The sequence below is a fragment of the Culex quinquefasciatus genome, chromosome 2, assembly GCF_015732765.1.
Source record: "Culex quinquefasciatus strain JHB chromosome 2, VPISU_Cqui_1.0_pri_paternal, whole genome shotgun sequence".
NCBI lineage: Eukaryota > Metazoa > Arthropoda > Insecta > Diptera > Culicidae > Culex > Culex quinquefasciatus.
Genome location: NC_051862.1, coordinates 9,178,692 through 9,249,580, shown reverse-complemented (window position 1 = coordinate 9,249,580; position 70,889 = coordinate 9,178,692). Strand labels below are relative to the sequence as shown.

The 70,889-nt window shown below is 37.4% G+C and overlaps 8 protein-coding genes across 8 annotated transcripts; 4 read left to right on the top strand and 4 right to left on the bottom strand.

Moving 5' to 3' along the window:
• Window positions 1-13,656: 13,656 nt before the first annotated feature.
• On the top strand, window positions 13,657-14,552 carry LOC6044044 (chymotrypsin-2). The gene is made up of 2 exons (XM_038257899.1): window positions 13,657-14,159; window positions 14,222-14,552. The coding sequence occupies exons 1-2, from the start codon at window positions 13,695-13,697 to the stop codon at window positions 14,516-14,518; spliced, it is 762 nt and encodes a 253-aa protein (XP_038113827.1). The 5' UTR covers window positions 13,657-13,694; the 3' UTR covers window positions 14,519-14,552.
• A 9,513-nt stretch (window positions 14,553-24,065) lies between these two features.
• On the top strand, window positions 24,066-24,568 carry LOC6044045 (calmodulin-A). Its single transcript, XM_001861582.2, has one exon. It carries the CDS (start codon window positions 24,066-24,068, stop codon window positions 24,540-24,542), a length of 477 nt encoding a protein of 158 aa, XP_001861617.1. The 3' UTR covers window positions 24,543-24,568.
• A 510-nt stretch (window positions 24,569-25,078) lies between these two features.
• Window positions 25,079-26,024, bottom strand: LOC6044046 (chymotrypsin-2). Its single transcript, XM_001861583.2, has 2 exons — window positions 25,916-26,024; window positions 25,079-25,849 (listed from the first exon to the last, which is right to left on the bottom strand). Exons 1-2 carry the CDS (start codon window positions 25,971-25,973, stop codon window positions 25,137-25,139), a joined length of 771 nt encoding a protein of 256 aa, XP_001861618.2. The 5' UTR covers window positions 25,974-26,024; the 3' UTR covers window positions 25,079-25,136.
• A 9,194-nt stretch (window positions 26,025-35,218) lies between these two features.
• Window positions 35,219-36,074, bottom strand: LOC119767926 (chymotrypsin-2-like). Its single transcript, XM_038257935.1, has one exon. The coding sequence runs from the start codon at window positions 36,042-36,044 to the stop codon at window positions 35,280-35,282; it is 765 nt and encodes a 254-aa protein (XP_038113863.1). The 5' UTR covers window positions 36,045-36,074; the 3' UTR covers window positions 35,219-35,279.
• Window positions 36,075-50,393: 14,319 nt separating this feature from the next.
• LOC6044047 (chymotrypsin-2) lies at window positions 50,394-51,398 on the top strand. Its single transcript, XM_001861584.2, has 2 exons — window positions 50,394-51,025; window positions 51,084-51,398. Exons 1-2 carry the CDS (start codon window positions 50,417-50,419, stop codon window positions 51,219-51,221), a joined length of 747 nt encoding a protein of 248 aa, XP_001861619.2. The 5' UTR covers window positions 50,394-50,416; the 3' UTR covers window positions 51,222-51,398.
• A 364-nt stretch (window positions 51,399-51,762) lies between these two features.
• LOC6044048 (chymotrypsin-1) lies at window positions 51,763-52,708 on the bottom strand. The gene is made up of 2 exons (XM_001861585.2): window positions 52,596-52,708; window positions 51,763-52,537 (listed from the first exon to the last, which is right to left on the bottom strand). Exons 1-2 carry the CDS (start codon window positions 52,645-52,647, stop codon window positions 51,834-51,836), a joined length of 756 nt encoding a protein of 251 aa, XP_001861620.2. The 5' UTR covers window positions 52,648-52,708; the 3' UTR covers window positions 51,763-51,833.
• A 405-nt stretch (window positions 52,709-53,113) lies between these two features.
• LOC6044049 (chymotrypsin-2) lies at window positions 53,114-54,087 on the bottom strand. The gene has a single exon (XM_001861586.2). The coding sequence runs from the start codon at window positions 53,907-53,909 to the stop codon at window positions 53,157-53,159; it is 753 nt and encodes a 250-aa protein (XP_001861621.2). The 5' UTR covers window positions 53,910-54,087; the 3' UTR covers window positions 53,114-53,156.
• A 9,965-nt stretch (window positions 54,088-64,052) lies between these two features.
• LOC119768091 (TBC domain-containing protein kinase-like protein) lies at window positions 64,053-65,476 on the top strand. Its single transcript, XM_038258491.1, has 2 exons — window positions 64,053-64,993; window positions 65,073-65,476. The coding sequence occupies exon 1, from the start codon at window positions 64,214-64,216 to the stop codon at window positions 64,559-64,561; it is 348 nt and encodes a 115-aa protein (XP_038114419.1). The 5' UTR covers window positions 64,053-64,213; the 3' UTR covers window positions 64,562-64,993; window positions 65,073-65,476.
• The last annotated feature ends 5,413 nt before the right edge of the window (window positions 65,477-70,889 follow it).

The following is a 70,889-nucleotide window of genomic DNA, read 5'->3' as shown; positions in this document are numbered from 1 at the left end:
GCACGCTCCCGTGCGCGATGGCGGTCGATGCGGCGTTGGTATGTTTACCTTTCTGCACTCTGCCGGTAGATGAACTTCGCGGGTTTTTCGAGGCCGCACTCGAACTGCCACGGCCACGGCCGGCCCTTGGCATGCTGGAGCAGCAAACTCGCGGGTAAACACTGTTAATTACGGCGAAAAAATCGAAAAGTTTGAGGAGCTCCGAACAGTTGACTGTTGCTGGCTGGTGTTGCCAGTCCCGATGCGAAGCTTAGTAATTTTACTCGATTTCTGTGACTTAAACTATATTTAGGAAAAAGTTTATTTTTCAGGGGTCAAAATTCCTGTTTGTTTACAAGCTAATATTTCTCACTTTTAATGTACAAAAAGCCCCAGAAATTCTTGTTGTGTAATAAATTAGGTTTTATTTTATTTTGTTGCCATTTAAAATCAAATTGTTCAATTGTTTTTTTCAATTGTTAAATTTTACAACGTTAGTTTTTGCCCTGTAGGCTCCATAGCGGCACTTTTTGGTCTCAATTTTGTCATATTTGGCATCCTCGGAAAATTTCACTCTAGTTAGAAATATTGGAGTTGTAAACTCCAAAAAAAAAATTGCCATTTAGAATGGATTAAAATTTTTTTTTTGCAATTCCGTCGTGAAACTACTTACTTTTCCTGTCATTCTTGAATGACGAAATAGCCTACTTTTCTGTACCAAAAATAACAGAATCGAATAGCAACACTTTTCAAAATAAATGCTGAAAAGTTCTACTTTTCAGCACTCAAACGGGTGCTGAAAAGTTGAACTTTTCAGCACTTGTTTTGAAAAGTAACACTTTTCAACATTTTTTGATTTAAACGATTTATTGACAAAAAAAATGAAAATTTGACATAAAATTTCACTCAGTGTGTGTTTTTTGGAATTGCAAAAAATGTTGTATGGAACTCGTTGCAAAACTTGATTTTTTCAGCACTCTTCGTATTATCCAACTCGGTGAACCTCGTTGGATAAATGTACGACTCGTGCTGAAAAAATCCAACTTGTTGCAACTTGTTGCATAAACTACTATTAACAATTTGCAGGATTAGGGGTGAAACAGGTTTTCGCCTACTTGATACAGCATTTGACGCATTGATCGCAGGGTAAATAAAATCAATTTCTTTTTTAAAAAATGTTTTATTTAATTATTTTTTAAATCAGATTTAAAACTCCAATACTTTTAACTAACGTGAAATTTTCCGAGGATTCCGAATATGACAAAATCGAGACCAAAAAGTGCCGCTATGGAGGCCTATAGGGCAAAAACTAACGTTGTAAAATTTTTGTTGTAGAAAAATCGAAAAACTATGAGAAAAAATGCAACTGGCCAAAAAGTTAATACCATAGGCATATAGTCCATATAATTACCTATCTTTTGACCTATGGAAGTATGGGTGTTATAGGCTGTTGCATAAAGATATTAAGGTTTTAAAAAAATCAATTTTTAACAGTAATTTGCAAAAGCTATGAGAAAAAGTCAAACCGATCATGGGTGTTCATGGCCCATTTTAAAGTGCTTCGAAAGACCTTTCAAATGCATCTTCGAGAGTTGGAATTGATAAAGTTTTACGGAAATGCGAGCAATTTTAAGATTTTTTAGGTTTTTTGGACCTCAAACTTCGAAGCCCGTTTTACCCCACTTCCCTTTGTCGTAGAGGGCTCATATTTGGCATGAGTTCATCTCATGCATAGACAAACAAACGCTGAAAGTTTCATCCAAATCGGAGCACCTCGATACGACCTGTTACACTATGGTGAAAAACTCGTTCTTAATCGATTAGAAATTTGTAATTGAGTTACATAACATTGACTATTTAAATAGTCTTTTGCAAGGACAGCTGAACACATTTTTAGAACAAACTATTTATGCAAAATGACTTCTTTGGTCAAAGAATAAGTGCACACAATGTTGCATCCAAGAAGAAAAAATAATTTGCAATAATTTGTTTATTCTTGGGAGAATGATTCAAATGCAAAAAAAATATATTTAAATGAATTGGAAGGCAGTAGAATATGAGATTGATTTGTTTCATGTGACTTTCCAATGGTTATAAATTTGAACTTTTTTGGCTTTTAATTTTTTAGCAACAAATGATAAAACAAATTAAGAGAAATGTTAAAATAGTCATACAAAAAAGACAAAAAAACAAAATCATCAATAGAAAATGACCCCCTAATACGGATCATAAAAATATGTCTTAAACAATAAAATAGAAATATTATTGAATGAAACTTATTTTGACTACGTAATGTAATGCAATTAAAATCAGTTTGCAGCATGTTTAAATTTCCTCAGAAAATGTATTGAATTACATTGCTATTCATTCAAACCGGAGCACAAATTGAACTCTGTTTCATACGTTTCCATGAATCATATTCAAATCAAAAGATCATATGCTACACGACTCCTTTCCGCCCCTTCCACTCCCCCTCAAAAGTCCCACATCCATATCTTTTCTCCCCTTTTCTCGGCAAAACACTTGCATGAATAATGCGAAAATTGCTATCTGACACGTACTGTTTTATTTTAAATTCATTTGGCATAATAATTTTATGCAACAAGCGAGCAACACCACCATCGCATAGCATCGCCCGGGATGTTTCTTCAGAATTATACGTTTCATGATGGGATGCTGCTGCTTGTTTGTGCGCGATGTCAAGTCATATGTGAGTGTGTTGTGTAGGTGTGCGGCAAAAATATTCGTGTGATTCCAGGTTTCATAAATACATCCATGCACGGTGCACTTTTCCCTGGTAATAACTAAAAGCCGTAACATGGAGTAAAGTATTGTAAAACTTTTTGATTGTTATTACACTCAAAAATCCATTTGCGGTATTCGTTTGAAAAAAAATCCTTCAAGATATTTTTAAAGATTTTTTCATTTTTTTTTTATCACCAACATGACGGTGAAAATGAAAAACTGCTAGAACAAGTCTAAAGCTGGTACAGAAAACAAAATAAGTTAGTACAGATTGTAACAGCGTTGCCAGCCAAAAGAGGAAGAGAGGATGCTGCAAGGTAGAGAAGATCAGCAATTGCAACAAGGAATGAGTGTATGTTGCTCGTTACAAATCTGCTCAACTAATGAAAACACGGCACGAAGGTGTCGCTTGGCGGTGGTGATGACGATGATTCATTCCAGGTGGGAAAAGAATAAGCAGAAACAGCAGCGACTGACTTATGTTTGTGCTCTCGTTGCGAAAACATAAGGTGTGATATGAAAATTAGGATGTTTTTTTTTTGTGAAGTAGTGGAATGAGTATTTGAAAAAAAAACTTTAATTAATTTTTTAATTTGGATTTTTACTATGGTGAACTAAATTATACGATGGTTTTTGAGTTGATTTCTTTCCACTTATCTAAAAATATGTTAGTAATTTTCCGCCAACTCGCACGAAATCGGAAAAAGTTGCCGACCCTCTTCGATTTGCATGAAACTTTGTTCAAAAAGAAAAAACTGTGTTTTTCTATAATTTGCAGCTTAAAATGGTGAATATTTGGTAATTTGGCGTTAAGGTATTTTTATGTAAAAATAGTGGCCAAATGTGATCCTGAATTTTGAAAAAACGTATTTTTCATCGAAAAATATGCAAACATTGTTTGGTTTTTTTTTTAAAATAGCTTCATATCATTTTATGGGAAATTTAATGTATTTTCGCAACTGCAATAATCGAGAAGGAACTAAAATTTTCCTTTCAAAATTTTGTGTTTTTTAACTTTGTAGGATTATTTTTAACATAGTAGAGCTGTCAATGACAAAAGTGTTGATGTATACAGAAGTTCCCTACGAAATAAAATTTTCCGATAGGTCAAAATGAAAAAAATCTGGAGCCGAAATAATTACACACCGTGCTAGGGTGGTCCCAAAAAAGGTAATTTTTAAAATTGTAAAAATTCATAACTCCTTGCTATTTCCACCGATTTCAGCTGTCTTGGACGGAAATTAAAGGTCTAGGAAAAATAATTCGAAAAAACCAGCCACACAATTGAAAAGAAGTGCAGTGCTTCTGGGGACGCGCAGTCCTGTTTTTTCGCGATAATTTTCGTCGTAAATGATCGTAAAAAATTATTCCAACTGGCAGTTCTAGTATTAACTCGTCAAACTCGATTTTATGAAGAGTAAAGCGTCATTTATTTACTTTTTTTTTGAAATTTGCTCGCGTTATCTAAATTGTAAAAACAATAAAAATATACTGATAAAACCAGCCCATAGCACTACTGCTGCTTAAATTTTTCAACCGATAAACAAAATGCTCATGGTCACATCACTGCCACTCGTGAATCCTGACCTCATACCCATCTACTAACCCCCTCAAAACTCATGTGATACTTTGTCGGAGATGCAGTCGATTGGGCGGGGCCTTATTCACCATAGTTCTCTTATAAAACTCTCCAAAAATTTATTTTTATCATGTTGTTTATCGAAGCTGATAAACAACAAAAGGCCATGATATATTACTCAGTGAAAAATGTTTTGTGAATCCAAAATCTATTCATTTTCATTAAGTTATTATTAAAATATGTTTTTTTTCCATGAACTACATAAGAATTGATTAATTTTTTCAAGCTTTTCCTTCTAATAGGCAGTACAAATTATTTGAAGTTTATGTGGATCAAATATTTAAAACCAAAATGTACTTAATAATCATTGAAAAAAACATAGTTTTTAAGTGATAGCCATTTGAAAATCAGTAAAAATAAAGATATGTATTTTTTAAGATTTTTTCATCATCTGCAGAAAATGACAGTCCTCTAATATCTCTCTATCAAGAGCTAAGCTAATAATCAAACTCAGTGAAATTAAAATTGACTTATATTCAGTTGTGGAAATTAAAACCAATGTCACGTTCCACATTATCCGTATTTTCGGTAACAGATTTTTTTAATTTGCTTGAGAAAAAAAAAAACATGCAAAGTAATGTCAAATGTTATTTTGATGAATTTCACAATTTTCAAGTAGAGCCGCTGCAAATATTTGTCAAAGTTTATGTTTGGCTCGAATAATCAGGGGGCCTTTTTTCAAACAACTTCTATATTTTAATGGCATTCGACTTTGGAAGCTGAAAAAATTATTATAATTCATGTATTGAAGTAAAACAGTACAGTATTTTTTTTTTTGCTTTTATGACAAACATGACTTCAAAAACGTAAGTCAACTTGAATAATCTTCTTTTGCAATTGATTGATAAGGGTTCGGTTGATTGAAACGTGAAACATAATAGAATTTCGAATCAGATAATGAACAGGTTAAATTGGCCATGAAACGATTATTATTGTTCGTATCCAGAGTTTTTTTTAAAGGTCCTATAAGCTATTGTGTTTCATATGTTTATAGGACCTATTAAAAAAACTCTAGATATCAATTGAGCTACTTATTTTTTACCGAAAAATTGTATAATTAAATAATAATGTCAATTTTAAAATAAAATAAAAAATTCCAGATTTAAAACCAATTAACTCGCTGTATGTACATCACTCAACGTTTCAGCGCCCTCTACACGGAGAAAAAATAGTTCCCAAAATCGTGAACAAGCGTTCATGAAAATGGGAACCACGAACAAAGTGTTCAAATTTCATGGTACGTTTTTCAAAATCGTACCATGGGATTTGAACACTTTGTTCGAGGTTCTCGTTTTCATGAACGCTTGTTCACGATTTTGGGAACTCTTTTTTCTCCGTGTAGTGGGGAGCATTTTTGACGTTTGATCGCCTATAGCTATTTTCAATAAAAATTATACGTGAAATTCACAATATCCAGATTGGTACAATAAAAAGTAAACAGCATATTTTTTGAAAGAGCAATCAAATGAGCTATTTATAAATAATTTAGTTTAGAACCGTAGAAATGAATACTTAAATTTAAATTAAATGTTTTTTTTATCGTAGTGGAAAATAATTAAGTAATTTGTGTAATTAATCATTTTGGACCATTAATTAAAGTATTTACTTGGCAGACTGGCAAGTAATAAACGCTTCTGGAAAAAATATGCTCTTTTTTAAATTAAATTCCCATTATCCATTTTTACTTCGTGAAACTTTGTTCTATTTTGTAATTTTGGTTCTTGATCACGAATCCATTTTTCGATGTCTTGTGACGGAGGGGCGGAACGACCCCTTGTATTTTTGAACATGCAAAAAAGACGTGTTTTTGAATTTGTATTAATTTGTAGCCTGATGATGATTTGGAAATATGGTTTTGAAGGGAATTTAATGTAAAATTTGACGTTCGATTTGATAGCCTATTTAAAATTCCGAAAAAATAGTACTGAAACCTTTACCATTATTCGTTACCAGTGTTGCAAAAGAGTGATAGAAAAGCTATCAATAGATTATCTCTGCACCAAAAATATCCGAGAGTATAGCGGCCGTCACTATAGCTTGTGAGATCTCTTCTTGTGTCTCGTGATTCCCAGCGATGTCATTCTCTCTCTATCACTCCTTCCCTTTTCCTCGACTATGCGCTCTCACCGCTGAGTCTCTCAACCTCTCCGAAAAATGCAATGAGAGAACGCGAGATGGCGATTATGAGCCGACCACGCATGACGCCCCTTCAAACTGCGTTTGCAAAATTGGTTTTGTGGCGGCTTTTGTGGTAAAACGCTGTTGCGGTAGGATGATCGTGGAAGCGAGAATGAGAGAGAAAAGGAAAATGTCAATCGCGAGTGGATAAACACAAAAACGTGTTCGGCTATGTTCGGCGCTGAGAGTTTCAATGAAGAGAGAAGAGCAGTTGTATTTGAGGCATGAATATTCAGGCGAGATAATTGTAGTTGCTGAGAGGTGATATTTTGATATTTTAACAACCCTGTTCGTTACCCAACTGTACAAAATTTTGGTACGTGAGCAGTTCTCTAGGATTTCGGTCATTCGATTTTTTTTGTATTTTTTAATCCGACTGAAACTTTTTTGGTGCCTTCGGTATGCCCAAAGAAGCCATTTTGCATCATTAGTTTGTCCATATAATTTTCCATACAAATTTGGCAGCTGTCCATACAAAAATGATGTATGAAAATTCAAAAATCTGTATCTTTTGAAGGAATTTTTTGATCGATTTGGTGTCTTCGGCAAAGTTGTAGGTATGGATACGGACTACACTGGAAAAAATAATACACGGTAAAAAAATTTGATGATTTTTTATTTAACTTTTATCACTAAAACTTGATTTACAAAAAACACTATTTTTAATTTTTTTATTTTTGATATGTTTTAGAAGACATAAAATGCCAACTTTTCAGAAATTTCCAAGTTGTGCAAAAAATCATTGACCGAGTTATGAATTTTTTAATCAATACTGATTTTTTCAAAAAATCGAAATTTTGGTCGTAAAAATTTTTCAACTTCATTTTTCGATGTAAAATTAAATTTGCAATCAAAAAGTACTTTAGTGAATTTTTCAAGTTATAGCCATATTTAAGTGACTTTTTTGAAAATAGTCGCAGTTTTTCATTTTTTTAAATTAGTGCACATGTTTGTCCAGTTTTGAAAAAAATATTTTTGAAAAGCTGAGAAAATTCTCTATATTTTGCTTATTCGGACTTTGTTGATACGACCTTTAGTTGCTGAGATATTGCAATGCAAAGGTTTAAAAACAGGAAAATTGATGTTTTCTAAGTCTCACCCAAACAACCCTCCATTTTCTATCGTCAATATCTTAGCAACTAATGGTCCGATTTTCAATGTTAATATATGAAACATTTGTGAAATTTTCCGATCTTTTCGAAAAAAATATTTTCGGAATTTTCAAATCAAGACTAACATTTCAAAAAGGCCAAACATTCAATATTACGCCCTTTTAAAATGTTAGTCTTGATTTGAAAATTTTGAAAATATTTTTTCCGAAAAGATCGGAAAATTTCACAATTGTTTCATATATTAACATTGAAAATCGGACCATTAGTTGCTGAGATATTGACGATAGAAAATGGTGGGTTGTTTGGGTGAAACTTAGAAAACATCAATTTTCCTGTTTTTAAACCTTTGCATTGCAATATCTCAGCGACTAAAGGTCGTATCAACAAAGTCCGAATAAGCAAAATATAGAGAATTTTCTCAGCTTTTCAAAAATATTTTCAAAACTGGGCAAACATGTGCACTAATTTTAAAATGAAAACTGCGACTATTTTCAAAAAGTCACTTAAATATGGCTATAACTTGAAAACGGTGCACTTTATCAAAATTTCACTAAAGTACTTTTTGATTGCAAATTTGATTTTACATCGAAAAATGAAGTTGAAAAATTTACGACCAAAATTTCGATTTTTGAAAAAACAGTATTGATTAAAAATTCATAACTCGTTCAATGATTTTTGCACAACCTGAAATTTCTGAAAAGTTGGCATTTTATGTCCTCTAAAACATATCAAAAAAAAAAAATTAAAAATAGTGTTTTTTTAAATCAAGTTTTAGTGATAAAAGTTAAATAAAAAATCACCAATTTTTTTACCGTGTGTGTAGTCCGTATCCATACCTACAACTTTGCCGAAGACACCAAATCGATCAAAAATTCCTTCAAAAGATACAGATTTTTTTTCATACATCATTTTTGTATGGACAGCTGCCGAATTTGTATGGAAAATTATATGGACAAACTAATGATGCAAAATGGCTTCTTTGGGCATACCGAAGGCACCAAAAAAGTTTCAGTCGGATTAAAAAATACAAAAATTAAAATTGAAGAAAAAAGACCGATTTCGTAGAGAATTGCTCACGTGTCTTTTTATAAGAAAATTAATGATCTTTTCAAATTTGCAATAACTTGAAATTATATTTTTTTATATTCAAAAAAAGATTGTCAAAAAGTGTACCCCAATTTGGTAAATAAATAAAATAGTTTTCTTCATTTTCTTTGGTTTATTCTGTACAATTATTTTGTTGATTACTCTAGACTACAAATTGAACTAGCAAAATTATAAACCATCATCCCAGCATCACATTACTCCGCAGAGTGCAGCGATTGCATCGCATTACACACTTTCGACGCCCGGAAGCAGCGCTACTCAAATCGAGGTTATCACTCTTCGTTCAGCAAACAAAGCCGATGCACCGCTCATCCTGTGGAAATGCTTGCGCCATTCCGCGAATAAATCACTTTCCAAACAAAACAGTCCTAGTACTAGCTGCAAATTACACCCCCTTTAAAACTTTCTATAAGGTAGATGTTTGCTGCTGCTCTTAGTTGAGGTTGTTGTTTCAATACAAGTGCCTTTAGCTAACATCCATCAAAAGCGATTCCCGCAGCTTTCACAAATTAGCATTTTAGAACGAAAGGCTCTAATGGCGAGTGGTGCAGCGAGCTATTCACTTCTTTTGAGGGGAGGGGGAAAACGTTGGTTAAATCTACCAATTCAACTTCCGGTGCTTGAAATGCCACGTTTTTCAACGTGCGAAAATGAAAGCACTCGGAGGTTTTTCTCTTTTCGAAAAATTGCACCATTCAAAAGCTCTTCAATTTGGTGAAATCACAGCCAAACAGCACTTTGCTACACTCTGAAAGAAAAATAATTAAATTTTGAAATATGCCTTTTCTTGTAGCATAGCATGTTTGCAATTTTGAGAAAATAGTTGGCGAACATTTTAATTGGAACCCAAATTTAACCCTTTCAATTCGACAGTGTAACGTGACGACATGGTCGTTTGTAACGGGACGTAGAGTGAGAGAGTGTGTGGAAAAATGAGGGGAAATTTAAAAACGTTTCCGCTCTTTCAATTCCGCCAAACAAAGTGCATTATGTTGTAACATAAATAAACCAAAACCGCACATATTTCTCGAATGCACCAGCCTCAGCTTGTGTGGTTCTCCTCTTTCTTCTACACTGCTCCAGGAAAAACGAAGCGAAGCTGCAAGCACTACACCGGCATCACATATGCACTATATCGTTGCGCTTTAATGCTACACGACGACGACGACGACCCGGATGAGACACCGGTGAATCGACTTAAAATCTTTCTTCCTGGCTCCTGTGCTCAGACTCTTGTTAAAATTCACTTCCTTTTTCGGTGAGCTGAAAGTTTTTTTTTCTTCTGTGCTCTCACGATGTTGTTCCTGTTGTCATTCATTGCTGCAGTTGCTGGGAAGGCTGGGCCTGGCCGGGATGGGGAAGTCTTTTGGACGGTGGAGGAAGCTGACACACAAAGTTTGTATGGTTTGCATATTATTAATATTGTTGTACAGTTTTTGTCTCCCATCGTTGTCAATTTTCTCAAAAATCAATTGATTGAATGTTACATTTTTTTTTTGTATTTTTGTTTTTTTGTATTTTTGTATTTTTGTATTTTTGTATTTTTGTATTTTTGTTTTTTTGTATTTTTGTATTTTTGTATTTTTGTATTTTTGTATTTTTGTATTTTTGTATTTTTGTATTTTTGTATTTTTGTATTTTTGTATTTTTGTATTTTTGTATTTTTGTATTTTTGTATTTTTGTATTTTTGTATTTTTGTATTTTTGTATTTTTGTATTTTTGTATTTTTGTATTTTTGTATTTTTGTATTTTTGTATTTTTGTATTTTAGTATTTTAGTATTTTAGTATTTTAGTATTTTTGTATTTTTGTATTTTTGTATTTTTGTATTTTTGTATTTTTGTATTTTTGTATTTTTGTATTTTTGTATTTTTGTATTTTTGTATTTTTGTATTTTTGTATTTTTGTATTTTTGTATTTTTGTATTTTTGTATTTTTGTATTTTTGTATTTTTGTATTTTTGTATTTTTGTATTTTTGTATTTTTGTATTTTTGTATTTTGTATTTTTGTATTTTTGTATTTTTGTATTTTTGTATTTTTGTATTTTTGTATTTTTGTATTTTTGTATTTTTGTATTTTTGTATTTTTGTATTTTTGTATTTTTGTATTTTTGTATTTTGTATTTTTGTATTTTGTATTTTTGTATTTTTGTATTTTTGTATTTTTGTATTTTTGTATTTTTGTATTTTTGTATTTTTGTATTTTTGTATTTTTGTATATTTGTATTTTTGTATTTTTGTATTTTTGTATTTTTGTGTTTTTGTATTTTTGTATTTTTGTATTTTTGTATTTTTGTATTTTTGTATTTTTGTATTTTTGTATTTTTGTATTTTTGTATTTTTGTATTTTTGTATTTTTGTATTTTTGTATTTTTGTGTTTTTGTTTTCAATTTTTAGCAGATTTTAGACTTTGGGTGCCTCTTTTTGAATTTGACTATAAAAAGCCACCATTCTGGAGGCTCATCTCTTTCATCGCGAGGAAAAATCCACACTCACACATCGCATCTGCTCAGGAAAACTACACTTTCACACATTAGTTCCCCTCCGCGTTGAGCGTCGACGTTGAGGCCGGGCACGATCGACGGAGCGCGAAATGCGGCATACATTCAGGCGAAAATAAGTCCGATGTCGTGTTGTTTTGCCATAAATAAACAAACCATTTTCCGAAAGCTAAAGTGAGATTGCTTTTTTTATTCTACTACTTCTCGCCTAGGTTTTTCCTCGAAGACAGTGATGCTGTGGCCACAGGCAAGATTTTCCTTGCAGGAATCTGTTGCAGTTTTCACCGGAAGAGAGCGTTTCGGAGAAACGTGCAGCTGCCTTCGCGTCATCAACGCCACATTGCGGGAAAGCATACCGAACATTTTTGGGGGACTATGGGAAATTTTGCGTGATATTCCTGAAATAAAAGAAAAAAGTAGAGAAAGTAAAGAATGTAAAGAAAGTAAAGAAAGTAAAAAAAGTAAAGAAAGTAAAGAAAGTAAAGAAAGTAAAGAAAGTAAAAAAAGTAAAGAAAGTAAAGAAAGTAAAGAAAGTAAAGAAAGTAAAGAAAGTAAAGAAAGTAAAGAAAGTAAAGAAAGTAAAGAAAGTAAAGAAAGTAAAGAAAGTAAAGAAAGTAAAGAAAGTAAAGAAAGTAAAGAAAGTAAAGAAAGTAAAGAAAGTAAAGAAAGTAAAGAAAGTAAAGAAAGTAAAGAAAGTAAAGAAAGTAAAGAAAGTAAAGAAAGTAAAGAAAGTAAAGAAAGTAAAGAAAGTAAAGAAAGTAAAGAAAGTAAAGAAAGTAAGGAAAGTAAAGAAAGTAAAGAAAGTAAAGAAAGTAAAGAAAGTAAAGAAAGTAAAGAAAGTAAAGAAAGTAAAGAAAGTAAAGATAGTAAAGAAAGTAAAGAAAGTAAAGAAAGTAAAGAAAGTAAAGAAAGTAAAGAAAGTAAAGAAGGTAAAGAAAGTAAAGAAAGGAAAGTAAAGAAAGTAAAGTAAAGAAAGTAAAGAAAGTAAAGAAAGTAAAAAAGTAAAGAAAGTAAAGAAAGTAAAGAAAGTAAAGAAAGTAAAGAAAAAAGAAAGTAAAGAAAGTAAAGAAAGTAAAGAAAGTAAAGAAAGTAAAGAAAGTAAAGAAAGTAAAGAAAGTAAAGAAAGTAAAGAAAGTAAAGAAAGTAAAGTAAAGAAAGTAAAGAAAGTAAAGAAAGTAAAGAAAGTAAAGAAAGTAAAGTAAAGAAAGTAAAGTAAAGAAAGTAAAGAAAGTAAAGAAAGTAAAGAAAGTAAAGAAAGTAAAAGTAAAGGAAGTAAAGAAAGTAAAGAAAGTAAAGAAAGTAAAGAAAGTAAAGAAAGTAAAGAAAGTAAAGAAAGTAAAGAAAGTAAAGAAAGTAAAGAAAGTAAAGAAAGTAAAGAAAGTAAAGAAAGTAAAGAAAGTAAAGAAAGTAAAGAAAGTAAAGAAAGTAAAGAAAGTAAAGAAAGTAAAGAAAGTAAAGAAAGTAAAGAAAGTAAAGATAGTAAAGATAGTAAAGAAAGTAAAGAAAGTAAAGAAAGTAAAGAAAGTAAAGAAAGTAAAGATAGTAAAGAAATTAAAGAAAGTAAAGAAAGTAAAGAAGGTAAAGAAAGTAAAGAAAGTAAAGAAAGTAAAGAAGTCAGTGTTCTTCATTCAGCAGCATTCCCAAAGTGGCAGGGATTATAAAACGTGGCGGCAGTAAATAACAGTCGAAAGTCAACAATCACAGACCACGGTCCGGAAGTGGCAAGAGTGGCCTGCTCTGAGGAAATAAATAAATTGCCCCGGCTGCACGAGGCTGGCAGATTCTGAAGCTTACTTTTTTTGCTGTTTCTACTCCAAAAGGGAAAATCTCGTGTGGAAATAATGGCGGTTTCGTCGGCTTTTCCTGCTGCACCGGGTCGAGCCTCCGCCCGAGGACAAGATTTATTGGGATGAAAGTGTTTCCTTCAAAGGGGAGGCATTTTCGCTGCTGCTGTTGTTGTTGCTTATTTTGGCGGCAAAATGGCAGGAGAATACGCCACAGCTCGTGAATCTTAGTTACTTGGAACCGTTTTTAGCAAGTATGTAGGCCATGTCAGGCGAGATTTTACAGTGCTCGCGGAGAATTCATTACAATTTTAGGGGAAGGAATTGCACGTGGGACGTTAACACCGAGTTGAGTTGAGCTTTGTGCGAAAAAAAATAGTGTTTAGTTTGACTAAAATGATTTTAATGAAAACAAAAAAATAAATCAAAATTCAATTATTTGATTTTTATTTTAGATTTTGTGTGTAAATCAAGACAATTTTCTAGTTTTAACCGTATCTTACGAAACACCACTGTGATTTCACCTAACTAGAGCTATTTGGATAGATTACAAAACAGCAAACGATTTGATAACAGCTAATCTACCGGATTAGGCCCCCCTTAAAAGTGTTACAATCGACGTGCGCCATCCGCATTAGTTCGCTCACAATGTTCCGTTCAAGTTTACTTTTCCTGTTCGGCTGCATCGCCCTTTCCGCAGCCGTTGCCCTGCCGGGTCGGGCAGGTCGCGTCGTTGGAGGTTCGGACGCCACCGAAGGTCAGTTCCCGTACCAGGTATCGTTGCGTTCCGCCGCCGGTGCGCACTTTTGCGGTGGATCGATCGTCAACAGCCGGTGGATTCTGACGGCCGGACACTGCGCGGCCGGACGAACCCCGGTCAACACCGTTGTGGTCGTGGACACGGTTACGCTGAACGCGGGAGGTGTGGCCCATGGGACGGAACGGATCGTGGTCCACCCGCAGTATGCGGAGGGCAATTTGGCCAACGATATCGCGGTGATCCGCGTGGCCGTTCCGATCGTGTTCAGCAGCAGAGTTGGTCCGGTCAGCTTGGCCGCTGAACTGTTGGAGGAGGGAGCCGGTGCTACGTTGTCCGGGTGGGGACAAACCGCGGTGAGAGCTCATATAGAATTTGGTAAGATGAACTCCTCAAGTAATCATGTCGGGTTTCGCAGGTTACTGGATTGCTGTCGAACCACCTGCAGTATGCCAGCGCGGACATCATCACAAGGGAGGAGTGCATGAACAGGCACGGTGCCGGAACGGTTGGACGAATCCACGAGTTCTCGATGTGTGCATCCAGTACGGTTGGTGCTGGTGTCTGCATGGGAGATGGTGGCAGTCCGTTGACCTTCAGTGGCCTGCAGGAGGGAATCGTCTCGTGGGGAGTGCCGTGCGGTAGACAGGAGCCCGATGTGTACACTCGAGTGTCCGCGTATCGGACCTGGATTGCGCAGAACACTGTGGAGTGATTGAGTAAAGCGTTGATCTTGTTACGTTGAGTAACGTGTTGAGTTTTCTTTTGAACTAGCTTATAAGTATTGATCAATTCCCAAAGTATTTCGTTTTTTTGGCAAGCAAGGCAGACCATTTTAAACAGTATAAATTGGACTGCTTCTGAACAATATATTCCAGACCATTTTACTGAAAGCCATTCTGTCAATTTGGTAAACAGCATAAAACAATAAAAATTATGAGTCTAATCGCCTGATAAGATACCTTTATAATGGCAATGGACGGATTATGTTATGAATTGAAATTCTGTGTTTTTTTTTGTAATTTTTGGGTTTTTTTTTCACAAATTTAAGGTTTATTCCCACCTCTTTTCTTGTTTCGTCATCTTACAAGCATGAAATTAAACAAAAATAAACGTTGCACTTTTTTTTTTGTCCCGTGAATCAGCGTAAATTTTAATTTTAAATTTCATTTATTCACAATGCTCAGGCTGCATGTTAACACTAACTTATTTTAATTTTAAACATAGATTCGGTCATAAGAGAAATGAAAAACTTTGTTGAATTTTCCGAAACAAACATACACAATGCCAAAATTGCAAAATCTGCGATGTCAAATTATTATCATGAAAGAAAATTAGACTTGTGACTACTTTCTACTTCTTAAATTCAATTTGTGTAAAAAACAGAGAAAAAAAGAAGTTCCTTTCAGCATTGCACAGTGGTCCGAAACCGAAATCTAGCGTGACAAAATTGATAGCGGCCACACGTTTAGATTTAGAGCTTTGGTGTCTTGGGGAAACATGATCAGGGTCAATAGGGGCATCTTTTGGTATGGTGGGCATTAGGGTGGTTCAGAATTTTTATTTTGGCAGGATGACGAGATATCACTTTGGTGCCTTGAGACAAGTTGTAGGAAACACCATTCTGAGCAACTTTGCTGAAGAGAACAAAGCTCTATCTCCAAACGGGAAGTTTCTAGAGCCATTTTTGTATTTAAGGTTGAGGTGTTAATGAAAAAAAAAAATAGTTTTTTGAGTTTATTAACTAAGGCTTATGTTTTAGCGAAATAATGTCTTCTAGACATTTGTAGAGTTTATCAAAACACACATTTATCTTCAAAGAGAGCAAAATCGGACCTTCTAAACGAAAGGTATAGCCAAAATAGAACAAAAAAGACGCAATTTTGAAATGTGAATAACTTGAAAAGTTGGAATCATAAGTCGAATTTTTAGTCCCTCAAGAAAAACAAAAAAAAAAATTTTCTGTCATTCTATAATGACGAAACATCAACTTTTGATAGCCGAAAAAAAAACTGTACTGAAAAGTTTTTTTCAGCATTAGTTTGAGTGATGAAATGTTTAAATTTTCAGAACCTGTAATTTTTTACGATACTGTTTTGGAGTTTGACATTTATTTTGACGAGAAAAGAAAACATTCAATCTAATTCAAGGGAGGATTTCTGAAATTTAATGTCAAAAAATGTTTTTTGCAATTCTGTCGTGAAACTACTTACTTTTCCTGTCATTCTTAAACGATGAAAAGCCTACTTTTCTGCACAAAAAAAAACATATTCTAATACACCTACAGTTAAAGAACGAGAGGATAGTCCTCACGAAAAGAAACGTGAGGAAAGTGCTATTTTACGAGAGTATGGTCCTCTCGCGTGTTCATTCGTTCTTTCAAACAGTTCATCCTATTGAGTGGCTTATATGGACAAATGACCGCCACTTAGTCACCGAACCATGGTGGCCCATACGGCAAAGGCACGGTTTAATATGCCGAAGGTCTTTGGTTCGAGTCTCGGTGCCGGTACTCTTTTTTTGACAGATGAACCCATGCGTGAAGTACTCTCGGTAATTTCGGGATTTATAATCTCCGTCCACACACAGTACCATTTTACTACCGAATCGTGCTCTTTATCCTCTCGTATGCCACTGCCCAGTTCTGGGTGTAGTTACACTTTTCAAAATAGATGCTAAAAAGTTTAACTTTTCACCACTTGTTATTTTTTTGATTTTTAACATTTGATTGTTTGTTTGTATCATGTATTATGAACATTTGACATATAATTCCACTCAAAAACACACAAGTTGCAAAACATGATTTTTTCAGCACTCGTCGTATTTATTCAACTTTGTAAACCTCGTGTGTGTTTATAAAAATCCTGTTTCACAGCGTGTTGCATTAAATACTTATTTTTTTCCTTTGCGGTGTCAGTTGACGTCTAAGACCGTTTGTGATCCATCTCGACATTAAATACTTATTTTGGAAATCCAACTTGTAGTGATAAAAAGGGAAATAATAAGATGGGGAAATTAGAGACCGGGTCGCTCTTCTCTCCTGTGGTTAAGTGAAAGCTAAAAAACTTATAACTTGGAAGGATGTTCAATATGAGAATAAAAACCCTGATGATATTGAGTCTTACAAAAAAAAAGATTCATTCGGCAATGGAAAAAAGGTGAAGATAATTGCATTACTTTCCGGAATTAATCTCTTCACAGTACCGGAAATGGAAAAGTGATGAAACTCGTTCGGCTCGAAATATTGTGATGCACCGATGAGCGCCGGTGCCCGGTTCAGCCGTAGTAATCCCGTCTCACATGACACGTTGGTACACCTGGTGAAATCATGCTCGAGGGGAAATGAAAGTGGACACGATTCTATTTGTAAGAGAAATGTTAAGAACTTGCGATACTAACATTCCCACCCAACTGTTTTCAAATTTCATTGTTAGAAGCCAGTACTTTAGTTCTGACCATTAACGGTGCCTGCCTTGCCGAAATTTATTCAATCTTCAAAATGTTAGTATGAAGGGTGGGAATGTTAGTATTGCAAGTCAATTGCGAAAACAAATCTCAATTTAATCGTGCTCAACCTGTTGAGAAGCCCCCAAAACAGGCGTTGGGTGGCATAAACCGTTGCAAGAACAACAACCGGAAACAACATTGATAGCACACCTGCTGCTGGCTGCCAATGTGTGTGCGCTCGTGATCCAGATGCCTCCAAGGTTCTGGTGGGTGTGTGCAGAACAAACGGGTCTCTCCCACGCAAATTTAGATAAAGCTTTAGCTCAAACACAAACTCCTCTACCCACCACCACCCTCAACCCTTGCAAATCCATGATGCATCATTTCCATCATCTCCCTCTGAGAGCAAAAGGCCCCGCTTTGTAACGTTGAGCCTGATGGAGCCTCCGGTGAAATGAGCTTTTTGCTTTCACGTCACTCGTCGGGTGTTTTACACAGACCAAGCAGCCATCAGCGGAGCCTTATACCGGGAATTGTTTTGCTTCGCAAATTGTATCAAAACTAATGACACTGACTGGGAATTAGTATGCCACGTCAGAGTTTGCCAATTAATTCTCGCTTAGCAGCAGCCCCGGCACAGGTGTTGTGCGGTGTTGTTTGGTGGGAAATGTACCTTTCTGGATTCATCGGAATAAAATTTAAATAAATCCTGCAAGAGTTTTAATCTATAAAACTCTTTTTTTTCACAGCTTTATACAAAGTTTATCAAATTTTAAAATTACTTAAAAAAGTTCGTTTGAATGTTGTCTGAATAGCTTTAATAGCAAACATTATTTTTGATTTTCATGATCAATTTTGTCAATTTTCAATGTCATTGAAAATATTAGAATATTCACAAAAAAAAAAAAACGATTTTATAAATTGTTTTTTTTTTTACTTAAATGAAATTTTGTCTATGCATTTCCTGTATCAAAAGAAGCCATTTAGCAAAATAAGTTTTTCCATACAGGGCCCCATTTAATTTTGCGGGCTGGTAAAACAAAATAGTTATAAAGAGATATTCTGATCGATTTGATGTCTTGGGAAAAAGTGGGGTCGTTATGATTAAGGCTAAAGAAAAATATAATTGTACTTAATTTTTATAAAAATTTTATTTGATTTTATACGCTTTTAATTTTTTAGATTTTTGCTTGATTTTGAGAAAAATGAAAAGTTGCGTTTAAATGCAAAGTTTCCGATATTTTTCTTTTTTGATTTTTGTTGATCGGACTGCTTGAGAAGGCTGTATCTCCTTCTAAAATAAAAATTATCAAAAAAAAAAAAAGATTTTCTAAGTGCATCATTTCCTCATTTCCTAATTTTTAAACTCGCGACGCCACGAAAATTATTGGTTAGAAAAATTTAAAAATATATCCAATATATATCCAATTACATTAAAATAAACTATAAAGCATGTCATAGTTGAAAACTCCAAAACTCAATTCATTTAAAAAAATAAAACAACATTGTGACTTGATTCTTTACTAAGAAAACAGATTGAATTGATGTAAATAAGCATCAAACAATGTTTTCTGAATCGTTTACAAACTTGAAACCAAATTTCCAATGGCCTTGCTAAATTTCAACTAAAATCTTAAAATTGTTTTCTTTAATATTCTAAATTTGAAAATATCCAATGTTCAATATTTTAACATTGAAAAATTCTTAATAAAAAAAAACAAAAAAAAAAACTAAAATTTATAAATTCAAAATTCAAATAAAATCAATTAATGAATATAGAATTGATGATAATTCAATTCAATTCAATTCGGTTTTATTAGTGAATAATCATGTTACAATTAGTTCATTCGCAGTACATTGTAACGAGTACATAGGGAGTAAAAGTACAGTCGGTATGATTGGGATGTAGAAATACCTAAACTGTATTAAACGTACACGCCGCAGAGTAGAGCTTTCTTACTGAGTGACCTTTGCTCATTCCTTTGGCCACTCAAATGCCGAGTACCTTTTGCGCCAGTTATCCCAAAAGCTTTCCGTTCAACCAGATGGCCGAGTGGTTTAATCTCCGCTCTTGAGGTGAGCCAGCACAGGAGATCGGGGAGAGCCAGCTGTACGAATCTCGCGAAGAGTTTCGCGTTTTCGCGGATCGGGGGTGATGAGATCGTGGAGGTGATAAAGCTGTCTAGGGGAATGACAAGCTATTGTCCAGGGTTGGTAACCGTGAGAGGGAACGGAATTCGGAACTGAAGCCTCTCATAAGTCTCGGCGTTCTGATGACGCGCCCAATGGTTCACTTTTATCAGTTCCGCGGAAGAGGCACCAGTGGCCCTCGATTGTGCGCGTCTCGTGATTAAATTGTAGGTTCTAGCTTTCCATGAGTTTGTCTTTTTAGGTTATCTCTAGTGTAATGTGTTTCTCTGTCCTTTCCCTGTTAGCTAGTTTAGCGAGATTAGTAGATTGTGCTAGTGCCGTGTCGTGTGCGTGTGTGTAAGCCTGCGTGCATGTGCGTTCCAGAATTCCTGGTAAGTCCGGAACCCGACCACCTCGTGGCTTAACGTGCGCTAACCCGTGATTCCGTGTCCCGTGTCAGTTCTGCGACACCGCCACGCTCGTCAAAGACGGCCACGATCTACCGGGGACCAGCTACCGCTTCGAACCGGCCGCAACGCCCACGCCGCCGAAGGCCAGCGCTCGCCAAACCGCGCTCGGCAGCGGAACTGTACGGCCACGCCGTAACAGGACAGCAGCAACCGTCACCGCAGCGTCCTTGAACTAACCGCCATCGCGATCAGCATCCGCCATCGCGATCACCAACCGCCATCAACCTAACCTGAAAGGTTAGGAAACCACGTGAGTGAAGAGGGAGAGAAGTCCGGCCTCGAAGGCGGACACGCGAACCGGCAACCAACAATCAGCTAACCAGCGTTCCAGCCGAGCAGCAGCAGCAGATCTTCAAAAGTAGGTCGTCGAGGTTCCCTCGCAGGTGCGACCAACCACGTGCTCGAGTCCCGTCCGGTGCTAACCGGAGAGCAGCAACAGCAGCAGCAGCAAGTGATGACGTCGTAGACGTCCGCAGCAAGAACACCAACCGACCAAACCACCGAGTTTCTTCGAAACCGACCCGCAGCAGCAGAACAGGTATCGAGACGACCACGTGATCGTCGACAGCGAACGCAAACCGTGAGTAAAGCATGCTTTAAGTGATAAGTCCATGGCACACTTTTCGCCCGCTACCAACCTTACCAACTAGTAGCGCGGCGCCGCGTCTGTCGAGACTGTTCCGACTCGCCTAAAATGAACACATAAAACGCACATAGCACACACACCTAAACCGGAAGAAGAAGAGAGAAGAAGGAAGACAAACACACGGTAGAATCTGAACTGAAGTAACAGGATCTCAGGGAAAGGAAGAGGGGAGGATCGCCGGCAAACACAAACGTACGTACGTAAACATGAATGACTCACTGTAAAATAAACGAACACAAAACACTACAAATGTTTTTCCTGCTGCACTTAACCTAAACACACAGTAGCTATAAAACACTTATGCTAGGGTGACCGAAAGAGTCGACTCATGTTTTGGTCGCGACCGTTTAAATAAATGTAGATTTTCTTTCAATATTCTATTTTACTTTATTTTTCTACTGGAGACAGGGCTCCGAATCCCTTGGACCATTGGCTATTTTTCTTGCAGATCTGGTTCAGGTAGACTGTTGAAGGCCGCAGGTGATGAATCACGCCCTGAGGTCTCCAGTCCGTTTCCGGTTTCTTTTTCAGCTACCCTTCCTGGGTAGTGGCTTGGGTACGCTAGTCGGAGTACCTCCGACGCGTTTTACACCCCCACAGAACTCCCTGTCCCGAAACGGGATTACTGAACCCCCCCTCGAGAGGTCTCTACGGCTGGGCAAACCGACAAACAGGTGGATGGTCTCCTTCGGGAGTGGCGCTTAAGCCATCTCACTTAACCATAGGGGAGTTCGATAGGCTGGCGGGCTATAACATAACAGAGTTTTGGAGTTCCTTTCAGCTGTATGTTAAATCTCAATCCATTTTGGAACGATTATTGCTTATGACTAAGAGATTACCAAAAGTAAGAAAAAATTTAGAAAAAAACTTACTGAAATTGCAAAAGAAAGGGGATAGAAATAGAAAAAGCTTAAACTAGATCACAGTATATTTTATCTATTGTAGATGTGCTTAATCATTAGCTCCCCGAGGGCCAGAAATTGCTCCGCCTTGTTACGGCAGGTCCGGAACCGCGTCATCATCTCACCAGCTAGAGCAAAAAACTCCGGCAAGGTGAAGAGATCTTCTCCGGTAACCTCTTGCTGGGCCGCATCGCCGCTACCGGCAGCGACCACGCTGGCGAACGATCGCCCCCATCCAGGAGGGAACGCTGAGTTGTCCGCTGGAACCGTACGCTGTCCAGCTGCAGGAACGGTTGCGCTCGAATTCCGCTGAGAAGGGTGGGATGCTGCTGCTTTCTTCTTCCTCTTTTCCTGCTCCTCGAGGTACGCCTTGCGCGCGACGCATCCGCGGTAATTACCGGTATGGTTGCCGTCACAGTTGGCGCACTTGATGCGCGCCTTGGTGTGCTCTGCCTTGTCCCCAAGTCCGCCTTGCACGGCAGTGCACACTTCTCCGAGAGGTGTGTTTCACCGCACTTCACGCAGCGGGGCGGAGGTTGCAGTTCCGCGAGCCGTGGCCGAACTTCTGGCAACGGTGGCATTGCGCTACGTCCATTGGGTTTTTGGAGTAAAACCGCCAGTTTACCCAAAAACCGTCCAACGCCTTAGTCCGTCGCAGGTCTTGGATTTTGACGGTGCCGCGGTCGAAGTACAACAGGTACAGAGTGTGCGTACCTGTGACTGTTGTCTTGCGCGAGAGCACTTTTATCTCCCGTGGCGTTATTCCGGCACCCGAGAGGTGTTCCTTCAGGTCGGCGATTGGGCGGTCTTGGTAGCCCTGCAGGACTACCTTAACCGCGGTCTTCTCAACTGGATCGAATGTGTAGAACTTGAAGTTGCTACACTTCAGTTCTTTCACCACCAGGTCGAAATTCTTTTTGTTGAAAGTAATCACTTGTACTTTCGATTTTCCAATTTTCAGACTATATTGGAGGCCTTCCAGCAACTCGTCAACATCGTCCGCCAACGTATCCAAAACAAAAATTGGAGGTGGTCTTCGTTCCTTCGGAGAATTATCTTTTTTTGTCGTACTACCTTTTTTGCGTGCACGTCTATCATCGTCGTCGTCGTCGGTAGTGCTGCTACCGTCGGTGTTGTTGTTGTTGGTTTCCTCGTCACTCAGCCTCGCGAACTTGTTACTGGTGGGAATGTTGGCGGATGTTGATGCGCCACCGGTCGACAGATTGCCGGAAGTACCTGAGCGGAGTCTGCTTCTTATAGGGCTGCGATCCTGGACACGGTAATTAGCGTGCAATAACTCCGGATTGAAACCATCAGCGCACACGCTCCCCTGCGCGATGGCAGACGACGCGGCGGCGTTGTTTTGTTTACCTTTTTGCACTCGGCCGGTAGACGAACTTCGCGGGTTTTTCGAGGCCGCACTCGAACTGCCACGGCCACGGCCGGCCTTCGGCATGCTGGTGGAGCAAACTCGCGGGTAATCACGGTCGATTGCGGCGGAAAATTCGAAAAAACTTCTAGAGCACTGAGCACTTAACTGCTGCTTGCTCTGGAGGATACACGCAGAATGATGAGAATTGATGATAAAAAATCAAAAATTCCTTTAAAAAATAGTTGGAAAATTCAGCGATAAATTTATCTAATAACTGAAATTCTAAAAAAAATGTTCTTAAATTTTTATTCATATATTTACAAATTTTAAATTTTATTATGATTTCAATATTTTGATTTGACAATCGGAATATTTTAAAACCTCAGATAGAAAAATAGAAACGAAATTCATAATAATGAAACGAAAATTCAAAATTCAAAAATTTTACCATTTCGATTTGGAAATTCAAATCAAAAAAAAAAATTTAAAATTTAAAAATTCAAAAATTTTTAAATGCAAAACAAATGTTTTAAAAAGTATCCGTTGCAAACATTTATCATAGTTTTTATCACCCCACTAAAGGGCACGAACAATAAAAAAAGAATTTTTATCGACTGAAACCAATTGAAATGCTTTCTCTATCTAGCTTTTAGCATGTTTGGGCTCACTTAAAAACATTTTTTTTGTGTGATTCCAATATATGGCACCGGTAATTAAATTTTGTTTTTTATTATTTATTGCTCACCCCCTCAGAAGAAACATAAAATTCAAGAAATATTTGCAAATAATAATTAAAAATCAATCCTAAAAAAAACAAAAATTAAATAAACCCAAAATTTTACAAAAACAAAAAAAATATTTAAAAATCATTTTTTTTTGACACAAATTAACACAAAATGATTTATACTTTATGACAGTTATGCTACTACCCAGGATTTTTATAATATGAAAATGAAGTTATGAGAATTTTTTTTACCCAATGTTTTATGTCGTATTCCGATCTGTGGTCTAAAAATTTAAAATTGTTAAAAGTCTAGAAGTGTCCTGTTAGTTAAAAAAAATACAAAAATATACAATATTTAGTTTAATTTGAATAGTTAACAATGAATTTTACAAGTTATTAAATTAGAAATCTAAGTTTCAGCGTCAATTTTTTGCTCCTCGATTGATTTACGATTTTTTTTAAGTTTGCCAAAGAAATTTGTAATAAAAATAAATAAATATCAAATTTATTTGTGAAATCCTAGCAGTCTAAGTAACTGTAACTGTCTAAGTCACTAGTAACTGTCCCCACAATGTCATCGTCTTCCCGCCACCCCAAACCCACCGCGGACCCCCTGACCAAGGAGCAAATCGAAGAACTGCGCGAAGCGTTCACCCTGTTCGACACCAACGGCGACGGAACGATTTCCGGCTCGGAACTGTCCACCGTGCTGCGGGCCCTCGGCAAGAACGTCTCGGACGCCGAAGTCGAGGAACTGCTGAAGGAGGTCCGCACCGACGACGAGGGCCGCATCCGGTTCGGGGACTTTGTGGCCATGATGACGGTCCGGTTGAAGGACTTTAACAACGAGGACCAGCTGCAGGAGGCTTTTCGGATCTTCGATCGGGACGGGAATGGGCGGATTTCGGCGGAAGAGCTACGGGTCGCGTTGAGGTCGTTTGGGGAGCAGTTGACCGAAGAGGAGCTGGAGGAGTTGCTGCGTGAGGCGGACGTCAACAGTGATGGCCAGATTGACTACGGGGAGTTTGTGCGGATGATTACGCAGTGAGGGTAAAGGGAAAGCCTTTTTTGGTTAACGTGTTGATGGCCATTTTCTGGTGACATTAATTGAATTTCCTTGAAAAGCATAGCCGTGATGGTGGCCGCATCGCTTGGTTGAAATTCGGGTTTCGTTGATTAAGTTTCAGGCTGCGTTGACAAAATCCATAAACGGGAGCGTTGAAATAAATTCGATAATCAGCTCTTTTGAAATAATTTTCTTCCATTTTTAAAGTTTTATGGTTTTATACATAGTTTTCTCAATGAGGTATTAGACTGCGACAAACAAACTCGCACTTTTTCGTGTTTGACAGTTTGCCAAACTCGCAAACAACTCAAATTGCATGCAGGCAAAAAAGCAGGTAAACTGCCAAACTGTCAAAATGTGCGGATTTAAAAAAAAACAAGGGTGGATGGTGCTTAACTAGATTTTTAACTTGGATTGTTAAACTGAAAAAGTTTAGGTTCCGAATTGTAAACTGTTGAATTTAACTTGAATCGGCGATCTGAAAAATTGAACTGTGATCATTAAATTGATTCTAAACATTTTTCATAAAACAAAAATTGTATCACTTTATTGCGAAAGACCTAAACTCATTCCGATTTAGACAGCGTTGGCCAGAATCCAGGCACGGTGCGACGACACGCGGTCGAACACATCCGGAGCGCCGAGTCCGCAGGGGATACCCCACGAAACGATACCCTGCTGCTGTCCACCATGGACCAGCGGACCGCCGGAATCTCCCATGCACATTCCCTGGCCGGCCGGGCTCAGCGTACAGATCTTGTGGTCAAAGACACGGGCAGCGTTGGCCACCGAGTGACGGTTGCGGCAATCGGCCAGCGTGATGATGTTCGTGCTCAGCCACTGCAGGTTGTTCGGGATTCCGGCGTTGGCACCCAGCTGACCCCAACCGGAGGCCAGAGCTCCGCTAGCGGTGTTGATGAAGGTGGCAGACAGACCGATCGGCTGAACCAGGTTGGTGAAGGTGATCACGGAAGCGGTCTGCACGAGAGACACGTCGTTGGCCAGGGTGTTGGCGTTGTACGAACCGTGGTTCACGATACGCTGAACCTGGTGTGAGATACCACCGCTGTTCAGCAGGTGAGTTCCGACGACGACGCGAGTGTTGGCCGTGGTACGTCCAACGGTGCAGTGAGCCGCCGACAGGGCATACCGGTTGTTGATGACCGATCCTCCGCAGAAGTGAGCGTTGGCACCCGATCGCAGCGAAACCTGGTACGGGAACTGGCCGGAACCAGCGTTCGAACCGCCGACGATGCGTCCCTCCCACTCAAGGTACTCCGCGGGCAGCGCTGCAAAAAGTTCCACCAGGAATCAACACTCAGCTCAATCTCAACCAACAAGACGAGAATACTTACAACCGCCCAGGACGGCCACGGCACACGCGACCACAAACAGCAGACTCAAACGAAACATGATTTCCGACTCGGTTGGGCTCCTCCAATCGTCTAGGTCAACGCCGTCCACAAGGTCTATTATTTATAAGGGGGTCTTATCTACCGACCCGCGAGCGATAACCCGATGCCCGTTTGTGTTCGTGTATTCTTTTTGGGGTTTTCTGTAAAATCCGAAAAACATTGACCGCGGCCGTGATTTATTACACCTGGAGCCGATCGACGTCCCCTTCACCTTACCCACCATCATCGTCAGAACCAATACGTCATGTCAACAGGGAGAAAACGATGCAATTCCGATAAGCTTGCGGCCTACCGAACGAACGAGCGATTGTGTTCTTTTTTTGGGGACAGAAATTTCCCAAAGAAGTACATTACAAGCACTGATTTCGAAGCGCTGTTAGGTCTTGGGCAAACCCGCAATGAAGCTCAGTTGTTAGTAGAGAGAGCTTCTGTAAACATCAATTAAATTCTATTTTGGGAGCACCTGAAAAGTAGGATCAAAATTTACATTGCTTATAACTGAAAAGAGAATATTCTTTTCAGTGTGGTAAAAACCAGGATAGTAAATTTGATTACGTAAATATAAAAACGATATAAATCAAAAAGCTGTCAAAAGCAAACTTATGGGAAATTGGGTGAGCTTTCCGGTAAAAATATTTGCGAGACTGAAAAACCAAGTCTGTCATATAGAAATTGCCAAAAACCACGAAAAACCCGTATTTTCAACATTTTAATTTTTAAAACCGCTGTATCTTCCCAAAGATTGGACATAGGACAATGGTCAATGTGGAGACTTTTATGTAAAATTGTCTGGAGAATCGATTTCCACTACCGGTTTTCAAAAATTTTGACGTTTAGACCACTTTTCAAAAAAACAGTTTTAGGAAATGATTTTTGTATATTATTAGGAGAGACATACCATCCTGTATTTTTCGTCAGTCTTTTGGTTATATTTTAGGCTATAACCTCAAAAATTTTGAACGAAAAAAAATCGTAACATCACCTTTGAATTTAAGTTTTAGACTTAAAATTCAAAAAATCTCATAGATGTGGCGTGTATTTTTGTTTCAGTGTATTTTGCCTTCCTCACTGAGGTAAGGCTATAATCCTGCTCTAAAAATGAACTTTGCATATAAACGTCGTAGACCCACCTTCATGTATACCTATCGACTCAGAATCGAAAACTGAACAAATGTCTGTGTGTATGTGTGTGTGTATGTGTGTGTGTATGTGTGTGTGTATGTATGTATGTGACCAACAAACTAGCTCATGTTTCTCGGCATTGGCTTAACCGATTTGACCCGAACCTGTTGCATTTGACTTGGTTTAGGGTCCCATAGATCGAGTTTTATACAGATTGAAGTTTCGATAAGTAGTTCAAAAGTTATGTATAAAAATGTGTTTTCACATATATCCGGATCTCACTTAAATGTATGTAAACTATGTCTGGGTCCACCACCCGACCCATCGTTGGTTAGGTTATCAGAAGACCTTTCCAATGAGCCTAAAACATTGAAGATCTGGCAACCCTGTCTCGAGATATGGCCACTTAAGTGATATTGATGTACTTTTTTGAAGCCGGATCTCACTTAAATGTATGTAAACTATGTCCGGATCCACCATCCAACCCATCGTTGGTTAGGTTATTAAAAAACCTTTCCAACGAGTTCAAAACATTGATGATCTGGCAACCCTGTCTCGAGATATCCCGACTTAAGTGATATTGATGTACTTTTTGGAAGCCGGATCTCACTTAAATGTATGTAAACTATGTCCGGATCCACCATCCGACCCATCTTTGATTAGGTTATCAAAAGACCTTTCCAACGAGTTCAAAACATTGAAGATCTGGCAACCCTGTCCCCAGATATGTCCACTTAAGTGATATTTATGTACTTTTTGGATGCCGGATCTCACTTAAATATATGTAAACTACGTCCGGATCCACCATCCAACCCATCGTTGGTTAGGTTATCAGAAGTTCTTTCCAACGAGCCTAAAACATTGAAGATTTGGCAACCCTGTATCGAGATATGCCCACTTAAGTGATATTGATGTACTTTTTGGATGCCGGATCTCACTAAAATGTATGTAAACTATGTCCGGATCCACCATCCAACCCATCGTTGGTTAGGTTATCAGAAGAACTTTCAAACGAGCCTAAAACATTGAAGATCTGGCAACCCTGTCTCGAGATATGCCCACTTAAGTGATAATGATGAACTTTTTGGATGCCGGATCTCACTTAAATGTATGTAAACTATGTTCGGATCCACCATCCGACCCATCGTTGGTTGGGTTATCAAAAGACCTTTCCAACGAGTCTAAAACATTAAAGATCTGGCAACCCTGTCTCGAGATATGGCCACTTAAGTGATATTTATGTACTTTTTTATTCCGGATCTTAAAAACAGATGAAATTTTTGTACAATTCCATCATATCAGCCATTTTTGGTATTAAGTGAGGAAGGCTCAAACCACATAGGTGGATCAAGTTAGTTTTTTTTCAGAAAGCCCGTCCAATTTCCTACAAGTTTGTCTTTGACCACTTTTTGATACGATGCAACGACTTCGAGATACAGTAATTTTTAAATTACAAATACAAAAATATTTAAATATCGTACGCCCTTCTCAAATGTTATTTTTGAGTACTATTGGTTTAAAATTACACAAAAATGGCTTATGTAGGCCTAAGATAATATGTCTACAAAGTTTCATTGGAATCGGAGAGGGTCGTGTACAAAAGTACCAGAAAAAATCCTGATTTGAGCTGGAATTGCTCTATCTTATTGATAGTTTTTTTTATCAAAATTAGGTTTGAAATTTGAAATTCACACGGAAAGGGGATTCAAAAATTTCACACAAAAGTATAGTAAGATACTGTAGTGTGATGTTTTGAAATCTTTTCCAACAAAGTTGGACAGGAACTTTACAGATATTGATCATGTTTTTGTCTACACCAGCTTCCAGCACTGTTTATTGCTATTGCACAGTGGTCCAGATCGCAAGTTGTTGGGCCTGCCAAATTAAGCAACTCCTAAATACAAACATTTTTAATGTGTAGAAATAGTAGTTTATGCAACAAGTTGCAAAAAGAGGATTTTTTCAGCACGAGTCGTACATTTATCCAACGAGGTTCACCGAGTTGGATAAATACGAAGAGTGCTGAAAAAATCAAGTTTTGCAACGAGTTCCAAACAACATTTTTTGCAATTCCGAAAAACACTAATTGAGTGAAATTTTATGTCAAATTTTCATTTGTTATCCGAGCATTCGTTGGTGAAGGTTGTCTGAATCAACATGACTCGTCGCGTCCCGGCGCAAAACGCCGGCAATATTGCCCTACCTGCGGCTCAAGCAGGCAAAAAAGTGGGAATTTCCAAAAGGAAGGTTGAGGCCTCAACTGATGGCCAAAAACCGGGAATTTCCAAAAGGAAGGTGCTTTTGGAAGTGACATCGAACAGCAAAAAGACGAAAAAGAGCGACGGTACTGTACCGATGGATGAGGAGGAGGAGAACTCTTCGTCGCACGAGGAGCAGCTATTGAAGAACAACAAGTTCGCTGGACTGCCTGACGAGGACCAGGTAGCGGAAGCAAAGGAGAATGAAGTGAAACAGCGAAAGGAGAAACTGCCTCCTTTTTATGTGAGGCAATCAGCAGCAACGATCGACTTTCGAGCGGGGCTGGTTGAACTCATCAAGTCTGGGAAAGTCCAAGGCAACATTCGTCTGTGTCAGGACGGATTTAAGGTGCTGGTGCAATCCAGGCAGCACTATCAACTGGTCAAGGATTACTTGACCGAAAACGAGGCGGAGTACTTTACCCATGATGTCGCCATGGATAAGCCGTACAAAATCGTCGTCAGAGGTCTGTACGACATGCCAGTGGAGGAATTAGCTGCCGAGCTAAAAGTTTTGAAACTGGATGTGTTGGCCGTGCACAAAATGAGCCGACGCAACAAAGACATCAAGTACCGTGACCAGCTCTACCTGCTGCATTTGGCTAAGGGATCGACGACGCTTCCTGAGCTGAAGGCAATCCGAGCGGTTTTCAACATTATCGTGTCGTGGGAGCGATACCGACCAGTGCATCGTGACGTCACACAATGCTTCAACTGCCTGGGTTTCGGGCACGGAGGTAAGAACTGCCACCTGAAGCGTCGTTGCGCCAAATGTGGTACCGATGCGCACATCACATCCCAGTGCATCCAAGATTCGCTGGTGAAGTGCCTCAACTGCAACGGTGAGCACTCGTCAACCGACCGAAAGTGCCCCAAGAGAGCTGAGTTCGTGAAAATTCGGCAGCAAGCATCGACGAAGAATCAGCCTCAGCGTCGTAGAACTCCTCCAGCCCTGGTGGAGCAAAATTTCCACCTCTTCAACCGCGACGCCAGGTCCCGAACTTGGCACCGTTGCCGTTGGATCCCAGGAAGAGAGCTGAGATGAATCATCCACGGCCGGGTTCCAGCCAGGAGCCGAGACCGCCACCACCGGGCTTCAGCCAGGAGCCAAGACCAACCCAAGAACCAGCAGTTGAGGAAAATGGTAATGATCTTTACACCTCAACCGAACTCCTCAATATTTTCAAACAGATGTCCGCTGCACTGCGTGGATGCAAAACCAAGACCCAGCAGATTGAAGTGCTGACCTCGTTCGTCATCCAGTATGGATCGTAGGTCCCTCAAGCTGCTGAATTGGAACGCTTGCTCCATTAGGAGGAAGAACTTAGAGCTGGTGGATTTTCTTCGCGAGAAGGAGATCGACGTAGCTGCCATCACGGAAACTCATCTGAAGCCCGGTGAAAAAGTTTATCTGCAAAACTACAAGATCGCGACGCAGCTCGATAGGACCACCTCTGGAGGAGGAGGTGTGCTTGTCGCTGTTCATCGTGATCTCAAGCCACGCCGGCTGCCACACTTCAAGCTGGACATCATCGAGGCCGTTGGGGTGGAAATTCCCACTTCGGTTGGCCCAGTACTCTTCATTGCTGCATACTGCCCACGTCAGGTGAATTCCAGAGATGGTTCAGCAGCAAAACTGAAGGGCGATATCCAGAAGCTGACACGGCGGAGCGCAAAGTACATCATCGCTGGTGACCTCAACGCGAAGCATGAAGTTTGGGGCAACAGCAGGAGGAATCGGAACGGAGTGATTCTGCACAACGATCTGCAAAACGGATACTACAACGTTGTGAGTCCGGATCGTCCAACGAGGGTGGCTCGGTCTGGGAATCACTCAATCATCGACTTCTTCATTACCAATATGGCTGAGAACGTGGCTCATCCTGAGGTGTTTGAAGAGTTGAGTTCTGATCACTATCCGGTGGTTGTGGAGGTTGGAGCTTCCGTTACTCCGCAGCGGCAACCAACCCGGAAAGATTACCACAACGTTGACTGGCAGCAGTTTCAGCAAGTGGTAGACAGCAACATCGACTATGATCAACACCCGGAAACTTCTGCTGATATTGATCGTTCGCTGGAGGTGATCCAGCAGGCTATCAACCAAGCAGAGGCTGCCAACGTTCGGGAGGTTCCTGTTAATTTTAAGGTAACTGATATTGACGTAGATACTAAACACTTGATTAGACTTAGGAATGTTTATAGGAGACAATATCAACGGACTGGGGACTATGACAAAAGATTTCAGTGAACAATTTGAACAAAATCATACAAGACCGACTTGACAATATCAGAAATCAAGAATTTTCAAAACATGTAAGCCAGCTTGGGAATTATTCAAAACCATTTTGGAAACTTTCAAAAGTTCTTAAAAACAAACCAAAGCCTATTCCTCCTCTTATTGTTGAGGATTCTCCTTTGATTACATCCGAGGAAAAGGCAAATGCACTTGGGCTTCATTTTGTTAGTTCACATAATCTTGGCGCTTCCATGACCAGCCGTAAAGAAACATCAGTTGCCAATAGTATTTCAACAATCAATGACTCTACCTTTGAATTTCCTGCAGATTCCCATGTTTCTGGTGAGGAAGTCAAAGTTGCAGTTAAACAAATGAAAAATATGAAAGCTCCAGGCTTTGATAACATTTTAATCTAGTGTTGAAAAACAGAGTGATCAGTTCTTTCAACATCTAGCCAATATTTTCAATAAATGTTTGCAACTTGGTTACTTCCCCACCAATTGGAAACTGGGCAAAGTCATACCAATTTTGAAGCCTCAAAAGATCCAACATCGCCAACAAGTTATCGTCCCATTAGTCTTTTGAGTAGTCTGTCCAAACTCTTTGAGAAGGTCATCTATTCAAGGCTTTTGGATTTTACCAACGATAATAATATAATTTTGAATGAGCAGTTTGGCTTCCGAAAGGGACATAATACTGCTCATCAGCTTACGAGAGTAACTAAAATCATCAAGCAGAACAAGCTTGAGTCTAAATCAACTGCTATGGCTTTGTTGGATGTTGAGAAGGCTTTTGACAATGTTTGGCATGATGGTTTGATACATAAACTGTATTTATACGGTTTTCCAATGTATCTTATCAAAATTATCCAGCACTATCTTTCGGAGAGATCGTTCAGGGTTTTTCTGAATGGGATTGCTTCTGGATTATTCAACATTGATGCTGGGGTTCCCAAGGAAGTATTCTTGGCCCACTTCTGTACAATATTTTTACATCTGATTTGCCTACTCTTCCTGGTAATGGTGTGTTGTCACTTTTTGCTGATGACACTGCCGTTATTTATAAGGGTAAAATAACCAGATATTTAGTTGGCCGTCTTCAGAAGGGTCTTGACGTTCTTTCCGAATACTTTGGCGACTGGAAAATTCGCATAAATGCAGCCAAAACTCAAACCATCATTTTTCCACTTTCCAAATCGGCCAGATTTGCCCCAAAGGATGATGTTTTGATTAAAATGAATGATGTTTCGATACCCTGGTCAAAGGAAGTTGTCTATTTAGGTCTCATACTTGACTCGAAACTATTGTTTCGGCAGCATGTAGATAAAATATTGAACAAGTGCAGCATTCTCATCAGGTGTTTGTATCCTTTAATTAACAGAAAATCAAAGCTATCTTTGAAAAATAAGCTAGCAGTTTACAAACAAATAATTTACCCCGTTATTGAGTATGCAGTACCTGTTTGGGAGTGTTGCGCTAGAACTCATAAATTGAAGCTCCAGCGTGTCCAAAACAAGGTACTCAAAATGGTTTTGAATGTTCCTGGCTGGACAAGATCAAGTGAGGTTCATGAATTAGCAGAAGTAAAAATGTTGGATCAGAAGATTCAAGAAAAATGTTTGAAATTCAGGGAAAAATGTGCTATTTCTGAATACCCCTTGATTCAAGGATTGGTTTAGTTTATGGTAAGATTAAGTTAGTTTTAGGTTAGGTTATGTTTTCTTAATTTTTTTTTCCTCATTGTACCTAGTGTTACAAAAATGATAAATAATATACTTTTAAAGTTAAGAAAATGAACAGTGTTTAAATCACGAAAAGCAAACTAAAGCTGAAGAGCCACAGCTGACCACTTATTATGTAAACCAAATGTAATTATTATAAGAAAGATTCAATAAAGTATATTTAATTCAAAAAAATTATGTCAAATTTTCATGTATTTTGTCAATAATTCGTTTGAATCAAAAAAATGTTGAAAAGTGTTACTTTTCGAAACAAGTGCTGAAAAGTTCAACTTTTCAGCACCCATTTCAGTGCTGAAAAGAAGAACTTTTCAGCATTTATTTTGAAAAGTGTTGCTATTCGATTCTGTTATTTTTGGTACAGAAAAGTAGGCTATTTTGTCGTTCCAGAATGACAGGAAAAGTATGCAGTTTCACGACGGAATTGTAAAAAGTAAATTTTAATGTTAAAAGATGCAATTTCATAAAATAAATAAAAAATTGCTTGGTCTTGGACAAAGTTGCTTGGATTGACAATCTCGAAAAATCCCAAAAATATTCCACAAAAGTGAGATTTTCAAAAACAACCCCTGATCCCTTTTTGCAACAAGGCCAAAGGGAAAAAACCGCTCGTCCAGCAAAATAATCAGGTTTAACGGCGAATCATCTGCTGGTTAAGAGTAGAAAAATCTTCTGATTGATTTTGCATCCGGCATCTTTTCCCGAACATGCTTAACCGAATTTGAAAACTAGGGTATTCATTTACCACTTTTCTGTTGTCACTTTTTCAATTTAAATTGAGATAATATTGCATCATTCAAAAGGTAGTATTTAACCTTCCAATTTAAAACTTCAAAATTTATACATTTTTTTTCTGTTTTAGTAGTCATCAATGAGACACGGGAAAAAGTGATAAAATTGCTCTCACAAATTGTAGTTTCAACCAATCAGGCTCATAGGTGAGGGAAAGTTATGTCTACTGTTTACTAGAATATGGAATTTTTTCTCAAAACCTCGCTTCATAAGCTGAATATTGTTCCTATTTTAGGACTCTGGACCATAAATGGGCAAAATCGTCAAAATGTACCCATTGATACTCGGGGGTGAAGTTTGTATAGGAAAAATCGAAAAAAAGTATGGAAAGCCCAATTTTCTTTCGGTTTGGTCGGCAGGGTGCGCCACCTCCATCCAAAAATTCCCAAAAGTGAGATTCTCATTGGAAAATTAATGCTCTACAACTTTGTACAACATACCAAAGCTGTAAAACTCGATCCTAAAAAGTAATTAGCGATTTATAAAAGTCATTTTTGCATGAAACCCATTTTTGTTCGCCAACTTTAGGCTCGGGTATCAATGGGTTAATCTCAACCAATTTCGCTCAAAATTGCACAGATGCTTAAAATAATTCAATAAACCTACTGGATACCCGTCTGCCATAAGAGTGGCTTTGGTTACCCAGCAAAGTTATTCATAAAAGTTCGATTCTGAGGTGTAAAAGTAAATTATGGGAAAAATTACTTGGTTGATATTTACCACCAACATTAATATTTCTTTTAATTTTTTCAACATTTCATACGGCACGAGATATCAAAAAATGGACCTCAGATTCGACTTGTTTTCCATATAAATCGAAGATGGGTTGGGCTAACTGCTGTGTGAGTTGGGGGGTTAATGACTCATTTTGAGATACATTTTGAATACAACACATCAAAATAATGAGAATTATATGAAATTTAATGGAGAAACCATGGTGCTATCTTGCTTTTGTCAAAAGATACAGCGTCCTCAAAACTGGTCAAAAAAGTATTTTAAGCTCGAAGTTGCGCCTATAGCCCGGCGAATAAAAACTAACTAGCAAAAATTTCCAGATCAAAATTTTAACAACAGTGTTAGAATAAAACAAATCAAAATTTTAACAAAAACATTTTGCATTTTATTGACCGCTAACCTATTTTACCCTCCGCAAACCCCTCAGTTGGTGTTCGACAGGATCCAGTCCCGGTGGGAAGATACACGCGCAAACACATCCGGGAAGCCCTGGGCGCAGGCAATACCCCACGACACAATACCCTGCTGGACACCGTTGTGCGACAGCGGACCGCCGGAATCTCCCATGCACATGCCGATGCCGGTCGGGCTGGACGAGCAGATCGTGTTGTCGTGGACGCGAGCGGCGTTGATGGCACTGTGACGGCTGCGGCACTCGGCCAGCGTGATGATGTCCACATTCACCCACTGCAGGTGGTTCGGCAGGGATCCCGGGTGCGAGGTCTGACCCCAGCCGGAAGCCTGAGCACCGGCTCCACTCTCGAGGAAGGCACTGGCCAGGGCAACCGGAGCCACGTTCGCGTTGAACACGAACGGAGTGGCCACGCGGATCACGGAGATATCGTTGGCCAGCGACAGCGAGCTGTATCCGGGGTGGTTCACGATCAAGTTCGACTGATGGCTCTGGCCACCGGCGTTCAGCAGCAGGGCTCCGACGACGACGAAGGTGTTGGCCGTGGTGCGTCCAACGGTGCAATGGGCCGCGGACAACGCCCACTGGTTGTTGACGATCGATCCACCGCAGAAGTGAGCTCCGGCAGCCGAACGCAGCGAAACCTGGTACGGGAACTGGCCTTCGCCGGCGTTCGAACCTCCGACGATGTAGCCTTCCCAATCGGTGTACTCCTTCGGGAGGGCTCCGGCCAGAGCCGCGGCCACGCAACCAAGCAAAACAACCAGACGGAACATTGTGAAACGAGTGATAGCGGGTCCAATCGGTGCTGAACGCTTTTATACCTGGACTCGAAGGGATTAGGCGCTTATCGCGAGTGACTTTGTAATCTGGTTGGTGGGTAATTTTGGGTTTCCTTACCAAACAATTACAAAATTTCATTGTCCAACTTTACCAGACCCGCGATAACAAGAATTTAAAGTAAATCTGATTTACTATCGTCATCGGTGGAGGGCGTGGGAATACCGATGCCAATGATCGGCCAGTCAATGAAAAAATGATTGGGAAAACTCTGCTTCTTTTGGACACCAAAACGGAAGACCGATCTGCAATAATTTGAAGTAGAAAATATATTTATTTTTTTATATTTTATTTTCGCTCTTGCTGAAAACTACATTAATAAACACAAATTTATTTCACTTATTGTACTTTTCGTGAATGTTTTGTTAAGGATGTACTTCGTTTTAGATATATTTTGGAATTTTTTTTGCTGTTAATATTTTGTGTCAATAGCAGAGATGCCACTTGGTATTTAAAATGTCTTTACAAAAGACTGTGTATGTCTGCGAATTTGTCTAAAATTCAAGTACATAAATCAGGGTAATTCTTTACCAACTCACACGAAATCGGGAAAAGTTGCCCCGACCCCTTTTCGATTTGCGTGAAACTTTGTTCTAAGGGGTAACTTTTGTCCCTGATCACGAATCCGAGGTCCGTTTTTTGATACCTCGTGACGGAGGGGCGGTACGACCCCTTTCATTTTTGAGCATGCGAAAAAAGAGGTGTTTTTTTAATAATTTTCAGCCCGAAACGGTGATGAGATAGAAATTGGTGTCAAAGGGACTTTTATGTAAAATTAGACGCCCGATTTGATGGCGTACTCAGAATTCCGAAAAAACGTTTTTTTCATCGGAAAAACCAAAACAAAATTCACCCATTTTCCGTTACTCGACTGTAAAATTTTTTGGAACATGTCATTTTATGGAAAATTTAATGTACTTTTCGAATCTACATTGACCCAGAAGGGTATTTTTTCATTTAGAACAACAATTTTCATTTTAAAATTTCGTGTTTTTTCTAACTTTGCAGGGTTATTTTTTAGAGTGTAATAATGATGTACAAAGTTATAGAGCAGACAATTGCAAAATTTTTGATTTGTATATATAAGGTATTTGTTCAAAAACATCACGAGTTATCGCGATTTCACAAAAAAAAGTTTTGAAAAATATACTCTTTGTGTTTCTCTTTGTTTTGTCGTCCGTGTCTGTAGCCATGATCGACGACGACAAACTTTTTCAAAACTTTTTGTTCGTAAAATCGCGATAACTCGTGATGTTTTCAAGCAAACCTCGTATGTTTATATATCAAAATTTTTGTAATTGTCTGGTCTACAACTTTGTAGAACATTATTAAACTTTAAAAAATAACCCTGCAAAGTTAGAAAAAACACGAAATTTTAAAATGAAAAATTTTGTTATAAATGAAAAAATGACCCTTATTGGTTTATGTAGATTCGAAAAGTACATTAAATTTTCCAAAAAACGACTTGTTCCAAAAATTTGTACAGTCAAGTAACGGAAAATGGGAGAATTTTTAAAACTTTTTTAGTGTTTTTTTCGATGAAAAATACGTTTTTTCGGATCTCCAAGTACGCCATCAAATTGGGCGTCTAATTTTACATAATGGTCGCTTTGACACCAAATTTCTATCTCATCACCGTTTCGGGCTGAAAATTATTAAAAAAAACACCTCTTTTTTCGCATGCTCAAAAATGGAAGGGGTCGTACCGCCCCTCTGTCACGAGGTATCAAAAAACGGACCTTGGATTCGTGATCAGGGACAAAAGTTACCCCTTAGAAAAAAAATTCACGCAAATAGAAGAGGGGTCGGGCAACTGCTGTGTGAGTTGGCGGAGAATTACTAATCAATTACCGGTCATGGAAACCCATCAGAAATTGCATATTTAAGCATTTGAAGGCTAACAAAATAAGTTTTGGTTGATATGTTTTCAAAAATTTAATTTAATGAAGTTTATCAAAAGTCTGTGCACCCAAAAAATGTCTGCCAAAAGCTAAAATGTCTGTGAAACACAGACAAATCTGTGCATCTGGCATCCTTGGTCAATAGGTTTTGTTACTGCTATTTTTTCAGTAACTCTCCCGTGTAAAAAAAAACGCGTATCTTTTAAGCAGATTTTTTTATAATTTTTTTTTATAAATTATAAAATAGTCATCATACTATATGTTTGTTCCTTGCATACCAATGTTTAGTTCATGTTATTTTTTTTTTCAGAATAGATTGGGTGCAAAAATTAAGTATTTCAAATTTTAAGATTTAAATAGTAGTTTATGCAACAAGCTGCACAAAGAAATTATTTTCAGCACGAGTTGTACATTTATCCAATGAAGTTTACCGACTTGTATCGAAAAGTATTACTTTTCGATTCTTTTATTTAGTAATTAGGCCTTTCCATCATGCGAGAATGACAAGAAAAACAATTAGTTTCACAACGGAACTGCCAAATTAAAAATCGGCTTCTAAATTTGAGCGATGACTTTTTTTTTGGTTAAAAAAAATCGTATTTGAAACACGCAACATTTGGCAAAAAGTTCATTTTTCGAGTGATTTTTAAGTCTTTTTTCAGTGAGGTGAGGAAGGCTAAAAGAAAAAAATGTTTCTTGCAAGATTATCAGAAGTTACATGATAATTTCTGAGCTGTGGAATTTCTTAGGTTAATTCTAATAATTACACGACTTTTGAATGAAAAAAATTTAAAAGTTTAGAGAAAACTTGCACAATAACAAGGCACACTCACTCCAGATACGTTTAAAATATTCTATTTAGAGTCTCTCGACAAAAGTTCTTCCATTCAAGTGCAAATAAAACTTCCAATCCAACTCTGTATTAAATATCAGTCCGTTTCCATTCAGAGTCCAATTCAGCATTGCTGCTCCACTTATGATTTATGAACCTTGATGCGATAGATGCTGGTAACGGCAGCAGCATTCGTTCTTTTCTATATAATAATATGAAAGAAAATCTTCCCTTTTTCCTCCGTCATAAAAGGGGCAAACCATCCCATTCCGGGAAGCAAACCATCGTATTTGGCGCTCTTTTCTTCGGCAATGAAAGGAGGTTTCTCACACATATATTCCTCTATTTGCCGCCATGTTTACGCCACGTTGCCGGCACACGTGGCACTGCATATTGCTGTTGCTGCCCAGGTATAATTTAATGCGATGATGCCGTTCAGTGAAAGGAGCTATTCACTACGGTGGAGGTGCCTTGCTTTGCACCGATTGTAGGCGATTTATTATTTATTTGCCGCGATGACTTTAGTCAGATTCTGCCAAATGGTGGCCATTTTTCAAGCTTGACGGTTGAATGCGATTCAAAAAAGTAAACAATGCGCCCAAAGTTATGCAACAACTTAAAACTTAATCTTTGCCCACTTTCCACACCTTTCGCCAACATTTAGGCAACCCTGTAACTCATTTACAGCGCCATCCTAGCGCTTTCGTCGCCAGAAGTAATTTGCCAAACAAATTTAATATAATTTAATTCAATTCAATTCCGGGGCTCAGTTTGCCCATTTTCTTTACGCAGGATGGGGAATTTGGGCGCGTGGGCGTAATTGTTCCCGTCCCGTTAACTTTTTGTATGACAGTCCACCCGGGGACGAAGGGATAACTGAATTAGTTCTAAAGAAACAAAAGTGAGTGAGGGTGGTGGAAATTTTATTTTCCGGGCGGGGCGAGGCTGGACCAGCTTTTCAAAATTCCAACTCAAATTTGCACAGGACTTTTGTGAGCTTCTCTCTCTCAAGGGATAAAGGGGGGTTTGGGGGAACTCTGCATTTGGCCACTGCCATAAAGTCTGTGCAAATTGTCATAAGGGATTGTCACCTACAACATTTACTGGCACTTCTCTGGTCTAGAACTTAGTGCCGAAGCTCGGGGACTGGCTCTGGCAGGGACTTTTTGGGGAGCTCTGCTTGATAAGCTTGTTTCTTGCTCCTGGAGAGCTTTGTGTGGGAGTTGTTGGTGATGGTAGGTGCAACTTTCCATTTGTCTTAATAATTTATTAGAGATTGTTTGAGCGCGCCTGGCGAACTTGCGAACACACGGGAGATTTGTTCAGCTGCTGCATCTGCATGCATGGGGTGGAGTGTTTGTGTTGCCGAAACTCAATTATGAGAAATTTGTTTGTGGTGCAACATTTGATTTTTTAAGAGCATTTCGTTTTTAATACAGTGCATCCAATTAGTTTACATTAATGTACATTTAAATACATTAAAATCAATACAAAAGGATTGTACTACCCGAGCAGACGAAATAACGTGGGAATAACAGTGTCTTGCGAACCTTCGTGGTGAACGGACACTAGAGCTGCGGTATTTTTTACTACCTAAGCTCAGAGTTATTTCAAAACAAAATTCATAGTCTTTTTAAAGACTACCTGAGTTATTTTCCAAAATTCTAAACAGTCTTTTCAAGACTAACCCCGCCTGAAATTTTGTTGTATTTTACAAACGAAGCCATCTTTTTAAGAGAACTTTGCTTGCAAAATGCGTCAAAACAAAGGTAAACGCAAATCTTCTGAAGATTTGGTCGTTACGTCGGTGAAGCGTTTGAACGCTAAACCGGCTAACGGAAACAGAAAAGAAAACAGCCTCTTCTGAGGTCTGATTCTGATTCTGAATGTGAGGTCAATCCTCCAATTCCATTGACAAACAGTTTCGGTGTTTTATCCGAAACTGATGACAAGGAACCTTCTCCTCGTACTGAGCTTTCTGCCGTCGAGAAACGAGTAAAGGCTCCGCCAATTGTAGTGACTTCCGTCTCCGATTTGGCCAGCTTTCGAACGCAACTGAAGAATTGCAAGGAAACTTGCAATTTGAAAGTTTCGTTCCAGCTTGGTCGAAGAGGAGAATGTCGCTTGTTGACGGAATCTTTACAAGATCACCAAACTTTTGTTGGCTATTTGAAAACCACAAACACAATTTCTACACGTATGAGACCAAGAATGCTCGGCCATTCAAGGCGGTCTTGAAAGGTCTCTCCAACGACTTGTCGGTGGATGAGATCAAAAACGAACTTAAGGTGTTGCTTGGCTTTGCCCCATCCCAAGTAATACCAATGAAGAAAAAATCAAACGGGAATATTTCTCGCTTTGGTTTGACTTCACAATTTTATCTGATTCATTTCAACAGAAATGAAATCAACAATTTGAAACATTCACACCAAAAAATAATCGTGTAATATTCTGTCTATTTGATGCACATAACTGGAGCGTCAAACTTGACAGAAAATTACATCAGATTTGAACATTACATGAGCTTTCTGTGCCTTTGAATTTTAAATCAGCTTTAAAATTCGTTGATGTAATTTTCATACGATGTAATTTTAAGTGGAAGAAAAAGAGTTGGTATTTTGAGGTTATGAATAAAGGATTTCGTAATTTGCTTATGTGTAAAAAATTCAAGTTTATTTTCACTTTTTTTCATGTTTACAATTTTTGATTCACTAGCACGAGCGAGTAAGCTCGATTGTTATCGCCGAAAACGGAATTTTTCACCGACATCATCTGACTTCTAGCAATCGACCGGAGACGACGTTGTTCAATCCAACACAAAGCTACCTTCAGGAACCGGCTTCTTCCGATGCTTCTTGACAAACCTTGAGCCCGGCCAAACCTTGAGAAGTGACGTCAGACCAGCATGATCATCGAACGGATTTTGTCGCACCACCACCGCGCGCTACGTCAATCCGAATCCGTCGATGTTTGTAATCTGGGCCGGGCCCTTGCTCACCCTTGCCTCTGGCCTCGGCAGCAGGCTACAACCACCGGTTTTCCTTCCCACGCTGGCCCATCTGAACGAATGGTTAGAAAATCTGTTCCACGTTGAGAGATGGGCAAAATTGACTCCGGCGAACCCTGCGGCATTCACCACCTGAGAAGGGACGAAATAGTTAATAAAGTATCGATCCTGAAATTACGATTATCTTACCGAAGCGGTTCTGACTGGTCACCGGAGTTATCGACTTCTCCTGATCCGTAAAAACCAAGGGCTCGATTCCGTGCACTAGAATCACACCGGACCTTGCCGGTTCTTCTGCATTTGAGTTTGCCATCGACAAAATTATGTCCACCGGGAAACAACACTCCACTCAACTTTGTTTTGCAACTCAAGATGGCTGACAGTGACACTTCTACACGGTGCGTTGCGAGTCAACAATTTTGAGGTTCAAAGTGGGTAAAATTGTGATATATCAAGTGTAATATTGAGTTAAATTTGATGCTCCAGCTATGTGCATCGCCGAAGACATGAAATTACATCAAATGAAACACAAAATTAAATTTAATTTGACATCTTGCTGCAAATCGTCGTTTTTCATGGTAAGATGAATATTACGTTACGTAGGATGTAAAATCATGTTGAAATTGTGATTAAGTTTGCTAATTTTCTGTCATATTCTAGATTATGTTACATGTGAATTTCATATTTTTTTAGTGTGTTTGGACAAAGTTCAGTTTTTGTTCCATGTACGGGTAAAGTGGGAGCATTTTAAGAAACATGGCGGTAATGGCCAGAATCTGACCCAGTGCCGGCGTTGCCAGGCATTTGGTCACGGTACTGATCATTGCGCTATGGTTCCAAAATGCATGGTTTGCGGGGATTCTTCTCACGACAAGGACAATTGTCCCGTGAAAGAAGTCACCCAATTTAAATGTGCAAATTGTGGTGGAAATCACAAATCAAATTTCTGGGATTGCCCCATCAGAAAAAAGGTTTTGGATTCTCGTGCTAAGCATCAGCCGAAATCCAAACCGAAATTTTCTCAAAGTCAGGTTGTACCTGCATCTTTAAATCAAACGTTCGTGCTGTCTCACTCGAACAATTCTAGAAATACCCCTACCGTGGAAAAGTTAGGTAACAACAATGGCATTTCTTATGCTAACGTCGTTTCGGGTTCATCCACGAATTTTAAATCCTCTACCAATCTTTCTGAAATTGGGCAGGTACCTCAAATCTCATTTGAAAATGTTTCTGCTGGCAACGCTTTGGGATCTTCTGATCTCGGCGATGTTACGTTTGAAAAATGACTTTTTGCAAAACTCACTGTTTGGTTTGATTCAAACAATGAGTAATGCTACATCCATGATGGAAGCAATCCAGATTGGATTAAAATTTGCGAATGATGTTGTTCTTACCCTGAAGTTTAATCATGGATCTAAGTAATTCCATCAATATTATGAATTTTAATGCTCGCTCTTTAAAAGCGAAAGAAAATGAATTTTTCAACTTTTACGAGTTCATAACGTGCATGTTGCTGTTATAACCGAAACATTTTTAAAAACTGGCACTTATTTGAAAAGTGATCCAGATTATAAAGTTATAACTAATAACCGAATGAATCGAAATGGCGGTGGAGTTGCAATAGTTATCCACCGTAGTATGACTTATAGCACGTTACGTGACTTTAAGTTAAAAGTTATTGAAAGTTTGGGCATTGAACTTGAAACTTCTTTTGGGAAAATTATGATTGCAGCTGCATATTTGCCATTCCAATGCACTGGGAAAATAAAAATTATTTCAAAGGGGATTTGAATAAACTTACTCGGCATAGATCTCGATTTTTGATCATCGGTGATTTTAATGCCAAACACCAATCTTGGAATAATTCAAAAGTAAATTCCAATGGTAAAATTCTGTTCAGAGATTGCACTTCTGGTCTTTATTCGGTTTTATACCCGAATGGGCCAACTTGCTTTTCTTCTGTTAGAAATCCATCAACAATTGATTTGGTTTTGACAAATCAAAGTCAGTATTGTGGTCCTTTAGTGACTCATGCTGATTTTGATTCTGATCATCTTCCAGTAACTTTTTCACTTTCTCATGAAGCAGTTACCAGACCCAATAGTTCTGTGTTTAATTACCACAAAGCTAATTGGGACAGGTATCAGCATCATATTGAGAATAATTTAAATCATGATTTTGTTTTAGAAACCAAAGCTGATATTGATTCAGCCTTGGAATCTTTAACTAATGCAATTTTGGATGCTAGGAATATTGCTATTCCTAAAGTCCAAGTCAAATTTGATTCTCCCATTATTGATGACGATCTTCAGCTTCTGATTCGTCTGAAAATGTTCGCCGAAGACAGTATCAACGTTCTCGTGATCCTGCACTGAAGCGAATTCAAAAGATTTGCAAAAGGTTATTGACCACAGATTCACTCTCCTGCGAAATGAAAAGTTCGCAAGAGATGTCGAACAAATTAAACCTTATTCCAAACCTTTTGGAAACTTTCAAAGGTTCTTAAGAAACCTCAAAACCCATCCCTTCTTTAAAAGATGGTGATAATATTCTATTAACTAATGGGGAAAAAGCTCAAAAACTTGCTCAGCAGTTTGAGAGTGCTCATAATTTCAACTTGAATGTTTTGAGTCCTATTGAAAATCAAATTTCAATAGAATTTCAGAATATTGTTGAACAAGAATTTTCATCAGATGAAGTTTTTAATACGGATCTGAATGAAATAAAATCTATTATCAAAAATTTAAAAATATGAAAGCCCCTGGTGAGGATGGCATTTTTACATTTTAATTAAAAATTACCAGAAGCAACTTTAAGTAGCTTGGTCAAAATTTTCAACAAATGTTTTGATTTGGCATATTTTCCCAGTAGTTGGAAAAATGCCAAAGTAATTCCGATTTTGAAACCGGATAAAAATCCTGCTGAAGCCTCAAGCTATCGGCCCATTAGTTTGCTTTCATCTATTAGTAAATTATTCGAAAGAATAATTCTTAATAGAATGATGACGCACATTAATGAAAATTCAATTTTCGCTGATGAGCAGTTTGGATTTCGCCTTGGGCATTCAACTACTCATCAGTTGTTGAGAGTTTCAAATTTAATTCGAAGCAACAAATCTGAGGGCTATTCTACTGGCGCTGCTCTTCTAGACATAGAAAAAGCATTTGACAGTGTTTGGCATAAAGGTTTGATTGCGAAATTGAAAAGGTTTAATTTTCCGATTTATATCGTGAAAATTATTCAAAATTATTTGACGGATCGTACTCTGCAGGTATGTTATCAGAATAGCAAATCTGATCAACTACCTGTACGTGCTGGCGTCCCTCAAGGAAGCATTTTGGGTCCAATTTTATACAATATTTTTACTTCTGACTTGCCTGATTTGCCCCCAGGATGTCAGAAATCACTTTTTGCTGATGACACAAGCATCTCCGCCAAAGGCAGAAGCCTTCGTGTCATCACAAGAAGATTACAAAAACTTGGATATTTTCAATTCTTATTTGAAAGAATGGAAAATTACTCCAAATGCTGCAAAACTCAACTTATTATTTTCCCTCACAAACCAAGGGCTGATTTTCTTAAACCAAAAAGTCATCACATTATAAAGATGAATGAGGTAAATTTAAAGTGGGAGGATCAAGTGAAATATCTTGGACTTGGTTTTGACAAAACCTTACTTACAAGGATCACATTGAAAGTATCCAGGTTAAATGTAACAAATATATTAAATGTTTGTATCCACTTATAAACAGGAATTCTAGACTTTGTCTCAAGAATAAACTGTTAATTTATAAACAAATTTTCAGACCTGCCATGCTTTATGCTGTGCCGATCTGGACAAGCTGTTGCTTAACCAGGAAGAAAAACTTCAGAGGATTCAGAACAAAATTCTGAAAATGATTCTGAAACTTCCTCCTGGTTCAGCACCAGTGAACTTCATCAATTAGCCGAAGTTGACACTTTGGATGTTATGTCCAATAAGATAATTGATGCATTTCGACAAAAATCATTGCAGTCTTCAGCTGCATTGATCCGCTCTTTATATAGTTTATAAGTTAGTTTTAAAGTATCCCTTTTCCCTTTTGTACATGTAGGACCTCCTACATTTGAAATCACTGAATAGCGAAAGCTACAATATTTCACGAATAAATGAAAGTTGCTAGTATTTAAAATTGAGGTGAAAAGTCATCGTTTGTGATTGGACACTCAATAATATTTTAACTGAATGAATGTACATGGAAAAGAAATTTGAATAAATATAAATTAGAAAAAAAAAACGTGGGAATAACATTTTTTGATATTCTAAAATACTAGGCCAATAACATTTTATGTTATTTATAACAAAAATTGTTATTCGTCGATATGTTTTTTTTTGTTATTGGATTGTTATTGTAATAACATACTAATAACATTTTTAGTTATTCTTCAAACAAATCTTTGTTATAATTTTTTGTTATTTTAACAATTAATCCGATCATCCCAGTAACAGTTGGAGTTATTCTTCCATAACAAAAAATGTTATTCCAAAGTTGTTTTTGCTGTCAACCAATAACACTTTTTGTTATTTTAACAATATTTGTTATTAAAATGGCATGAAGTTTGTTATTACCGTCTTCCCGGGTAATTCTTAAAATGTTTGGAATTGAATTTAATTACGTATATTATCTGATATGATTTTCTGAATTTCGTTCTACATAGTCAACAAACCCGAGCAGGGGTAAATAACACGGGAATACCAAATTTTGGTATTACTTGGGCAAATAACAGCGACCAAAATGTGCCCTTGGTTGCCCAGTAATAGATGGTAAAACATCATGAAATCATACCAAAATCTTGTATGTGTAAGGGCACAACAATACCAAACCATGTTATTCCAAGGGTAAAATAAAACCTCAAAATAAAACCATTTCAACACCAAGTTGAGGTCTTCTGGATTTTTGAACATTGCTTGAATACCAAAACTTGGTATTGCCATGGTTTTATTTTTAGGCATTCCCGCGCCCTTGGAAAATCATATTTTGGTATTTCTGTGGTCTTTCACATACATGATTTTGGTATGATTTCATGGTATTTTACCATCTATTACTGGGCAACAAAGAGCACATTATGGTCGCTGGTATTTGAACAAGTAATACCAAAATTTGGTATTTTCATACCATTTTTAGTGCAGCAGTTGCAGTTAGTGAAAAAACGGAAATTATTCATATGTAACAGCCAAATCTACTCACCTGATGATTCCATGTTGTTATTAGTGATATTCTTCACCACACCGAATGCATTTGTCATTGATGAACGGCCTGTGCTTGAAGTTCTTGAAGCTTCTGAAAAATAACAAGATTGAAAAATAAGTATTATTAAAATGAAACTGAATTTAAATTCACCAAAATTCATTAATCTGTCGATTGACTCGTTTTTCAAAGTATTTGGTTATCCCGACATAGAGATATTTCAACGTTTTTGAAAAAAATATTAGTGGGTATATCACACTAATTTTTAAAATCATCTTTAACATTTTTGGGTTTCAAGTCATTTTAGCGCAAAATTAATTAACTCGTAAAATTTTTTTAACAAATTTCCCATAGTTTCAGAGAAAATTTATGAAACCTTTCAATATTCAAATAATACCAAAATGTGCCATCCTGACTTAGAAAATTTTCCACAATTTCAAGTCATTTCTGTAGGGGTATATCAAAAATGTTTAAAATCAAGTTTGAAATTTCCGGTTTTCAATGAAAGCATTCGCTTTGAGACATCATTTTAGCGCAAAATTAATTATTTTGTCAAAATTGGTCAAAATTTTCCCATAGTTTCAGAGGAATTTGATAAAACACTTAAATACCAAAATAATACCAAAATGTGCCATCCTGACTTAGAAAATTTTCAACAATTTCAAGTCATTTCTTTAGGGGGTATATCAAAAATGTTTAAAATCAAGTTTGAAATTTCCGGTTTTAAATGAAAGCATACGCTTTGAGACATCTCTATAGCGCAAAATTAATTATTTTGTCAAAATTGGTCAAAATTTTCCCATAGTTGCAGAGGAATTTGATAAAATACTGTAATACCAAAAGAATACCAAAATTTGGTGTTCGATCATTGACATTTTCTGCAATTTTGCAATATCAAAACAATACCTTAAATTAGTATGATACCACATTTTGCTCTTGCATAATCCTTAAGACAAATTTTAAAGGGTCCAGGAATACCAAAATTTGGTATTGATGCCAGAGAAAGGTATTATTACGCATTTCCCTTGTTATTTACCCATGCTCGGGAAGTGAGTCAAAAACATTGAATAGTAATTAATAATGAAATTATTTATATTTTTAAGAGTCAAGTGCTCAAAGGTTGGTTCAAAGAAGCTTAATGTTATATGTAGAGTATATCTCACCAGTAGAAGCTGTTTATTAGTGTCCAGAGGTTTACAGATTAAATAAATTTAAAAGCAAAATGAAATTACGGATTCAGAAAACATTTTGATTTTTTATATGATGTTTAGCAAGAATGCTTCTGCGGAAATATACATTGCTTTAATAATTTAGCAGCATTTTCTTAAGGGAACAATAACCCTTTATATAATCTTAAATTTAATATCTTTAATATCTTACTTTTCACACAAAAACATATTTTTTGTTGATCTTATAAAAGAAAATAATGTGTTTTTTTTCAAACGACACCGAACAATTTTTTAAAAATATAGTTTTGGGCGAAAACTTTCGCAAATTGCGCCCTTTTTTGATTGAAACTATATTTTTCTACGAAAAATGTATTACTAAATATTAGTGTATTTTCATCGTTCTTGGATTACTCTGATTTTATTACAATAAGAAAAAAACAGTGAAGGTTTCTTAATTACCTGAATGTTTTTGTAAATATTTCAATCCAATAGGAAATTGTTACTGTTTCATGAACAAATAAATTTGCTTTTAAATAAAAAAAAACTGATACGTAGGCTTGAAATTTAAATATTTTATGAATTTTGTTAATTTTATCATATTTGGGATCAAAATATGGATGTGTTTCTATTCATATGGATTTTTTTTCAAACAAAAAAATTATCGAAACTTTTTTGCAATACTAAACATCGAAAATTTTCAGAAATTCATATTTTTTTTAAACCAACCCAAACATGCTAACAATGATTGTACACGCAGGGGAATTCAGTTCAAATTGATTTCAGCTGATTGCACTTGAAATATTTTTTTTTTAAATTATACTATTAATCATTAAAAGTTGAATAAGTAAACTTCTAGACATTTTTTGAATGAGTCCTCTAACCATATGAAACTCAATACTTTATTGGACCTTTAAAAAAACTCTAGACTTATTTTTTTTTAAATCCTTGTCATAACCAAGAATTTTGCCGAATACACCAATTCAATCACAAAATCCCTTCTCAAAATTGACTGACTAGCCCCAAAAATTGTATGGAGACTTATATAGAAAAACTTATGATGAAAAATGATTTTTTGTTGACGTAGAGAATGCATGAGCACAGTTTTATTCAAATAAAATAAAATACAAAGAAAAGTCTAACTGTGAAATCGTTATGCTATTATTTGCTTCTCTTTTCAAATCATCATCTTGCTATAATTTTTTCGATTAATTCAAAATACATAAAAAATGGCAGTAATTTTAGGTAGAACAAAACACGTGAAAACATTGTTTAAAGAAATTATAATTGCTTATCTCTTTGTTGTGTTGCGTTATATTTTTATTGAACTGAAGCGAACCTTTTTTCGCTATGATGAAATGTTAATCGCGGTCTTTAATGTGATTTGTCTGTGATATGATTACGGAGCTTATCGGTCAGCAAAACTTGTACGCCATCTGGTTAGAAGTAGCGGATTCAAACGTTAGTAGGAGAGATCGGTTTTTCTTGGTGGTTAATTTACTATTAATTTTTTAAGGGAACATCCATAAACCACGTGGACACATTTTTGGGAATCTCTTACTCTCCACCCCCTCGTGGACAATTGTCCATACACAAAAAACTTTGTTGTATGGATCGTAAACAATCGCCATAAGCCCCCCCCCCTAAAGTGTTTACGTGGTTTATGGATGGTCTCTTATTAAATTTATCGATAAAATTTAATTTATAATCATAATTTATTTTTGTACGTTTATGGATTTTTGAGATTTGAGTCATGAAACAGAAATGTGTCAAAATACGTTGAATATTTTAGGGCTAGTAGGTTGAATACTGCCCTGTTTCATGGTTTAATAAATCCACATAATTCTATGAATGAACTTCATTCAAATTATAGATGTATGACATGATTTAAAAAATCTGAGGTAGTTTAAGTGTACGTCACGAGACGTCACAAGTTGGAATTCTATCCTGGTTTAAATCGTGCGGGTAGTACTAAGCATAGTCTTATCTAAACCCATCAATAATTGCTAAAACATTTCACTTCTGTTCACCTTTTGGTGGTAATCCCCGTAAGACCACAAACTGGAATAATCTGAGTTTGTACCGTCAATCAGCTTATCTGGATTCCAAGCCTCAGTTGGTACCCGTAACGTTATAAAATCATTACCCTAGGCAAGGCGCTTCTTTAGTCGTAAATGATGAGTCGCTTAGCTTTGCTTGTGGTCTTCTTGGTAGGTGCCGCCGTGGCCGTCCCAACGGCGGACAAGCGGATCGCCGGTGGAATTCCGGCCGAACAGGGCGAAGCCCCGTGGATGGTGTCGATGCGGAACTCGCTGAACATCCACTTCTGCGGAGGTACCCTGCTGAACAGCCGGTTCGTGTTGACGGCGGCGACCTGCATGCAGGGACGTCTGTCCAGTGCGACGATGGCCGTGTTGGGTTCCCGGTTCCTTAACACCGTTGCCGCTCCGTACTACGGTCTGCAGACCATCACCCACCCGCAGTTCAACCAGAACACGCTGGAGTTCAACGTGGCCCTGTTCCAGACCATTCAGAACGTGATCTTCACCTCGATCGTGCAGCCGATCCAGCTGGACGCGAACTTCATCGAGCCGGGTAGCCGTGGACGCATGTTCGGCTGGGGTCACACCGAGGAGGGAAGCGGCAACTCGAACGCGCTGAACTTCGTCAACCTGAACGTGATCAACAACGACAACTGCCGTAACTTCCTGGGAGCGGACGGAGTGCGAGTTGGGGAGTCTTCGCTGTGCACGCTGAACCGCGAGGGACAGGGACTGTGTACGGTGAGTAACGCTGGAGAAACTTGATGAAATCTCAACCTAACCTCAACTTGCTTTGTAGAACGACGCGGGGGGTGCGCTGACCCTGGACAACATGGCCATCGCGGTGGCTTCGTGGAAGATCCCGTGCGCCACTGGCCGCCCGGACGTCTTTGTGCGCGTTTCGGCGATTCGCGATTGGGTCGTGAGCATTATCTAGACGTTTGACACCCAGCAGTGCCAGCAGTGGCGAGTTGATAAAATCGTTCGATTTTGATTCGTGTGACAAGCCCGCGCTGATAAAGAATTTATATTTTAACTTTTTGCACACAAAAAAAAACGATCAAACAATGTCTTATCTGGCTTCGAAATATAGAGACGGTGTGTTTTACGGCAACTCTTGCTTATTTAAATTAATTTACACTGAATTAGTTCTGAAACTGTAAAAACACCATGGAGAATCTTGAACATTTGAAATGAATTAAATCTTTAACATAGCGATGATTGATTTCCAAACAAAAGCATCATAGTTTGTGAATTTTTTTAAAGAGTTCAAAACGCGTTTGACACACGTATATGTCCAACAACCGTAAAATATTGTAATTATAACTTGGGACTTGGGCAACCAAATTCAACCCAAACTTCGAGATAATGCACACAGAATGGTGTACTGTGTTTGTTATTGTTTACATTGCGTGCTTTACTTATTGTTTATCCAACGTCAAAGAGCGACGTGCAACAGGATAGCACAACAGCGTTGATTTGTTGAATTTAAAATATTTATTTTTAACCTCGTTGACCCCTCACCCATTCACAAGACTCTCGGTTTAGCTTAAGCTCCGATTCCGGTGGTCTTCAGGATCCAAGCCCGTTGGCTGGCAACCCGGGTGAACACATCGGGCATTCCAGACGCACACGGGACTCCCCACGAAACCAATCCAACCAGCTTGCTGTCAAAGACCAGCGCACTTCCAGAATCTCCCATGCAAGTTCCGGCTCCCTCTCGAATATACGTGCACAGGTTACTCTCGGAGATCCGCTGACGGTTCTGGATGCTGTGGCGCAGCCGACACTCCTCATTGTTCAGCACCTTGGTCTGCATGTACTGCAGCCGGCGTGGTGTGGTCGACCCGTACGAGGTCTGTCCCCAGCCGCACATGGTTCCCGTTTCACCCCCAGGGAGGTACGAGTCCCCGAGCTCGATCGCCGCCACCAGGTTGCTCATCGTGAGAGGGTAGGCCGTCTGCAGCAGGGCGATGTCGTTCTCCAGCGTGACCTGGTTAAAGTCCGGATGTTCGATGATCTGGGCCAGGTTGTAGCTTTCGCCACCGTCCTCGAGATCGGGCGATCCAACGACGACACGGATATCGTACAGCGCACTCTTCAGCGTGCAGTGGGCGGCCGTCAGCAGCCAGCGGTCGCTAATGATGACCGCGCCGCAGGTGTGCACGTGGCGGGCGTTGCGCAGCGAGGCCTGGAACGGGAACTGGCCACGGCCGGCCTGGTGACCGCCGACGATGCGACCGTTTTGGACCTCTGCGGGGAGGTTCGTGGATATTAATTGTTGATGTTTGGAATGGTCAGTTGAACTTACCATCGGCCAAAGTGGCTGCTACTAGGCAGAACGTCAGCAAGAATCGTAGCATATTCAATGGTTTCGATTGAACTGGATAGTTCTATGACCGTTGCATGGCTTTTATAAAGATACACGATATCGAAGTCGTAGTTTTCCCCCTGTCAATCTCAATTTAATTTGAACAACTTGTAATACTCAATCGGTAGGTTGTGTCGAACAGTGATGGATGGTATTTCTCAGAAGTCGTGGGCTGAATTTTGGAATTGGTGTCCTACGCACGAAGCAAAATCTTGATGGCTTCTTTCAGCAATAAAGGGGTTGATTATTTGCAGTTGCACCTCAACCCACACCTTATCAATATCGCAGAAAAATGTGCCAAATCGCGACAGCTGACAATCATACCAGACTTCTGAACAAGGTACTCGTTAGGTCCCGATATCGTACTGGCGAGCTAAACATGTCTGCATCTACTCCGACACCTTACAACCTTATTGTGATCGATGAGAATTCGGAACAGAAATAAAAACAATAAAAAGTTCAAACTTTCAGTATAGTCTTTAATATCAGGTAGCGTACAGTTTAGATCATCGTGTGGACCAGCGCCCAAGCACGGTGCACGGACACTCGAGCGTACACATCCGGATATCCCATGCCGCACGGAATTCCCCACGAGACAATACCTTGCAGCTGGCCACTGTGCACCAGCGGACCGCCGGCATCACCCAGGCAGATTCCTTGACCTTCGGGACTCGAGCTGCACAGCACGGCGTCCGTAATACGGCTGTTGTACGGCGACTCGAAGCGGGCCTCGCACTCCGTGTTGGTGATGATGGTCGTCGGCACGTACTGCAGCCAGTCGGGGAACTGGGGCTGGTCGATTCCACGGCGACCCCAGCCGGACACCAGCGCACCGTACGCGATCGAAGTGTAGTAATTGGCCATCATGACGGCCATCGTGTCCGGGTTCATTACGATCGGGGAGCGCACCCTCATGACTGCCACGTCGTTCAGCAGCTGCTCTTCGGCAAAGTTCGGGTGGACCACGATACGGTCAACCTGATGGTACGAGCCTCCGCGGCTCAAACTCTTGCTTCCGACCATGGCCATAATGTCCGCCGCGACCTTGCCCTGAGCGCACGAAGCCGCCGTAATGATCCAGCGGGCGTTCAGGATGGCACCCCCGCAAAAGTGATTCTGGCGTTGATCCCGCAGCGATACCTGGTACGGGAACTGACCCTCGCGGGCATCGATTCCACCGGCGATGCGACCACCGGAGGAGGCAGCAGCAGCCACGGCCAGAAGGCCACAAACGACGAACGCACACTTGAACATCTCAAAGGAACTCTGAAGTCTCGAGCGATCCCGAGCCGGCTTTTTATAAAATCTGCTTATCTGGGGGTCTAATCCACCGGTTGTAGAGTTTTGGGCAGAATCTCCAGACGAAACTCGCGTTATCGACGGGTTGTCGAGTGCAGTCTTCGTTGGAGAAGAGGTGAGCACACGTTATCAAGCTCAACAATTGAACGCTTTTATGGGGGTCTAAACACGAGCCACTGGTGCCATTTTTGGTTTGCAATTTTTGCAAACAATTGCGAGTTGTAGGTTATCGAAGAGGTGGTTTATTGCATTTCCGATTGGGGGACTTTTGCAGAATCCTATCAGCGACTTTTTTAAACTGAATTGTTATATAATTTGGGATTCAGGTGTTGAAAGCAAACTGCGATAAGTAACTTTATGTAATTTAATGGGGATAATGAAAGTGTGAAGTAAATGATCATCCTGAGCCAGCGAATCTACAAAATATTGTTGAAGCCCTCAATCATCTTCCGTTGTTTGAAATGGCAGCAATTTAGTAAAATAACACATAAATGTACAAATTGCTAGTGGGACATTTAAGTTCATCCAATTTATTAACCATCAGATCCAACCAAAAATCCCTAAAAGGAAGATAGAATTTAATTAAATGCCCTCCCTAAGTGAATCAGATTCAACGTCAACACTGCTTATGCCATTTCTTGTCCCCCCCCCCCAAACACTGAATTTCTGGAAAAGCCGGTCCCAAACCGATTAAAATTCAACATCAAATTTAAATCAGCCACGAAGAACTGTTGCGCGTTGGCGTTTGCTGCCCGGTCTTCTCTAGCTACCGGAGAGTTGGTGTTTCGCAAAGAATTCAATATTGCAAAACTTTTACCCTCCGGAACCGGTGTGGCCGCATGCCCTGAAGCTTCATAACGAGGCACATCTCCGCGCTCGCCCAACAGCAAACCAAATCAAAATAACAATAAAAACAAAGAGTGCGGCGCGCGAGTTCCCATCATTTGGCCCCGCAAGCAAGTGCCCCGGGGAGAGTTGGAGGGAAATCTGATTAAAAGTCCAGTCAAACTGAATGAAATGAGGAAGATTTTTTTTTTCGTTGCTTCGAGGAAGAAGCCGTCTCGCGAGGAAAGCGGAAAACTTTTTTCATACCTCGTCTCAAGTTTTAATGGGTCTGCTGATGCTGCTGGCGGAGTGCAGTGAGATTTTTTTTTCAAGTGTGCCCCTCGAAGGTAGGCAACCCGCAGGACCACTCCTTGAAAGCGCTTCCCGCGCGCGGGTCAAGTCGATACGGTTGAGAGCTTTCGCGAGATACATCGACGTCGGATCGGTTTATTGTTTCGCGAAAACGCGATGACGTCGACGATGTCGACGAGGGGAAAATCGGTATTGGTCGTTAAAAATACCTTCTAGAATTTATTAAAGGTAAAGTAAGCATGAAGTTAGTCAGCTTCATTGTAGTTGGAACGACAACTTAAAAATTGAGTAGAATTTGAATAGCCGGGTGATTTTCAATAACTTTTCAACGAATTGTTTTCAGAGATAAAATTGAAGTCAGTGAAGATTTATCTTTTTGAAGGGTTGATTAAGCTTACTTTTCTTCAAAAAATAATTTAAGTTTAAATAATTGTTTGAATCCATCATTTCAAAGAATGGGTCCTCCAGGGTAAAAACTTTCTGCTAAAATATCTCTGGTACATGTTACATATGGTTTTTTTTTGAAAATAAGAGTTAGTGAATTTTCACGTAGAAATAACAATATCAATTATAAAAAAATCCTTTTCGAGCTCTTCTGTTGAACAATAAGAATTTGAAGGAATACAATAAATAATAAAAATAGAATATTTCTTTAATGTGAATTTCTAAAAAAAATTGCTGAAAGTAAAAGATTGCATTGAAAAAAAAAAAAATATATTTGCATCGATTGTATGGAAAATATTGACTATTGTTAATTTTGGCTTTTAAACCATTTCGGGCATGACAAAGGTCCATTAAATTGGAATTGAAAATTCTTCGGGAAAGTTTTAGATCTTGTTCTCAATTTCAACCTTGTTGGTTTTGAAATTTGATTAAAAATAAAAATAAAATCCAATCGATCCCAAATTTTGCAAAATATTTTTGGACTCCAGAACGAAAAAAAAAAAGGAAATTCAAACAGTCATTTCCTAATAATCTTATAGTGTAATTTTTTAATTCCAAATTCATGAAGGGATATAACCCTTCAATGTTAAAATTTGGCATATTTAAACTTTTTTTAAATATTGAGTTCTTAGGACACAGATTGGCGCTATAGCACTTTTCTTAAAAGGATTCATTAATGTTTATTTCACAGTAGCATAACTTTAACAAAGTACAGTTCATAAGGTATATGGCCCTATTTTGGACCTACTATGCAAAGCGTCAACATATTTCGCATAGTTCTCAGGAACGGTCTAACTAATTTGGCTCGTTTCAGGATTGTTTTGTGCCTTAATTTATGCTTAACAAAGTGTACTATTGAAAATTTTAAATAATTTAACAATTCCATTGTAATAAGCATTTCAAGTAAAACATTTTTTGGATGCTTTTTGGACTTATTGAATGTATTTTGGAGACATCGCTGAACCTATTTTGGACCCACACTCTGATTGGTTGAAATTTGGACAACTCGAATTGCGGCGTGCGGCGGCAACACGCACACTTACAAAAACTCGGTTTGATAAACCAAAGGGCCTATCCACGACTATAATTTGGAAAATATTTATTTCAGAAACTAAACAATTATGATGAAACAATGGATTTGAATTTGAAAACGTGTTTTAATCATATTGAATGGAAACTCACGCATCTTTAGCAGGTCTCTGTCCTATTTACAATTTGCATATTCTTACGACCTAATTGTTCAAGCATTAGAACATAAAAGAGAACCCGTTATTACTCGCAATAAAAACACCTTATCTTAAAATTAAATGAATGACACAGATACATAACAAGTTACAATTAAAAAAGGTTCTAAATTTTACGCAGAGCTTATGTTCAAATATTATTAAACAATCAAGGAATTTTAAAGGGAGATTATAGTTTGTAACTTGGTGTGAAACTTTCTCATCTGTCATGTTAATCTTTACAGTTGCTTGACAAAAAGTTTAACTACATGTTGCACTTTAAAAACAATGTAATATTTGAAAAAAAATCTTTGTTTGAATACCAGGGTGCCTTTGATAGTCATAGTTTGTCTTGTTAAAAGTAGATTTGAGGTTTTCAAACATTATTTTTACTTCGAACTTACCATCACTTAGGTTGCTGATATAATTTTTAAGAAAATCATTTATGTCAATACTGGGTTAATCATGTTTATAAGCTTTTTAATATAATACATATAAATTTTAGGTAATATTGTTAAAAATTCAGAACTTTGCCTGAAATTCGTTGAAACTAGTTTTGTTTATTAAATTGTGGATTTATATTACATGTATAACTGAATTTAAAGAATGAATCAAAAGTTTTCACATTTTAAATGAAATTTGTTTTACTGGAAATGCCTTTAAATTATGAGATTTTTTTTAATTATGTTTCAAAAACAAATAATATTTAATAATATTTATATTACTTATTTTACCTTTTCCTAGTAGAAGATTGTCCGAAGAATCTGAAAATGCATTCCGTTTTACGTTCCGTTGTTCATTGAAAAAATCATGACACGTTGAGAAGATGAAAATAATGCTATTTATCAACATTTTCTTAGTTATAGTTAACTAACTTTTTAAACTTTTCAAAATTTCATGAAAAGTTCTTCATGAGGTACTTTGAGCACTTCTCTACCCCGGTCAGTATGATTCCATACCATTCCGTACGTATTCAATTTTTACTCTTCATTTTGCGGAAAAATATCAAACCTATCAAAGTCACCCCGGCTATATCTCAAATCATAAAATTCATAATGTTACTAGCGCTTAGGATCTTTTTCAAACTAACTCAAGATTTTTTTTAATTTAATTCATACGACTTTTTCAAAAACCACTCGTAAGCGATGTTGACAGCTCCTGTCACGGTGACAGCTGACGATTTTATGAACTAGACCCTTTAGGTTTTTCAATCGTTTCCCCTTCAATTCCAACAGGGTAGCCAGTTTGCATTTTTTGAAGCAAAAATTAAAAATATATGCGGCTAAATTGGTGATAATGATGTTTAGACAAAAATAAATCAACATCAGTTTAAATCTTGGGATACTTTGCAATTGGTCCTAACAATCCTCTAAATCTCTAGCATCAATTTGCATTTTTATCGTTTAAAAAACATGTTTTCATTGTTTCTGTTAATCATTTGCTTTTTAAAGCTTAGATTCCGTTCAAATAATTACAGTAAAGAAATTCAATTCAAAATATTAAATTAAAAAATTTCAATCAATTTCAATGAAATATCGAAATAAATTGATAGACAAAACTGGCAACACCTTGTTATGCATGTGTTGGTGATAGCCTTGAACCGACGGCAAAGTAGCTCCAAAAACTGATCCAACGCGGCAGATTTGAAAAAATATTTTGAAATGAGTTTTTTTCGATAATAGAATAGTTATTTCAATGGTTTAGTGACGGAAAACAAGAAAGAATTAAATAAACAACAGTTACATTGCTCGGAAACCGGACGAAATTGCTTGGTGTCAGTGCAAACCAGAAAAAATCATCAAGGTGTCGCGAGCCAAATCTGATAAGCAACGAGGCCGGAATTTTTGGACCTAATCGATGTGCTAGGAAAATGAAAGGAAGTTCGAATGGCGTTGGAAAAAGTGGCTGAAAAAGCGGAAATAATCAAAAATGTTAACATTTTTGGAAGAGGTAAGATACAAAACGATCCTGCCTACACTTTCTGTTGGTTGGATTCAGTGAATTCGTACTTTAAAAGCCTGAACTACCTCGTTTATTAAAAATAGGTCCAAAATAGGTACTAGGTCCAAAATAGGGTCATATACCCTATTATGGTTCTCCAAAAATAGTATCTGCTTGAAAGAATTTTTTATTTTCATATTTAGAACTTTTAAAAATACATTGTAATTATTTTGTAAAATATAGCACAATTTTTAGTTAAAAAAAGAACCGTTGATTAGATTAGATTAGATTAGATTAGATTAGATTAGATTAGATTAGATTAGATTAGATTAGATTAGATTAGATTAGATTAGATTAGATTAGATTAGATTAGATTAGATTAGATTAGATTAGATTAGATTAGATTAGATTAGATTAGATTAGATTAGATTAGATTAGATTAGATTAGATTAGATTAGATTAGATTAGATTAGATTAGATTAGATTAGATTAGATTAGATTAGATTAGATTAGATTAGATTAGATTAGATTAGATTAGATTAGATTAGATTAGATTAGATTAGATTAGATTAGATTAGATTAGATTAGATTAGATTAGATTAGATTAGATTAGATTAGATTAGATTAGATTAGATTAGATTAGATTAGATTAGATTAGATTAGATTAGATTAGATTAGATTAGATTAGATTAGATTAGATTAGATTAGATTAGATTAGATTAGATTAGATTAGATTAGATTAGATTAGATTAGATTAGATTAGATTAGATTAGATTAGATTAGATTAGATTAGATTAGATTAGATTAGATTAGATTAGATTAGATTGAATTAGATTAGATTAAATTAGATTAGATTAGATTAGATTAGATTAAGTTAGATTGGATTAGATTAGATTGAATTAGATTAGATTAAATTAGATTAGATTAGATTAGATTAGATTAAGTTAGATTGGATTAGATTAGAAATAAGTGATATTTAAAGATAAAATTGTTTAATATTTTTTTCAATTTTGCTTGAAAAAAATTAAAACATTTTGGTGAAAGTTGATGTGCAATCATCTGAAAACTGTATAGTTAAATGCATTAACGGTCATAAGAAGCAAAAAAGCACCATAATCTCGTTTATTATTTCATAGTTAAATGCTTTTTTGAAAATTAAGAGTTTTGAAGAGTTTTGAAAAATGCATTCAAAATGTTGCAAATTGATCAAAACAGAAAGTTTTTTTTTGTAACGAAGTTAAACAATTCTATTTAAAATCGACCCATTTTATGTAATTTTTATATCATATTTTTATATTTGGATGTTTGTTTTGTAATTGGGCAAATTCCCAATGAAATTGCCTAAGAGATATTTCGGACCTCTGGATGCCGAAATACAGCGAATTAAAGCAACAAGAAAATTGAAGTTTCATTCAAACATTCTTTTATTTTATTGCACCAATATTAAACATTTGTTAAAATTTATGATCTTTTCGAAAAAAAAAATGCAAACTTTGCAATCAACTCTAATAATTCAAAAGGGAGTTATATTGAATTGATTGATTGACTTTTTGAAATGTTAGTATTGATTCCGAAATTTCAAAAATATTTTGTTCGAAGAGATCAGGAAATTTCACAAATGTTCCATTGAAAAAGTAAATTACTATTTTTCAAAAAAAAAAAAAAACTTTTCAATGGCTTAATTGCTGCGATTTTTTGTTCCCTAAAACTAATCAAAATACCTTTAGGTGGTTGCTGCCTTACTCACATATAATTATGTAAAATTTTGTCGACTGGTGCAAGTTGGAGCTTGTCGATTCGAAAATTTTATTTTGCTTTCATTTCATTTATGATATTTCAAAAATAGCTTTATAGCGCGCCTGAAATATTATTGAACATTCAAGAGTTTTCATAAATTCATATCCTCGTGAAAAAATAAAGATTTGTTATTATTGTGGCTTTTTAATTTTTTTTAGAGAGACTCTATTTTTTTCTGGATTGTCCTCAACCCATAACTTTGCTTAATATTCCTGCTCGATGTTCGGACAAAACCGGCAAACCGAATTAAAACTTTCAAAATTTCAAAATAGTATCAAATTTGACCATATATCATATATCATATATGATTAATATTTCGAATATCACAAGAAGTAGCGACGTTTGTCATCAAACTGACCCTGAATCCCAAAAAAAGACATTCAATTAGAACGTCATCTTTTCCTCTCGCTCGCCCAATCACCTGTGTGTAATGCAATTCCAATCAAATCCGTCACCGAGCACCCATTTTTCATCCAACTAAGTAAATTGCATCAATTAATCATCTCCAACTGCTCCAACACCCCAGCCAAATGCTGTGGCGTCAAGTGACGATGCATTTTAACCAAGAAGAAAGGTGGCTAATCAAATAACTGTTGCAAACTGAATGCACCTCCGAAACTGTGACATGGCTGTGAGATGGGAATGAGTGATGGTGATGATATGTCCCTGGGTTTGGAAGCCACGGTGCTTTCTCCAAGTTTGACGAACCCAGGTGATGATGGTGTTTTACAGTGGGTGAGATTTTGGAATTTGTTGGTCATAAATGATTTAAAAATTTTATAAGATTTTTACTTGAATTCAATTCCATTACTTTAAATTTCTTTTGTTAACATTTTGAATTAATCGTTTCCACTTTTCATCGCAGCACTGTTGAAGTCCTGACTCGGCAGGATCCGCTGTCGTCGTCCTTCTGTCAGGCGCGAATAATGATTTTCCAGCGCTTTGCAAATCGTCAACGTCCTTGGGCCCTTTGCATACTCCATAGTAGACACCAGACCAGATGCCAGAGCCGCAAGATGGCTGTTCACGGATCCTTGGGATGAGCCCATCGCATCATCGCAGAGTCGGTTGTCGCCACGTGGTTCACACGCACACACACACTCACTAGCGAATGACACATAGTTCTGGGGCTGGAGGGGTGGAAAACTGAGGGAGGAGCAGGAATTGTTGAGGAAATGAAGAAAAATCGTTTTCCAGGTGCAAGGCAAATGGGAAAATTGTAAATAAGGAAAGTGCAATCACTGAGTAAAAATTTAAAATTTAAAGTCTCTTTTTACTTAAATTTATGGGCTTTTACTGTTGAAAAAACTTAATTCTACCCTAAACCAAAATGGGTCATTTCATAGTTTCAAGAGTTAAACCCTTAAAATCACACATCCTCACAATCCCCATCACAAAAGTCCAACCTGACGACTGCGAGTGTGGAAAATATGTCATGAAAAGATTAGCTAATCCAATTTCACCACAATTTTCCACTTGCAATGTGTGCAATGTGTGTGTCTCCGACGAATAGTCAGTAGCAAGTTGATTTTCAATTTTCCCGAATCGTCTCTTGCTTGCTCGCGCTGGCTGAAAACTGCTGATGCTTTTCATGAATGGGGCATGAGGCAAATTGAATGACGAAAAGCTGATCGGTAATTAGAAAAGCGGAAAATTAGCTTTTCCCGAGAAATCCGGAATGGAAAATTGGAAACCGATACACCGAGCAAATGTCGAGTGATGTTTCGAGGAAAGAGCCCTTGAGCGGCTCCGCACTCCTAATGTAAAGCAATTCCCCTTATTTGGAGAGGGGTTCTTTCATTGGATTAAAAGAAACAGAGAGGGAAGGATCTTGAATTGGAGCAAAAGGGATTAAAAAGAATGGGCATGTGACACTTCTAAAACGGGACTTTACAATGCCACTCCAGCTCCAGGTTGTTCAGCATCCTTTTGTAATATTTTCTTACCTGGTGCCACCCCCACTCCAGAGTGTGCTTGAGGTGCACCAAGCTTCGACAGTTCGTTGTGTGTTTTACAGGAGTGGAAAATTCGGGTGAAATAGGCTATAATTTTGACTGTCATTTTTTTGCATATAAATTTAAAATGTTCATTTGTAATGTGAATACAAAGTAGGGGATATATACCTAATAGGTAGGGGAAATTCTCGTATCTTTGGCAGGTCAAGCTCTCGCTCCTAACTCCATCCAATTTGCTCGTTTTCACTATTTAAACAACTAATTTTGTAAAACTTTTGATACAAACTTGCTTGCTCACTTCTTATTGAGCTATTTATCACTCGATTTCAGTTGAAAACGCGTTTAATTAGCTTTAATTGAATGTCAAAGTCCTGACCTGCCAACATTAGAGGCACGCTGGAATTAGATGCTGTTCCCCTATTACCTAAGGCTACCAACTCTTGCTGAGCAAAAATCCGCATCACAGTTTTTTGTTGGTAAGGTCCTATAACATGTGAAACACAACAGTTTATAGGACCAATAAAAAAACTCTAGATTTGTTAATTCAAATGTTCAACTAATTTCACAAGTTTTAGAAAGCCTTTGGAAATGAATAAATATATTTAGTGAGGAATTTCTTAAAGAACAATTCTAGAGTTTTTTTAAAAAGGTCCTATCAACATATGAAAGACAATAGTTCAAAAACTCTTGAATTTTTGATAGGCAAGTTTGAATTGAGAAAACCCCGGAAAATTCTTCCTTTTTAAATCAAACTCATCAAAAAGCTTCGACCAAATCAAAAAAGCAAAGCAACCCGGGCAGACGGTAATAACAAAATTCGTGTCATTTCAATAACGGATTTTGTTAAAATAACAGAAACTGTTATTGAATATTCTTGTAAATAAATTTTGGAAGAAAAAATAATAACAGTTTTTGTTATTTTAACAAAAAATGTTATTGGTATGACATTCAATTGGAAATTTGGAATAAGATAATAATAACAGTTTATGTTATGTTTTTCCAATAAATTCTATAATAACAGAAACTGTTATTGGTTTGATTTTCTAGTGGAAATGTGAAATAAGATGATAATAACAGTTTAAGTTATGTTTTTCCATTTTATTGCATAATAACAGGAACTGATATTGATTTGATATTTCTTTGGGAATGAGGAATAAAACGATAATAACAGTTTAAGTTATGTTTTTCATGCTGTTACGCCGTCCTTCTTGGCAATTTTATTTTTTTTTATTTCTTTATTTTTTATTGAAGAATCTTTTTTTTGGGAGTTCAGAAACATGACAAATTATTTTGGTGGTTATTTTTATCAGGAACCAAATTTTCGAAAAATCGCCGAAATTAAAGGAAATTTTCTTGACTTCTGAAAAACATTTGATTTAGATCAAAAAGTTCAAAAGTTAGTTATTTTTGCCATTACAGTTATGAATTTCATTTGTGTGCAAATACAGACTTTTCAAACACTACTCAAAATTGGCCACCATTACGACGTCTTTCTAGTTGATCTGTGCCTTTCTGTTAAAGTTGACCTAACCACCTGTTGACGTAATGGTCGAGACCCGTTTGCTTTTGTTGTTGTTGACATTTCGATCCGTCAATTTTTTCCTATCAGTCGTCGTCCGCGGAGGAAGAGAAATCGGTGAAAATAACTTTGCAATCTTTCGCAGTTTCCTCGTAAAAAGTGGATGTTTCCGGTTAAATCCGCCGTGTGATACGCATCACGACCGCTCCTGGAGAGCACCAGTAGCAACCAAATCGTGGCGCGATGGCCCCGGCCAAACTCAACTATCGAATCTCATTGTCCACCTTCTTCGCCAAACCCACCCGAGTGACGTGCTGCGGGAGTAACTGGTTGCCGCTGACGCCGAAATCGATTGGGATTCATGGGTGGTCGCAGAAGTTGAAGGGACTGTTGCTGCGGCACGAGAATCTGTGCCAGTATCTGGATGTGATCCGGGGAAAGAACGAGATGACGATTATCGTTCAGGAATATGCGGGGAGTCTGCTGACGGAGATTTTTCTAGGGAAGAATAACAAGCAGGAAACGCTGCTGCGAGTTGTGTTCCAGGTGTTGAGGGCGTTTGACCACTTTACTAGTATCGGCAGGGGTTGATGTGCAGGAATTTGGAACCGGTGCACACATTGATAAGTAAAATTTGAACAACTACGATTACGTTTCGTGCCCGATTGGAAATGTGAAATATTACGCGCCGGAAGTTTTGTTGGGATCGGGCTAAAACAGACATTTGGTCCCTGGGCACGATTTTGGCCGAGCTAGCCCTTAGTTGCAAGCTCTGGGACACGATCAAACTGTCCCAAGTTGCGCGGAAAGTTCTCGCTTTCGTATGCATTTCCAACGGTATGTAGGTTTCCTCCGCGGAAGCGACCCCAAGCGAGGGAGCTGCTCCAGGACGGGGCGTTAGATTTTCTACGGGAGTAGCGATTCTGTGAGGTGGATCGCCAAGAGATGACCCTGCTGGAGAAGCACTGCGGACTGGCCGAGATATACTATCTGTGACAGCTGGCCGATGGGGACGTTTAACAGGTACTGAAGAAGGAGGGGTTGATCAAGAGTGAGGCGCCGATTCTGTCGTTGCCGGAGTAAGTATTTCTCTCTCTTCCAGTCCAATCCTCTTGAACGGCAAATCCATCTCGCCTACAAAAAGCCATAGTTTTCTCCACGACGGTCGCATCATCTTTCTCAATGCCTTTGATTGGTTGGCGCGCAGAAGTGTTCCGTAACTTAATAACTCTCCGCGAATCGTTGCGGTTCACAAATCAAGTGAGTGTGTGTGTGTTTTTTAATCAGGTGCGATTGATCTGCAGTGTTTTTTTTTAACTTTTGTATGGTTTTCAGCGCCTCCAAAATATTTTTTTTGTCTCATTCTTCCTCCTCCACGTTTTTAATCGTCGTCCTCTTCCTTTTCTCTTCCACCTCCTTGTCCAATGCAATTTACATTCACATGTATGCATCGATTGATAAATGATTTCTGTAAACAATTACCTCCTAATTGAAAATAAAATTAAAACTGTGGCATCAAAAATAAACAAACAGAAACAAAATTCACCAACATATTTAATCATGTCAATGTCAAAGTACCAAAAGGTGAGAGGTAGGCTCCCACTGTATGGAATTTGACAGGTCGTCTACTCCCTGGTTTTCTCTCCCTCTCACGATGGTGATTCGACAAACGTCAAAGTAGGCTTGTGCTGATTGTTGTTGTTTTGCGCTAAACAGTTTTTGAAACATTTTTCGCGTATCGTCGCGAGTTTTGTGTTGTACGTTTGTGTTTTGTTTATATAAGTAGTGGCCTGTTGGAAGCGGCCACCTGAGAAGCAGGATTTTCACGAAGGCGGCCTCCAAATCCACTCCAATACAAGATGCAGCTCGCAAGCCGGGAAGAATCCGTTTGCGTAAGTTTATAATTGGTCAATCCACTGGAAAATCACACAAATTCAAGTAAAACAGTGTATTGAGGCCAATGTCGAAATGTAAACAAAGAGTCTGTCCTGCTCGTTCCTAATGTAAACATCGACTGACTTGAGCAGGCTAGACTTTTGTTTACACTTGGACTTTGGCCCATTTACACTGCGTTGCTTGAAATATATCCTTGTAAACAAACCAGTCATCCCATTCTTGACGAAAGTTCTTTTTCAGATGTTTTGGAAACTTTTCTTTCCATGCAGGGGACGCTACCGACATCAGCTGGGAACTAAAAGGAGCGGATTTGGTTACTTCTAGTGGAGACTGCCCATTTCGGTTGTCCCGAGGCCACGTCGCGACCTGTAGGCCAGGACGATAAGATCGGCTGTGGGCAAACTACGTGGTTTTGCCGCATTAAATTCTGCAATCGTGATCAATTAGATAAGTATATTGGTATATTCTTCCTCCTCCTCCTACTTTTCGTCCTCCTTCTCCATCTTCGTCTATTCCCTCCACGTATTTTGCAGTGTTTTATTTAACTATTTAAGAATTGATTCTCTGTGTTATTTTCTTTTTCACAGAACTTCAAACTACAGGATTAATAATCGAAAACTGGGTTTCTATATTGAAGTAGAAATTGAACTGGCCCAGTTGCTGCTGCAAGAAGGCATCGGTCAAATGATTTATTGAATTTGATCAGTAAGGTATGTATACAAATAATATCTTAAGTGAATTTATCACTTTTATCATTTAATTAAAGTGTCAACACTTGTTAATTCAGAAAAACGCTTTGAACATGATGCAAATGAAATCATACCAGCAAATGATTAAAATATGGACAGATTTGTTAAGGCTTTCTTTAAATAAAATTCACTGCTTGTTGATCCAATTTCAAATGTGATTTGATCATTTCAATACAAAATATACTCATTTTAAAAAGCTGACTTTCCACTTCCACCAGCAGAGCTCGGTTATATTTTTTTTACAAGCTATAGAGGAATTAAAAGTGCAACATGGAGTTAAATTTTCTGTCAAGCTGCTGTGAAGTTTTCCATGACAGCTGCGAAAGTTTAACATCATGTTACCGGCTCACATCTCTCTTTTTAATTTCTCGATACTGCCCGTGTTCGCATAAATGTTCGCAAAATGCAAAACAAGTTTGTCCCACACATAAGGCTACGTGTTAAGAGCGAGTCCATGAACAGGGCATACCCCTTTTGTATGGGACGTCGTTTGGACCTCACCAATCTGCCTAAAATTTTCAGGGTTGTTTGTACATATGAAACTAGCATCTGGCCAAAATATGAGCACTCTCTCCCGTTGACCTAGAGTGCTCATATTTTGGCCAGATGCTAGTTTTATATGTACAAACAACCCCTGAAAATTTCAGGCAGATTGGTGAGGTCGATGCGAGATGGGTATGCTTTGCTCGTGGACTCGCTCTTAAGTTTTCGCGAAAAAACTGGATTTCCTCTTGAATTCACACAGTAGAAAATAATGTAGATTTTGAAGGTCTAATTTTGGAAGGTTGAACAATACTTTTATGATTTCACCTCAAATTAGACTGAAAAAGAGACATCTATATATATAAAAAATTTCGATGGTTTTGTTCGAACGCGAATCACAGGGCCGTAGCCAGGATTTTTGATCGGGGGGGGCTTGGGTGTAAAAAATCAAAGAGTATAGAAATCAGCAAAAAAATTATAACAGCACTTGGTTAAAGGTATAATTATTGAGATGAATTGTAAAATTGTAATGTAACGTATGCAAAAAAGTTTGCAATGATTTTCATCTTAAGTTTTCAATGTCTTTATTGAAGAAACTCATTCGTCAAAAATTTCTCTTATTTCATAAAGCATGTTTGTTTGTTTGTTTTTTTGTGGAGTAGAAAAGAAAATGTTTTTTTTTACATTTTCTTGAATTGTTTAATTGCAATCGATTTTTGTAATAAACTGTCGCTAAATTTAAAATTAACTTGAATCAATTTTTTTACAGGAAATAAAAAATCCTGAAAAAATATCTATTGATCTAACCACAAGTTATTATGTTTTTTTGTATGTTTTACACTAAATTTGAATTATAAAATTTTAAACCGTGTGGATTTACATTTTCAGCTGTGTGATCATTGTGATGGCTTATCCGAACTATAGTTGTATAAATATGAATATGAACTTATAAAATTTCTAGCACAACATAAAACTCATAACGGACGATTATTTTTATCTTAAAATTTTAAACCTAAAAAATGTTTTATTTTAATTGTTCTAAGGTGTTGAAGCGATTTCATTTTTTTCGAAGCTCCTGCAACCTCTCAAAAATAAATAATTTGAATAAAATACAAAATTGATAATCGTTGAAATTCCGGCCTCTGAAGTGTATCCGTGGTAATTGAACGACCCTATATTGGGTATTTTTTAAGAAATAGATTTGAAGAAATAGATTTGAAGAAATAGATTTGAAGAAAAAAATGTTGTTAATAATGCATATTTAACCATTTTTAAATTAAGCTAACAAATATCATAGTTTGATTGTATCATAGCTCGATTGTATCAAACATCAAAACGATTAATGTTTAACTTTAATATTACGGTTAAACGCCATTATCAAATTCATTACTTTAGAAAATTGCTCCAGAATTTAAGCATTAATAAAATTTTAAAAATTGACAGCAAAAATATTAATCAGATCCTTATTTCTAAAGGTTTTTATTTTAATAAAATTTCAATCCAAACAATGTATCGTTGCAGTGCTTCTTATCTTCGAAATTATACAATTAAATTTTTCGATCGAATAAACGGTTAAATTTCAATCAAAGATGCTTATAGACGTTATTATAAATATATATAGTCAAAATATGTATAAATCTATGAATTCGTGTCCCGCCCGTGTGGATCAATCGGACCGCGCACTGGCTCACAATCCAGAGGTTGCTGGTTTGAATCCCGCGGCGGGCGCTCTAAAATTCTTTGTGTAAATATGGGTATTCGGCGCCGTCGCTCCGTGCCATACTTTCATACACTTCGGAGCCCAGGGCGGCGAAGTCCTTGTAATTAAAAAGGAAGACACTAGTGGTTGGTACTAGCAATGGTGGCCGACAGCTATAAAGTCAACTTCGTTTTTCTATGAATTCGTAGAAACCATTTTTTTTAATTATCTACAAAATAAATCCACAGTAAGCTTAAAAGTGCCTATTTCATTAAAACGCAAAAATTAACATTATCCAATTCATTGAAAATAGTTTACAAACTATTTAACAAGTATTTTCACTGAAAATGTGTATTTAAAGACAAGTTTTTGCCAGATTTTTTGAGTCAATCTTAAAGAGCGGAAACATCATTTTCAAGCAAAATATTTGTATTGTTCTTATCGTTTTTTGACCATGTAATTACTAAGAAGCATTGGAGATTGGTCTATTAGCTCCTGAGACACATCTTCTTGAAATTTAAAATACACTTGTACGATAAAACTATACACGATTAACAAATTGAAATCTTCAATTAAGTTATTTCTACATTTTGAAATAACTGTCAGAACTATATTAAATTTTAAAACAAGTGTTGATAACCAATATGATTTTACAAGATAAAGAGGAAAAATAATGGATGTTTGACTTAATTGTATGTAAATTTGCTGTGGTGTTTATAGAAAAGACTCTCTGTATCTATAAAGCAAAACAAAAAAAAAAAACACAAATGAAATCCTTTTTTGGATTTCTGGGATTTAACTAATAAAAATCATGTTGAATAATATAAAATTGTAAATCGATGATTATTCAAGCAATATCTTGACCCTGATAACGAAATCCTGCACATTTTATGGTTTGGAAAATTTATATTTACAAAACCTTGCCAAATTTAAAGTAAAGAAAACTTTATGTAAGAATTATTAAATCAATTAGATTTTTCCTGTCAATCTAATCCTAGTCTGCATTTTGTCAATAGAACCATATTTTACATTCAAACGAAAATAAAATAAAAATGTCCTGTAATACGGAGACTCTTAAAACTACATACAAAAAATGCTCAAGAAACGGTCAAGTATATGGTTACGAAAAAGAAATTCTTTAACGTACGCAGCTGTACAGGAACAGAAACAAATAGCGGCGTTTGATCTGCAATATGTGTTGGTGAAAAAATCAAAGCTTTTGATTTGATTTTTTTAATGCGACTGAAAATAACGTTTGAAAAAAGGAATTCGCTCTAAAATAATACTGAAGAATTGCGTCATGAGGCCGACTGTCAAAACGCTGAGTCTTACAAGGCCGAAAATGATAAGGATAGATTTTATTTTTTGCTCAGAATAAGTTTAAAATAAGGGAAAAGTCATTACAATAATCACTTAATTTTCTGGTAACAAATAAAAAAAATTAAATACTTGAATTCAAAAATAAAATATTGAAAACATCAAAATATTAAGATTCATAAAAAGATAATTCATTGGAATTTTGATTTTATTTTAAAATCTAGATTTTTTTTTTGAACATCTTGATTTTTTTTTAATTTAGAATTTTTGTAGTATTAATTAGTTTATTGTTTTTTAGTTTTTGATTTATTGAATTTCTGACAATGTGTAATTGTTTTCTTAAATCAGGGGTGCCCGCCCTTTTAGCCCTGCGGGCCAATTCTGATTTTTCAGAAGCAGTGGCGGGCCGGTACTAATATTTGATAAAACTCATTTTTTTATTTTTTTATGATTGGAAAGGTTTATATGCTAAAAAAATGCCACTTTGGCCACTTTTGATCCGATTCCGGAGCATCGGAAAATTGTATGGAGAAAGTTACGTAAAATCATATTTTGATCAAAGGAGGCTATAATAAGCAAAACATAAAAAAACGTCAACAAACGAAAAAAAAGGCAGAACGAAGTTTGTCGGGTAAGGCTTGTATTTTATTTAAAAAAAAAAAAACAAATTTTAATGGTCGATACAATTTTTAGGTTTAATTTCCTCAACACTACAATATAAAAACAATCAATGAGACATGATAAAATTTATTCAAACGAAATTTTGATTCGAATA

Bases quoted from the DNA above. Each gene is read 5' to 3' on its own strand.
- LOC6044044 (XM_038257899.1), top strand. From the start codon at position 13,695: ATGTTCCGTTCAAGTTTACTTTTCCTGTTCGGCTGCATCGCCCTTTCC. The intron at 14,160-14,221 runs GTGAGAGCTCAT...CGGGTTTCGCAG, and splicing joins CCGGGTGGGGACAAACCGCG to GTTACTGGATTGCTGTCGAA.
- LOC6044045 (XM_001861582.2), top strand. From the start codon at position 24,066: ATGTCATCGTCTTCCCGCCACCCCAAACCCACCGCGGACCCCCTGACC.
- LOC6044046 (XM_001861583.2), bottom strand. From the start codon at position 25,973: ATGTTTCGTTTGAGTCTGCTGTTTGTGGTCGCGTGTGCCGTGGCCGTC. The intron at 25,850-25,915 runs GTAAGTATTCTC...AACTTTTTGCAG, and splicing joins CGTGGCCGTCCTGGGCGGTT to CGCTGCCCGCGGAGTACCTT.
- LOC119767926 (XM_038257935.1), bottom strand. From the start codon at position 36,044: ATGTTCCGTCTGGTTGTTTTGCTTGGTTGCGTGGCCGCGGCTCTGGCC.
- LOC6044047 (XM_001861584.2), top strand. From the start codon at position 50,417: ATGATGAGTCGCTTAGCTTTGCTTGTGGTCTTCTTGGTAGGTGCCGCC. The intron at 51,026-51,083 runs GTGAGTAACGCT...CTTGCTTTGTAG, and splicing joins AGGGACAGGGACTGTGTACG to AACGACGCGGGGGGTGCGCT.
- LOC6044048 (XM_001861585.2), bottom strand. From the start codon at position 52,647: ATGCTACGATTCTTGCTGACGTTCTGCCTAGTAGCAGCCACTTTGGCC. The intron at 52,538-52,595 runs GTAAGTTCAACT...ACCTCCCCGCAG, and splicing joins AGCAGCCACTTTGGCCGATG to AGGTCCAAAACGGTCGCATC.
- LOC6044049 (XM_001861586.2), bottom strand. From the start codon at position 53,909: ATGTTCAAGTGTGCGTTCGTCGTTTGTGGCCTTCTGGCCGTGGCTGCT.
- LOC119768091 (XM_038258491.1), top strand. From the start codon at position 64,214: ATGGCCCCGGCCAAACTCAACTATCGAATCTCATTGTCCACCTTCTTC.